We start from the raw sequence: 60,948 nt of genomic DNA on the forward strand, positions 1-60,948 counted from the left end.
AGCTGGACCCAGTGTGCAACAAAAGCTGGCCCAGTGTGCAACAAAAGCTGAACCCAGTGTGCAACAAAAGCTGGACCCAACGTGCAACAAAAGCTGAACCCAGTGTGCAACAAAAGCTGAACCCAGTGTGCAACAAAAGCTAAGCACAGAGTGCAAAAAAACCTGAACCCAGTGTGCAACATAAGCTGAACCCAGTGTGCAACAAAAGCTGAACCCAGTGTGCAACAAAAGCTGAACTCAGTGTGCAACAAAAGCTGAACCCAGTGTGCAACAAAAGCTGAATCCAGTGTGCAACAAAAGCTGGACCCAGTGTGCAACAAAAGCTGGACCCAGTGTGCAACAAAAGCTGGACCAATGTGTGCAGCAAAAGCTAAGCCCAGTGTGCAACAAAAGCTGAACACAGTGTGCAACAAAATCTGAACCCAGTGTGCAACAAAAGCTGGACCCAGTGTGCAACAAAAGCTGGACCCAGTGTGCAACAAAAGCTGGACCCAGTGTGCAACAAAAGCTGGCCCAGTGTGCAACAAAAGCTGAACCCAGTGTGCAACAAAAGCTGGACCCAGTGTGCAACAAAAGCTGGAACCAGTGTGCAACAAAAGCTGGCCCAGTGTGCAACAAAAGCTGGATCCAATGTGCAAAATTAGCTGAACGCAGTGTGCAACAAAAGCTGGACCCAGTGTGCAACAAAAGCTGAACCCAGTGTGCAACAAAAGCTGGACCCAGTGTGCAACAAAAGCTGAACCCAGTGTGCAACAAAAGCTGAACCCAGTGTGCAACAAAAGCTGGAGCAATTGTGCAGCAAAAGCTGAACCCAGTGTGCAACTAAAGCTGAACCCAGTGTGCAACAAAAGCTGAACCCAGTGTGGAACAAAAACTGAACCCAGTGTGCAACAAAAGCTGAACCCAGTGTGCAACAAAAGCTGAACCCAGTGTGCAACAAAAGCTGAACCCAGTGTGCAACAAAAGCTGAACTCAGTGTGCAACAAAAGCTGAACCCAGAGTGCAACAGAAGCTGAACTCAGTGTGCAACAAAAGCTGAACCCAGTGTGCAACAAAAGCTGAAACCAGTGTGCAACAAAAGCTGAACCCAGTGTGCAACAAAAGCTGGACCCAGTGCGCAACAAAAGTTGAACCCAGTGTGCAACAAAAGCTGGACCCAGTGTGCAACAAAAGCTGAAACCAGTGTGCAACAAAAGCTGAACCCAGTGTACAAAAAAAGCTGAACCCAGTGTGCAACAAAAGCTGGACCCAGTGTGCAACAAAAGCTGAACCCAGTGTGCAACAAAAGCTGAACCCAGTGTGCAACAAAAGCTAAGCCCAGTGTGCAAAGAAACCTGAACCCAGTGTGCAACATAAGCTGAACCCAGTGTGCAAAAAAAGCTGGACCCAGTGTGTAGCAAAAGCTGAACCCAGTGTGCAACAAACGCTGAAACAAGTGTGCAACAATAGCTGAGCCCAGTGTGCAACAAAAGCTGAACCCAGTGTGCAACAAAAGCTGAACCCAGTGTGCAACAATAGCTGAGCCCAGTGTGCAACAAAAGCTGAACCCAGTGTGCAACAAAAGCTAAGCCCAGTGTGCAACAAAAGCTGAATCCAGAGTGCAACAATAGCTGAACCCAGTGTGGAACAAAAGCTGAACCCAGTGTGCAACAAAAGCTGAACCCAGTGTGCAACAAAAGCTGAACCCAATGTGCAACAAAAGCTGGACCCAGTGTGCAACAAAAGCTGAACCGAGTGTGCAACAAAAGCTAAGCCCAGAGTGCAACAAAAGCTGAACCCAGTGTGCAACAAAAGCTAAGCCCAGTGTGCAACAAAAGCTGGACCCAGTGTGCAAAAAAGCTGAACCCAGTGTGCAACAAAAGCTGAACCCAGTGTGCAACAAAAGCTAAGCCCAGTGTGCAACAAAAGCTGAACCCAGTGTGCAACAAAAGCTAAGCCCAGTGTGCAGCAAAAGCTGTACTCAGTGTGCAACAATAGTTGAAACAAGTGTGCAATAATAGCTGAACCCAGTGTGCAACAAAAGCTGAACCCAGTGTGCAACAAAAGCTAATCCTACTGTGCAACAAAAGCTGAATCCAGTGTGCAACAAAAGCTGAACCCAGTGTGCAACAAAAGCTGAACCCAGTGTGCAACAAAAGCTAAGCCCAGTGTGCAACAAAAGCTGAACCAAGTGTGCAACAAAAGCTGAACCCAGTGTGCAACAATAGCTGAGCCCAGTGTGCAACAAAAGCTGAACCCAGTGTGCAACAAAAGCTAAGCCCAGTGTGCAACAAAAGCTGAATCCAGAGTGCAACAATAGCTGAACACAGTGTGGAACAAAAGCTGAACCCAGTGTGCAACAAAAGCTGAACCCAGTGTGCAACAAAAGCTGAACCCAGTGTGCAACAATAGCTGAACCCAATGTGCAACAAAAGCTGGACCCAGTGTGCAACAAAAGCTGAACCGAGTGTGAAACAAAAGCTAAGCCCAGAGTGCAACAAAAGCTGGACCCAATGTGCAACAAAAGCTGAACCCAGTGTGCAACAAAAGCTAAGCCCAGTGTGCAACAAAAGCTGGACCCAGTGTGCAACAAAAGCTGAACCCAGTGTGCAACAAAAGCTAAGCCCAGTGTGCAACAAAAGCCGGACCCAGTGTGCAACAAAAGCTGAACCCAGTGTGCAACAAAAGTTAAGCCCAGTGTGCAACGAAAGCTAAGCCCAGTGTGCAACAAAAGCTGGACCCAGTGTGCAACAAAAGCTGAACCCAGTGTGCAACAAAAGCTGAACCCAGTGTGCAACAAAAGCTAAGCCCAGTGTGCAACAAAAGCTAAGCCCAGTGTGCAGCACAAGCTGAACTCAGTGTGCAACAATAGTTGAACCAAGTGTGCAACAAAAGCTGAACCCAGTGTGCAATAATAGCTGAACCCAGTGTGCAACAAAAGCTGAAACCAGTGTGCAACAAAAGCTAAGCCTACTGTGCAACAAAAGCTGAATCCAGTGTGCAACAATAGCTGGACCCAGTGTGCAACAAAAGCTGAACCCAGTGTGCAACAAAAGCTAATCCTACTGTGCAACAAAAGCTGAATCTAGTGTGCAACAAAAGCTGAACCCAGTGTGCAACAAAAGCTGAACCCAGTGTGCAACAAAAGCTAAGCCCAGTGTGCAACAAAAGCTGAACCAAGTGTGCAACAAAAGCTGAACCCAGTGTGCAACAATAGCTGAGCCCAGTGTGCAACAAAAGCTGAACCCAGTGTGCAACAAAAGCTAAGCCCAGTGTGCAACAAAAGCTGAATCCAGAGTGCAACAATAGCTGAACACAGTGTGGAACAAAAGCTGAACCCAGTGTGCAACAAAAGCTGAACCCAGTGTGCAACAAAAGCTGAACCCAGTGTGCAACAATAGCTGAACCCAATGTGCAACAAAAGCTGGACACAGTGTGCAACAAAAGCTGAACCGAGTGTGAAACAAAAGCTAAGCCCAGAGTGCAACAAAAGCTGGACCCAATGTGCAACAAAAGCTGAACCCAGTGTGCAACAAAAGCTAAGCCCAGTGTGCAACAAAAGCTGGACCCAGTGTGCAACAAAAGCTGAACCCAGTGTGCAACAAAAGCTAAGCCCAGTGTGCAACAAAAGCTGGACCCAGTGTGCAACAAAAGCTGAACCCAGTGTGCAACAAAAGTTAAGCCCAGTGTGCAACGAAAGCTAAGCCCAGTGTGCAACAAAAGCTGGACCCAGTGTGCAACAAAAGCTGAACCCAGTGTGCAACAAAAGCTGAACCCAGTGTGCAACAAAAGCTAAGCCCAGTGTGCAACAAAAGCTGAACCCAGTGTGCAACAAAAGCTAAGCCCAGTGTGCAGCACAAGCTGAACTCAGTGTGCAACAATAGTTGAACCAAGTGTGCAACAAAAGCTGAACCCAGTGTGCAATAATAGCTGAACCCAGTGTGCAACAAAAGCTGAACCCAGTGTGCAACAAAAGCTAAGCCTACTGTGCAACAAAAGCTGAATCCAGTGTGCAACAATAGCTGGACCCAGTGTGCAACAAAAGCTGAACCCAGTGTGCAACAAAAGCTGAACCCAGTGAGCAACAACAGCTAAACCAATGTGTGCAACAATAGCTGAACCCAGTGTGCAACAAAAGCTGAACCCAGTGTGCAACAAAAGCTGAACCCAGTGTGCAACAAAAGCTGAACCCAGTGTGCAACAAAAGCTGGAGCAATTGTGCAACAAAAGCTGAACCCAGTGTGCAACAAAAGCTGAACCCATTGTGCAACAAAAGCTGGAGTAATTGTGCAACAAAAGCTGAACCCAGTGTGCAACAAAAGCTGAACCCAGTGTGCAACAAAAGCTGAACCCAGTGTGCAACAAAAGCTGAACCTAGTGTGCAACAAAAGCTGAACCCAGTGTGCAAAAAAACTGAACCCAGTGTGCAACAAATACTGAGCCCAGTGTGCAGCAAAAGCTGAACCCAGTGTGCAACAAAAGCTGAAACCAGTGTGCAACAAAAGCTGAACCCAGTGTGCAGCGAAAGCGAAGCCCAGTGTGCAACAAAAGCTGAACCCAGTGTGCAACAATAGCTGAACCCAGTGTGCAACAAAAGCTGAACCCAGTGTGCAACAAAATCTGAACACAGTGTGCAACAAAAGCTGAACCCCGTGTGCAAAAAAAGCTGAACCCAGTGTGCAACAAAAGCTAAGCCCAGTGTGCAACAAAAGCTGAACCAAGTGTGCAACAAAAGCTGAACCCAGTGTGCAACAATAGCTGAGCCCAGTGTGCAACAAAAGCTGAAACCAGTGTGCAACAAAAGCTAAGCCCAGTGTGCAACAAATGCTGAATCAGGTGTGCAACAATAGCTGAACCCTGTGTGCAACAAAAGCTGAACCCATTGTGCAACAAAAGCTGAACCCAGGGTGCAACAAAAGCTGGACCCAGTGTGCAACAAAAGCTGAACCCAGTGTGCAACAAAGCTGAACCCAGTGTGCAACAAAAGCTAAGCCCAGAGTGCAACAAAAGCTAAGCCCAGTGTGCAACAAAAGCTGGACCAGGTGTGCAACAAAAGCTGAACCCAGTGTGCAACAAAAGCTTAACCCAGTGTGCAACATAAGCTGAACCCAGTGTGCAACAAAAGCTGGACCCAGTGTGCAACAAAAGCTGAACCCAGTGTGCAACAAAAGCTGAACCCAGTGTGCAACGAAAGCTAAGCCCAGTGTGCAACAAAAGCTGGACACAGTGTGCAACAAAAGCTGAACCCAGTGTGCAACAATAGCTAAGCCCAGTGTGCAACAAAAGCTGGACCAAGTGTGCAACTAAAGCTGAACCCAGTGTGCAACAAAAGCTTAACCCAGTGTGCAACATAAGCTGAACCCAGTGTGCAACAAAAGCTGGACCCAGTGTGCAACAATAGCTGAACCCAGTGTGCAACAAAAGCTGAACCCAGTGTGCAACAAAAGATAAGCCCAGTGTGCAACAACAGCTGAACCGAGTGTGCAACAAAAGCTAAGCCCAGAGTGCAACAAAAGCTGGACCCAGTGTGCAACAAAAGCTGAACCCAGTGTGCAACAAAAGCTAACCCCAGTGTGCAACAAAAGCTGGACCCAGTGTGCAACAAAAGCTGAACCCAGTCTGCAACAAAAGCTAAGCCCAGTGTGCAAAAAAAGCTGGACCCAGTGTGCAACAAAAGCTGAACCCAGTGTGCAACAAAAGCTAAGCCCAGTGTGCAACAAAAGCTAAGCCCAGTGTGCAACAAAAGCTGAACCCAGTGTGCAACAAAAGCTAAGCCCAGTGTGCAACAAAAGCTGAACCCAGTGTGCAACAAAAGCTAAGCCCAGTGTACAACAAAAGCTGAACTCAGTGTGCAACAAAAGTTGAACCAAGTGTGCAACAAAAGCTGAACCCAGTGTGCAATAATAGCTGAACCTAGTGTGCAACAAAAGCTGAACCCAGTGTGCAACAAAAGCTGAATCCAGTGTGCAACAATAGCTGAACCCAGTGTGCAACAAAAGCTGAACCCAGTGTGCAATAAAAGCTGAACCCAGTGTGCAACAAAAGCTGAAATCAGTGTGCAACAAAAGCTGAACCCAGTGTGCAACAAAAGCTGAACCCAGTGTGCAACAACAGCTGAACCCAGTGTGCATCAATAGCTGGACCCAGTGTGCAACAAAAGCTGAACCCAGTGTGCAACAAAAGCTGAACCCAGTGAGCAACAACAGCTAAACCCAGTGTGCAACAATAGCTGAACCCAGTGTGCAACAAAAGCTGAACCCAGTGTGCAACAAAAGCTGAACTCACTGTGCAACAAAACCTGAACCCAGTGTGCAACAAAAGCTGAATCCAGTGTGCAACAAAAGCTGGACCCAGTGTGCAACAAAAGCTGGACCCAGTGTGCAACAAAAGCTGGACCCAGTGTGCAACAAAAGCTGGACCCAGTGTGCAACAAAAGCTGGCCCAGTGTGCAACAAAAGCTGAACCCAGTGTGCAACAAAAGCTGGACCCAGTGTGCAACAAAAGCTGGACCCAGTGTGCAACAAAAGCTGAAGCCAGTGTGCAACAAAAGCTGGACCCAATGTGCAACAATAGCTGAACGCAGTGTGCAACAAAAGCTGGACCCAGTGTGCAACAAAAGCTGAACCCAGTGTGCAACAAAAGCTGAATCCAGTGTGCAACAAAACTGGAGCAATTGTGCAACAAAAGCTGAACCCAGTGTGCAACAAAAGCTGAACCCAGTGTGCAACAAAAGCTGAACCCAGTGTGCAACAAAAGCTGAACACAGTGTGCAACAAAAGCTGAACCCAGTGTGCAACAAAAGCTGAACCCAGTGTGCAACAAAAGCTGAACCCAGTGTGCAACAAAAGCTGAACACAGTGTGCAACAAAAGCTGAACCCAGAGTGCAACAGAAGCTGAACTCAGTGTGCAACAAAAGCTGAACCCAGTGTGCAACAAAAGCTGAATCCAGTGTGCAACAAAAGCTGAACCCAGTGTGCAACAAAAGCTGGACCCAGTGCGCAACAAAAGTTGAACCCAGTATGCAACAAAAGCTGGACCCAGTGTGCAACAAAAGCTGAAACCAGTGTGCAACAAAAGCTTAACCGAGTGTACAAAAAAAGCTGAACCCAGTGTGCAACAAAAGCTGAACCCAGTGTGCAACAATAGCTGAACCCAGTGTGCAACAAAAGCTAAGCCCAGTGTGCAAAAAAACCTGAACCCAGTGTGCAACATAAGCTGAACCCAGTGTGCAACAAAAGCTGAACCCAGTGTGCAACAAAAGCTGAACTCAGTGTGCAACAAAAGCTGAACCCAGTGTGCAACAAAAGCTGAATCCAGTGTGCAACAAAAGCTGGACCCAGTGTGCAACAAAAGCTGGACCCAGTGTGCAACAAAAGCTGGACCAATGTGTGCAACAAAAGCTAAGCCCAGTGTGCAACAAAAGCTGAACACAGTGTGCAACAAAAGCTGAACCCAGTGTGCAACAAAAGCTGGACCCAGTGTGCAACAAAAGCTGGACCCAGTGTGCAACAAAAGCTGGACCCAGTGTGCAACAAAAGCTGGACCCAGTGTGCAACAAAAGCTGGCCCAGTGTGCAACAAAAGCTGAACCCAGTGTGCAACAAAAGCTGGACCCAGTGTGCAACAAAAGCTGAACCCAGTGTGCAACAAAAGCTGTACCCAGTGTGCAACAAAAGCTAAGCCCAGTGTGCAAAAAAACCTGAACCCAGTGTGCAACATAAGCTGAACCCAGTGTGCAACAAAAGCTGAACCCAGTGTGCAACAAAAGCTGAATACAGTGTGCAACAAAAGCTGAATCCAGTGTGCAACAAAAGCTGGACCCAGTGTGCAACAAAAGCTGGACCCAGTGTGCAACAAAAGCTGGACCAATGTGTGCAACAAAAGCTAAGCCCAGTGTGCAACAAAAGCTGAACCCAGTGTGCAACAAAAGCTGGACCCAGTGTGCAACAAAAGCTGGACCCAGTGTGCAACAAAAGCTGGACCCAGTGTGCAACAAAAGCTGGCCCAGTGTGCAACAAAAGCTGAACCCAGTTTGCAACAAAAGCTGGACCCAGTGTGCAACAAAAGCTGGACCCAGTGTGCAACAAAAGGTGGCCCAGTGTGCAACAAAAGCTGGACACAGTGTGCAACAAAAGCTGGACCCAATGTGCAAAATTAGCTGAACGCAGTGTGCAACAAAAGCTGGACCCAGTGTGCAACAAAAGCTGAACCCAGTGTGCAACAAAAGCTGGACCCAGTGTGCAACAAAAGCTGAACCCAGTGTGCAACAAAAGCTGAACCCAGTGTGCAACAAAAGCTGGAGCAATTGTGCAACAGAAGCTGAACCCAGTGTGCAACTAAAGCTGAACCCAGTGTGCAACAAAAGCTGAACCCAGTGTGGAACAAAAACTGAACCCAGTGTGCAACAAAAGCTGAACCCAGTGTGCAACAAAAGCTGAACCCAGTGTGCAACAAAAGCTGAACCCAGTGTGCAACAAAAGCTGAACTCAGTGTGCAACAAAAGCTGGACCCAGTGTGCAACAAAAGCTGGACCCAGTGTGCAACAAAAGCTGGACCCAGTGTGCAACAAAAGCTGGACCCAGTGTGCAACAAAAGCTGGACCCAGTGTGCAACAAAAGCTGGCCCAGTGTGCAACAAAAGCTGAACCCAGTGTGCAACAAAAGCTGGACCCAGTGTGCAACAAAAGCTGGACCCAGTGTGCAACAAAAGCTGAAGCCAGTGTGCAACAAAAGCTGGACCCAATGTGCAACAATAGCTGAACGCAGTGTGCAACAAAAGCTGGACCCAGTGTGCAACAAAAGCTGAACCCAGTGTGCAACAAAAGCTGAATCCAGTGTGCAACAAAAGCTGGAGCAATTGTGCAACAAAAGCTGAACCCAGTGTGCAACAAAAGCTGAACCCAGTGTGCAACAAAAGCTGAACCCAGTGTGCAACAAAAGCTGAACACAGTGTGCAACAAAAGCTGAACCCAGTGTGCAACAAAAGCTGAACCCAGTGTGCAACAAAAGCTGAACCCAGTGTGCAACAAAAGCTGAACACAGTGTGCAACAAAAGCTGAACCCAGAGTGCAACAGAAGCTGAACTCAGCGTGCAACAAAAGCTGAACCCAGTGTGCAACAAAAGCTGAATCCAGTGTGCAACAAAAGCTGAACCCAGTGTGCAACAAAAGCTGGACCCAGTGCGCAACAAAAGTTGAACCCAGTATGCAACAAAAGCTGGACCCAGTGTGCAACAAAAGCTGAAACCAGTGTGCAACAAAAGCTTAACCGAGTGTACAAAAAAAGCTGAACCCAGTGTGCAACAAAAGCTGAACCCAGTGTGCAACAAAAGCTGAACCCAGTGTGCAACAAAAGCTAAGCCCAGTGTGCAAAAAAACCTGAACCCAGTGTGCAACATAAGCTGAACCCAGTGTGCAACAAAAGCTGAACCCAATGTGCAACAAAAGCTGAACTCAGTGTGCAACAAAAGCTGAACCCAGTGTGCAACAAAAGCTGAATCCAGTGTGCAACAAAAGCTGGACCCAGTGTGCAACAAAAGCTGGACCCAGTGTGCAACAAAAGCTGGACCAATGTGTGCAACAAAAGCTAAGCCCAGTGTGCAACAAAAGCTGAACACAGTGTGCAACAAAAGCTGAACCCAGTGTGCAACAAAAGCTGGACCCAGTGTGCAACAAAAGCTGGACCCAGTGTGCAACAAAAGCTGGACCCAGTGTGCAACAAAAGCTGGACCCAGTGTGCAACAAAAGCTGGCCCAGTGTGCAACAAAAGCTGAACCCAGTGTGCAACAAAAGCTGGACCCAGTGTGCAACAAAAGCTGAACCCAGTGTGCAACAAAAGCTGTACCCAGTGTGCAACAAAAGCTAAGCCCAGTGTGCAAAAAAACCTGAACCCAGTGTGCAACATAAGCTGAACCCAGTGTGCAACAAAAGCTGAACCCAGTGTGCAACAAAAGCTGAATACAGTGTGCAACAAAAGCTGAATCCAGTGTGCAACAAAAGCTGGACCCAGTGTGCAACAAAAGCTGGACCCAGTGTGCAACAAAAGCTGGACCAATGTGTGCAACAAAACCTAAGCCCAGTGTGCAACAAAAGCTGAACCCAGTGTGCAACAAAAGCTGGACCCAGTGTGCAACAAAAGCTGGACCCAGTGTGCAACAAAAGCTGGACCCAGTGTGCAACAAAAGCTGGCCCAGTGTGCAACAAAAGCTGAACCCAGTTTGCAACAAAAGCTGGACCCAGTGTGCAACAAAAGCTGGACCCAGTGTGCAACAAAAGGTGGCCCAGTGTGCAACAAAAGCTGGACACAGTGTGCAACAAAAGCTGGACCCAATGTGCAAAATTAGCTGAACGCAGTGTGCAACAAAAGCTGGACCCAGTGTGCAACAAAAGCTGAACCCAGTGTGCAACAAAAGCTGGACCCAGTGTGCAACAAAAGCTGAACCCAGTGTGCAACAAAAGCTGAACCCAGTGTGCAACAAAAGCTGGAGCAATTGTGCAACAGAAGCTGAACCCAGTGTGCAACTAAAGCTGAACCCAGTGTGCAACAAAAGCTGAACCCAGTGTGGAACAAAAACTGAACCCAGTGTGCAACAAAAGCTGAACCCAGTGTGCAACAAAAGCTGAACCCAGTGTGCAACAAAAGCTGAACCCAGTGTGCAACAAAAGCTGAACTCAGTGTGCAACAAAAGCTGAACCCAGAGTGCAACAGAAGCTGAACTCAGTGTGCAACAAAAGCTGAACCCAGTGTGCAATAAAAGCTGAAACCAGTGTGCAACAAAAGCTGAACCCAGTGTGCAACAAAAGCTGGACCCAGTGCGCAACAAAAGTTGAAACCAGTGTGCAACAAAAGCTGGACCCAGTGTGCAACAAAAGCTGAAACCAGTGTGCAACAAAAGCTTAACCCAGTGTACAAAAAAAGCTGAACCCAGTGTGCAACAAAAGCTGAACCCAGTGTGCAACAAAAGCTGAACCCAGTGTGCAACAAAAGCTAAGCCCAGTGTTCAAAAAAACCTGAACCCAGTGTGCAACATAAGCTGAACCCAGTGTGCAAAAAAAGCTGGACCCAGTGTGTAGCAAAAGCTGAACCCAGTGTGCAACAAATGCTGAAACAAGTGTGCAGCGAATGCTAAACCCAGTATGCAACAAAAGCTGAACCCAGTGTGCAACAATAGCTGAACCCAGTGTGAAACAAAAGTTGAACCCAGTGTGCAACAAAAGCTGAACCCAGTGTTCAACAAAAGCTGAATCCCGTGTGCAACAAAAGCTGAACCCAGTGTGCAACAAAAGCTAAGCCCAGTGTGCAACAAAAGCTGAACCAAGTGTGCAACAAAAGCTGAACCCAGTGTGCAACAATAGCTGAGCCCAGTGTGCAACAAAAGCTGTACCCAGTGTGCAACAAAAGCTAAGCCCAGTGTGCAACAAAAGCTGAATCCAGAGTGCAACAATAGCTGAACCCAGTGTGGAACAAAAGCTGAACCCAGTGTGCAACAAAAGCTGAACCCAGTGTGCAACAATAGCTGAACCCAATGTGCAACAAAAGCTGGACCCAGTGTGCAACAAAAGCTGAACCGAGTGTGCAACAAAAGCTAAGCCCAGAGTGCAACAAAAGCTGGACCCAATGTGCAACAAAAGCTGAACCCAGTGTGCAACAAAAGCTAAGCCCAGTGTGCAACAAAAGCTGGACCCAGTGTGCAACAAAAGCTGAACCCAGTGTGCAACAAAAGCTGAACCCAGTGTGCAACAAAAGCTGAACCCAGTGTGCAACAAAAGCTAAGCCCAGTGTGCAACAAAAGCTGAACCCAATGTGCAACAAAAGCTAAGCCCAGTGTGCAGCAAAAGCTGAACCCAGTGTGCAACAAAAGCTAAGCCTACTGTGCAACAAAAGCTGAATCCAGTGTGCAACAAAAGCTGAAACCAGTGTGCAACAAAAGATGAACCCAGTGTGCAACAAAAGCTGAGCCCAGTGTGCAACAAAAGCTGAACCCAGTGTGCAACAAAAGCTAAGCCCAGTGTGCAACAAAAGCTGAATCCAGAGTGCAACAATAGCTGAACCCAGTGTGGAACAAAAGCTGAACCCAGTGTGCAACAAAAGCTGAACCCAGTGTGCAACAAAAGCTGAACCCAGTGTGCAACAATAGCTGAACCCAATGTGCAACAAAAGCTGGACCCAGTGTGCAACAAAAGCTGAACCGAGTGTGCAACAAAAGCTAAACCCAGAGTGCAACAAAAGCTGGACCCAATGTGCAACAAAAGCTGAACCCAGTGTGCAAAAAAAGCTAAGCCCAGTGTGCAACAAAAGCTGGACCCAGTGTGCAACAAAAGCTGAACCCAGTGTGCAACAAAAGCTAAGCCCAGTGTGCAACAATAGTTGAACCAAGTGTGCAACAAAAGCTGAACCCAGTGTGCAATAATAGCTGAACCCAGTGTGCAACAAAAGCTGAACCCAGTGTGCAACAAAAGCTAAGCCTACTGTGCAACAAAAGCTGAAACCAGTGTGCAACAATAGCTGAACACAGTGTGCAACAATAGCTGAACCCAGTGTGCAACAAAAGCTGGACCCAGTGTGCAACAAAAGCTGAACCCAGTGAGCAACGACAGCTAAACCAATGTGTGCAACAATAGCTGAACCCAGTGTGCAACAAAAGCTGAACCCAGTGTGCAACAAAAGCTGAACTCAGTGTGCAACAAAAGCTGAACCCAGTGTGCAACAAAAGCTGAACCCAGTGAGCAACAAAAGCTGGAGCAATTGTGCAACAAAAGCTGAACCCAGTGTGCAACAAAAGCTGGAGTAATTGTGCAACAAAAGCTGAACCAATGTGCAACAAAAGCTGAACCCAGTGTGCAACAAAAGCTGTACCTAGTGTGCAACAAAAGCTGAACCCAGTGTGCAACAAAAGCTGAACCCAGTGTGCAACAAATACTGAGCCCAGTGTGCAGCAAAAGCTGAACCCAGTGTGCAACAAAAGCTGGACCCAGTGTGCAACAAAAGCTGAAACCAGTGTGCAACAAAAGCTGAACCCAGTGTGCAGCGAAAGCGAAGCCCAGTGTGCAACAAAAGCTGAACCCAGTGTGCAACAATAGCTGAACCCAGTGTGCAACAAAAGCTGAACCCAGTGTGCAACAAAATCTGAACACAGTGTGCAACAAAATCTGAACCCCGTGTGCAAAAAAAGCTGAACCCAGTGTGCAACAAAAGCTGAGCCCAGTGTGCAACAAAAGCTGAACCAAGTGTGCAACAAAAGCTGAACCCAGTGTGCAACAATAGCTGAGCCCAGTGTGCAACAAAAGCTGAAACCAGTGTGCAACAAAAGCTAAGCCCAGTGTGCAACAAATGCTGAATCAGGTGTGCAACAATAGCTGAACCCTGTGTGCAACAAAAGCTGAACCCATTGTGCAAGAAAAGCTGAACCCAGGGTGCAACAAAAGCTGGACCCAGTGTGCAACAAAAGCTGAACCCAGTGTGCAAGAAAAGCTAAGCCCAGTGTGCAACAAAAGCTGAACCCAGTGTGCAACAAAAGCTGAACCCAGTGTGCAACGAAAGCTAAGCGCAGTGTGCAACAAAAGCTAAGCACAATGTGCAACAAAAGCTGAACCCAGTGTGCAACAAAAGCTGGACCCTGTGTGCCGCAAATGCTGGACCCAGTGTGCAACAAAAGCTGAACCCTGTGTGCAACAATAGCTGAACCCAGTGTGCAACAAAAGCTGAACCCAGTGTGCCACAAAAGCCGAACCCAGTGTGCAACAAAAGCTGAACCCAGTGTGCAACAAAAGCTGAACCCAGTGTGCAACAAAAGCTGGACCCAGTGTGCAACAAAAGCTGAACCCAGTGTGCAACAAATGCTTAACCCAGTGTGCAACAAAAGCTGAACCCAGTGTGCAACGAAAGCTAAGCCCAGTGTGCAACAAAAGCTGAATCCAGTGTGCAACAATAGCTGAACCCAGTGTGCAACAAAAGCTGAACCCAGTGTGCAACAAAAGCTGAACTCAGTGTGCAACAAAAACTGAACCCAGTGTGCAAGAAAAGCTGAACCCAGTGAGCAACAAAAGCTGAACCCAGTGTGCAACAATAGCTGAACCCAGTGTGCAACAAAAGCTGAACCCAGTGTGCAACAAAAGCTGAACTCAGTGTGCAACAAAAGCTGAACCCAGTGTGCAACAAAAGCTGAACTCAGTGTGCAACAATAGCTGAACCCAGTGTGCAACAAAAGCTGGACCCAGTGTGCAACAAAAGCTGAACCCAGTGTGCAACAAAAGCTGAACCCAGCGTGCAACAAAAGCTGAACCCAGTGTACTACAAAAGCTAAGCCCAGTGTGCAACAAAAGCTAAGCCCAGTGTGCAACAAAAGCTGGACCCAGTGTGCAACAAAAGCTGAACCCAGTGTGCAACAAAAGCTAAGCCCAGTGTGCAAAAAAAGCTGGACCTAGTGTGCAACAAAAGCTGGACCCAGTGTGCAACAAAAGCTGGACCCAGTGTGCAACAATAGCTGGACCCAGTGTGCAAAAAAAGCTCAACCCAGTGTGCAACAAAAGCTGTACCCAGCGTGCAACAAAAGTTGAACCCAGCGTGCAACGAAAGCTGAACCCAGTGTGCAACGCAAGCTGAACCCAGTGTGCAACAAAAGCTGAACCCAGTGTGCAACAAAAGCTAAGCCCAGTGTGCAACAAAAGCTAAGCCCAGTGTGCAACAAAAGCTGGACGCAGTGTGCAACAAAAGCTGAACCCAGTGTGCAACAAAAGCTGAACCCAGTGTGCAACAAAAGCTGGACCCAGTGTGCAACAAAAGCTGAACCTAGTGTGCAACAAAAGCTGAACCCAGTGCGCAACAAAAGCTGAACCCAGTGTGCAACAACAGCTGAACCCAGTGTGCAACAAAAGCTGAACCCAGTGTGCAGCAAAAGCTGAACTCAGTGTGCAACAAAAGCTGAACCCAGTGTGCAACAAAAGCTGAACCCAGTGTGCAACAATAGCTGAACCCAGTGTGCAACAAAAGCTGGAGCCAGTGTGCAACAAAAGCTGAACCCAGCGTGCAACAAAAGCTGAACCCAGTGTGCAACAAAAGCTGAACCCAGTGTGCAACAAAAGCTAAGCCCAGTGTGCAACAAAAGCTGGAGCCAGTGTGCAACAAAAGCTGAACCCAGTGTGCAACAAAAGCTAAGCCCAGTGTGCAACAAAAGCTAAGCCCAGTGTGCAACAAAAGCTGGACCCAGTGTGCAACAAAAGCTGGACCCAGCGTGCAACAAAAGCTGGACCCAGTGTGCAAAAAAAGCTGAACCCAGTGTGCAACAATAGCTGAACCCAGTGTGCAAGATAAGCTGGACCCAGTGTGCAACAAAAGCTGAACCAGTGTGCAACCAAAGCTGAACCCAGCGTGCAACAAAAGCTGAACCCAGTGTGCAACAAAAGCTAAGCCCAGTGTGCAACAAAAGCTGGACCCAGTGTGCAACAAAAGGTAAGTCCAGTGTGCAACAAAAGCTGGACCCAGTGTGCAACAAAAGCTGGACCCAGTGTGCAACAAAAGCTGAACCCAGTGTGCAACAAAAGCTGGACCCATTGTGCAACAAAAGCTGAACCCAGTGTGCAACAAAAGCTGAACCCAGTCTGCAACAAAAGCTGGAGCAATTGTGCAACAAAAGCTGAACCCAGTGTGCAACAAAAGCTGGAGCAATTGTGCAACAAAAGCTGAACCCAGTGTGCAACAAAAGCTGAACCCAGTGTGCAACAAAAGCTAAGCCCAGTGTGCAGCAAAAGCTGAACCCAGTGTGCAACAAAAGCTGGACCCAGTGTGCAACAAAAGCTGAAACCAGCGTGCAACAAAAGCTGAACCCAGTGTGCAACAAAAGCTGAACCCAGTGTGCAACAAAAGCTGGACCCAGTGTGCAACAAAAGCTGAACCCATTGTGCAACAAAAGCTGAACCCAGTGTGCAACAAAAGCTGAACCCAGTGTGCAGCAAAAGCTGGACCAAGTGTGCAACAAAAGCTGAACCCAGTGTGCAACAAAAGCTTAACCCAGTGTGCAACATAAGCTGAAACCAGTGTGCAACAAAAGCTGGACCCAGTGTGCAACAAAAGCTGAACCCAGTGTGCAACAAAAGCTGAACCCAGTGTGCCACGAAAGCTAAGCCCAGTGTGCAACAAAAGCTGAACCCAGTGTGCAACAAAAGCTGAACCCAATGTGCAACAAAAACTAAGCCCAGTGTGCAACAAAAGCTGAACCCAGTGTGCAACAAAAGCTGAACCCAGTGTGCAACAAAAGCTGAACCCAGTGTGCAACGAAAGCTAAGCGCAGTGTGCAACAAAAGCTAAGCCCAGTGTGCAACAAAAGCTGAACCCAGTGTGCAACAAAAGCTGGACCCTGTGTGCCGCAAATGCTGGACCCAGTGTGCAACAATAGCTGAACCCAGTGTGCAACAAAAGCTGAACCCAGTGTGCAACAAAAGCTGAACCCCGTGTGCAACAAAAGCTGAACCAGTGTGCAACAAAAGCTAAGCCCAGTGTGCAACAAAAGCTGAACCAGGTGTGCAACAAAAGCTGGACCCAGTGTGGAACAATAGCTGAGCCCAGTGTGCAACAAAAGCTGAACCCAGTGTGCAACAAAAGCTAAGCCCAGTGTGCAACAAAAGCTGAATCCAGCGTGCAACAAAAGCTGGACCCAGTGTGCAACAAAAGCTGAACCCAGTGTCCAACAAAAGCTGAACCCAGTGTGCAACCAAAGCTGAACCCAGTGTGCCACAAAAGCTGAACCCAGTGTGCAACAAAAGCTGAACCCAGTGTGCAACAAAAGCTGAACCCAGTGTGCAACAAAAGCTGAACCCAGTGTGCCACAAAAGCTGAACCCAGTGTGCAACAAAAGCTGAACCCAGTGTGCAACACAAGCTGAACCCAGTGTGCAACAAAAGCTGGACCCAATGTGCAACAAAAGCTGGACCCAGTGTGCAACACAAGCTGAACCCAGTGTGCAACAAAAGCTGGACCCAATGTGCAACAAAAGCTGAACCCAGTGTGCCACAAAAGCTGAACCCAGTGTGCAACAAAAGCTGAACCCAGTGTGCAACAAAAGCTGAACCCAGTGTGCAACAAAAGCTGAACCCAGTGTGCCACAAAAGCTGAACCCAGTGTGCAACAAAAGCTGAACCCAGTGTGCAACAAAAGCTGAACCCAGTGTGCAACAAAAGCTGGACCCAGTGTGCAACACAAGCTGAACCCAGTGTGCAACAAAAGCTGGACCCAATGTGCAACAAAAGCTGAACCCAGTGTGCAACAAAAGCAGGACCCAGTGTGCAACAAAAGCTTAACCCAGTGTGCAACAAAAGCTGAACCCAGTGTGCAACAAAAGCTTAACCCAGTGTGCAACAAAAGCTGAACCCAGTGTGCAACAACAGCTGAACCCAGTGTGCAACAAAAGCTGGACCCACTGTGCAGCAAAAGCTGAACCCAGTGTGCAACAAAAGCTGAACCCAGTGTGCAACAAAAGCTGAACCCAGTGTGCAACAAAAGCTGAACCCAGTGTGCAACAAAAGCTGGACCCAGTGTGCAACAAAAGCTGAACCCAGTGTGCAACAAAAGCTGGACCCAATGTGCAACAAAAGCTGAACCCAGTGTGCAACAAAAGCAGGACCCAGTGTGCAACAAACGCTTAACCCAGTGTGCAACAAAAGCTGAACCCAGTGTGCAACGAAAGCTAAGCCCAGTATGCAACAAAAGCTGAATCCAGTGTGCAACAATAGCTGAACCCAGTGTGCAACAAAAGCTGAACCCAGTGTGCAACAACAGCTGGACCCAGTGTGCAACAAAAGCTGAACCCAGTGTGCAACAAAAGCTGAACCCAGCGTGCAACAAAAGCTGAACCCAGTGTGCAACAAAAGCTAAGCCCAGTGTGCAACAAAAGCTAAGCCCAGTGTGCAACAAAAGCTGGACCCAGTTTGCAACAAAAGCTGAACCCAGTGTGCAAGAAAAGCTAAGCCCAGTGTGCAACAAAAGCTGGACCTAGTGTGCAACAAAAGCTGGACCCAGTGTGCAACAAAAGCTGGACCCAGTGTGCAACAATAGCTGGACCCAGTGTGCAAAAAAAGCTCAACCCAGTGTGCAACAAAAGCTGTACCCAGCGTGCAACAAAAGTTGAACCCAGCGTGCAACGAAAGCTGAACCCAGCGTGCAACGAAAGCTGAACCCAGTGTGCACCAAAAGCTGAACCCAGCGTGCACCGAAAGCTGCACCCAGTGTGCAACAAAAGCTAAGCCCAGTGTGCAACAAAAGCTAAGCCCAGTGTGCAACAAAAGCTGGACCCAGTGTGCAACAAAGCTGAACCCAGTGTGCAACAAAAGCTGAACCCAGTGTGCAACAAAAGCTGGACCCACTGTGCAACAAAAGCTAAGCCCAGTGCAACAAAAGCTGGACCCAGTGTGCAACAAAAGCTGGACCCACTGTGCAACAAAAGCTAAGCCCAGTGCAACAAAAGCTGGACCCAGTGTGCAACAAAAGCTGAACCCAGTGTGCAACAAAAGCTGAACCCAGTGTGCAACAAAAGCTAAGCCCAGTGTGCAACAAAAGCTGGACCCAGTGTGCAACAAAAGCTGAACCCAGTGTGCAACAAAAGCTGAACCCAGTGTGCAACAAAAGTTGAACCCAGTGTGTCCTCACCACTAGCAGCTGGGGACTTCTGCCAAAGTTGGGAGAGCTGTCCAACAGATTACTCAAGCGTAGTCATACTCTCAGAATCTTTTCTATCAGCCAACGTCCCAGACTCCTCCATCACATAAGAACATAAAAAAGAGCAGGAGTAGGCCATTTGGCCCATTGAGCCTGCGCCGCCATTCAATAAGATCATGGCTGATCTTCTACCTCAACTCCACTTTCCTGCACTATCCCCATATCACTTGATTCCCTTAATATCCAAAAATCTATCGATCTCTGTCTTGAATATACTCAACAACTGAGCCGCCACAGCCCTCTGGGGTAGAGAATTCCAAAGATTCACCAACCTCTGAGTGAAGCAATTTCTCCTCATCTCAGTCCTAAATGGCCGGCCCCTTATTCTGAGACTGTGACCTCTGGTTCTGGACTCCCCAGCCAGGGAAAAGACTCACTATCCCTGGGAATGACCTGTCACACCAGCTGGACAGACCCACCAGAGGTGGCGGCACAGTGGTATACAGTCGGGAGGATGTGGCCCTGGGAGTCCTCAACATTGACTCCGGACCCCATGAAGTCTTATGGCATCAGGTCGAAATAGAGAAGAAGTTTCCACTGTTGGGCAAGTCCAGAACTAAAGGCCACAAATATAAGATAGTCACTAATAAATCCAATAGAGAACGCAGGAGAAACTTCTTTACCCAGAGAGTGGTTAGAATGTGGAACCTGCTACCACAAGAAGTAGTTGCGGCGAATAGCATAGATGCATTTAAGGGGAAGCTAGATAAGCACTTGCGGGAGAAAGGGATAGAAGATACGTTGATGGGGTTAGATGAAGAAGGGTGGGAGGAGGCTCATGTGGAGCATAAACACCAGCATGAACCTGTTGGGCCAAACAGCCTGTTGCTGTGCGCTAAATACTTTGTAACTTCGTAATACTTTGTAATAGATAAAAAATGGGCAAGAAAACCTACTCCTCCATGTTGAACACCACTTGAAAGAAGCACTGAGGGTAGCAAGGGCACAGAGTGTACTCTGGGTGGGGGACTTCAATGTCCATCACCAAGAGTGGCTCGGTAGCACCACTACTGACCGAGCCCTGAAGGACATGGCTGCCAGACTGGGCTTGCGGTAGGTGGAGAGAACACCAACATGAGGGAAAAACCTAACTGATCTTGTCTTTGCCAATCTACCTGTAGCAGATGCATCTGTCCATGATAGTACTGGTAGGCATGACCACCCCACAGTCCTTGTGGAGACGAAGTCCCGTCTTCACACTGAGGACACCCTCCATCATGTGTGGCACTACCAGCATGCTAAATTGGATAGATTAAGAACAGATCTAGCAGCTCAAAATTGAGCTTCCATGAGGTGTTTTGGGCCCTACACAGCAGCAGAATTGTACTCCACCACAATCTGTAACCTCATGGCCCGCCATACCTCTCACTCCACCATTACCAGCAAGTAAGGCGACCAACCCCGGCTCAATGAGGAATGTAAAAGAGCATGCCAGGAGAAGCACCAACCGTACCTGAAAATGAGGTGCCAACTGGTGAAGCTACAACACAGGACTACATGCATGCGAAAAATCAGAAGAAGCATGCTATAAACAGAGCTAAGCTATCCCACAACCAACAGATCAAAGCTCTGCAGACTTGCCATATCCAGTCGTGAAAGGTGACGGATCAAAGGTCAGAAGTGGGGATGTTCACTAATAATTGCAGTGTTCAGTTCCATTCACAACTCCTCATATAATGAAGCAGTCCATGCTCGCATGCAGCAAGACCTGGACAACATCCATGCTTGGGCTGATAAGTGGCAAGTAACATTCGCACCACACAAGTGTCAGGCAATGTCCATCTCCAACAAGTGAGAGTCTAACCACCTCCCATTGACATTCAATGGCATTACCATCATTGAATCCCCCGCCATCAACATCCTGGGGGTTACCATTGACCAGAAATGTAACTGGACCAGCCACATAAATACTGTGGCTACAAGAGCAGGTCAGAGACTGGGTATTCTGCAGAGAGTGACTGACCTCCTAATTCCCCAAAGCCTTTCCACCACCTACAAGGCATAAGTCAGAAGTGTGATGGAATAATCTCCACTTGCCTGGATGAGTGCAGCTCCAACAACATTCAAGAAACTCAACACCATTTAGGACAAAGCAGTCCACTTGATCGGCATCCCATCCACCACCTTAAACATTCACCCCATCCACCACCTTAAATATTCACTCCCTCCACCAGCAGTGCACCGTGGTTGCAGTGTGTACCATCTACAAGATGCACTGCAGCTATGCAGCAAGCCTTCTTCGACAGCACCTTAAAAACCCATGACCTCTACTACCTAGAAGGACAAGGGCAACAGGCGCATGGGAACACCACCGCCTCCAAGTTCCCCTCCAGGTCACACACCATCCTGACTTGGAAATATATCGCCGATCCTTCATCGTCGCTGGGTCAAAATCCTGGAACTCCCTCCCTAACAGTACTGTGGGAGTACCGTAACCACACAGACTGCAGCAGTTCAAGAAGGCTGCTCACCACCACCTTCTCAAGAGTAACTAGGGATGGACAATAAATTCTGGCCTTGCCAATGACGCCCACATCCCATGAGTGAATAAATAAAATAAAAAACCTTGATGGCCTATTTCACTCCATGTTGTATTTCAAACCCCACATCTGGTTCCTCATTAAGATCACTTATTTTCACCGCTGTGATATCGCCTACCCTTCGCTCTGCCACACCACCACTGCCAATGAAACTAGGCTTTCTCCTCCAGGCTTGACTTTTCCAATTTTCTCCTTGCTGGCCTCCCCAGCTCCACCCATCTACATTCTCTTCCATACAATGTCCCACTCACTTTTCATCCCTGTCCCCACTAATCTTCACTGGCTCCCCCATCCCTCAACACACTGATTTCAAAGTCCTCATACTCATTACTGTTGTAATGTCCTGCATTGCAACAATGACTACACTTCAAAAAGTACTTAATTGGCTCTAAAGCGCTTTGGGATGTCCGGTGGTCATGAAAGGCACTATATAAATGCAAGTCTTTCTTTTTCATTCTTGTTGCTCTATGCCTTGCTTCTGTGCAACTTCCTTCAGCCCTAAATTCCAGTTTGCACTCCCCACTTCTCTGACTCATCTACTAAGCATCCCCCACTCTACTACTCTATTAATAGTGGCACAGCATTCTTTTGTAACACATCTGCATGCTAAAATTCTCATCCTAAACTCCTCCAGGTTGCTACATTTCTCTTCACCTTCAAAAGTCTCCTCAAAATTTACCTTTTCAACCACATATGGGAACATAGGAACAGTCGTGCATTCAGCCCCTCTAACCTGTTCCTCCATTCAATTAGATCATGGCTGATCTGTATCTTAACTCTATTTACCTGCCTTGGTTCCGTAAACTTGCCTAAAAAAAATCTAACAATCTCAGTTTTGAAAATTTCAATTGACCTAGCCTCAACAGCGTTCTGTCATCTCTCCCAACTCCTGCTCAACATCCAATCCTTCACTTAGCAACATAGGAACAGGAGGCCATTCAGCCCCTTGAGCCTTTATTCATCTTAAACATCACAATTAGATCACCCTTTAATCATCTGTACTCAAAGGAATACAAGCCTAGTCAATGCAACCTGTCCTAATATTTTAACCCTTTCAGTCTCGGTAGCACCACTACTGACCGAGCTGGACGAGTCCTGAAGGACATAGCTGCCAGACTGGGCCTGCGGCAGGTGGTGAGAGAACCAACACAAGGGGAGAAACCTAACTGACCTCGTCCTCACCAAACTACCTGTCGCAATGCATCTGTCCATGATAGTATTGGTAGGCATGACCACCGCATAGTCCCTGTGGAGAAAAAGTCCCGTCTTCACACGAAGGACACTCTCCATTTTATGTGATACTACCACCGTGTTAAATGGGTAGATTCAGAACAGATCTAGCAGCTCAAAACTGGGCATCCATGAGGCACTGTGGGCCATCAGCAGCAGCAGAATTGTATTCCACCGCAATCTGTAACCCCATGGCCCAGCATATCCCTCACTCTACCATTACCATCAAGCCAGGGGACCAACTCTGGCATATGGAAGGTGTGATGAAGAGCATGCCAGGAACAGCACCAAGCATACCTAAAAATGAAGTGCCAACCTGGTGAAGCTACAACACAGGATTACATGTATGCTAAACAGCGAAAACAGCATGCTATAAACAGAGCTAAGCGATCCCAGGACGAACAGATCAGATCAAAGCTCTGCAGTCCTGCCACATCCAGTCGTGAATGGTGGTGGACAATTAAACAACTAACGGGGAGGAGGCTCCATGAATCTCCCCATCCTCAATAATGGTGGAGCCCAGAACATGAGTGCAAAAGCCAATGCTGAAGCATTCGCAACCATCTTCAGCCAGAAGTGCCAAGTCGATGATCCATCTTGGCCTCCTCCCAAGGTCCCCACAATCACAGAAACCAATCTTTAGCCAATTCGATTCACTCCACGTGATAAGTGAAATGGATGAGTGCACTGGATACAGCAAAGGCTGTGGGCCCCGACAACATCCCGGCTGCCATGCTGAAGACTTGTGCTCCAGAACTAGCCGCCTCTCTAGCCAAGCTGTTCCAGTACAGCTACAACACTGGCATCTATCCGACAATCTGGAAAACTGCCCAGGTGTGTCCTGTCCACAAAAAGCAAGACAAATCCAATCTGGCCAATTACCGCCCCATCACACTACGCTCAATCATCAGCAAAGTGATGGAAGGTATCGTCGCCAGTGCTATCAAGTGGCACTTACTCACCAAAGCTCAGTTTAGGTTCCGCCTGGACCACTCGGCTCCAGGCCTCATTACAGCCTTGGTACAAACATGGACAAAAGAGCTGAATTCCAGAGGTGGGGTGAGAGTGACTGCCCTTGACATCAAGGCAGCATTTGACTGAGTGTGGCATCAAGGTGCCCTAGTAAAACTGAAGTCAATGGGAATCAGGGGGAAAACTCTCCACTGGATGGAGTCATACCTAACACATAGAAAGATGGTTGTGGTTGTTGGAGGCCAATCATCCTAGGACATCGCTGCAGGAGTTCCTCAGGGCAGTGTCCTAGGCCCAAACATCTTCAGCTGCTTCATCAATGATCTTCCATCATAAGGTCAGAAGTGAGGGTGTTCGCTGATGATTGCACAGTGTTCAGTTCCATTAGCAACTCCTCAAATAATGAAGCAGTCCGTGCCCGCATGCAGCAAGACCTGGACAACATTCAGGCTTGGGCTGATAAGCGGCAAGTAACATTCGCAACACACAAGTGCCAGGCAATGGCAATCTCCAACAAGAGAGAGCCTAACCACCACCCCTTGACATTCAACAGCATTACTATCACCAAATCCCCCACCATCAACATCCTAGGGGTCACCACTGACCAGAAACTTAACTGGACCAGCCACATAAATACTGTGCCTACAAGAGCAGGTCAGAGGCTGGGTATTCTGTGGCAAGTATCTCAGCTCCTGACTCCCCAAAGACTTTCCACCATCTACAAGGCACAAGTCAAAAGTGTGATGGAATACTCTCCACTTGCCTGGATGAGTGCAGCTCCAACAACACTCAAGAAGCTTGACACCATCCAGGACAAAGCAACTCCATCCAACATCCAACACCTTAAACATTCACTCCCTCCATCACTGATGTACCGTGGCTGCAGTGTGTACCATCTACAAGATGCACTGCAGCAACTCGCCAAGTCTTCTTCAGCAGCACCTCCCAAACCCACGACCTCTACCACCTAGAAGGACAAGGGCAGCAGGCGCATGGGAACATCAACACTTCCAAGTTCAGTTCCAAGTCACACACCATCTTGACTTGGAAATATATCACCATTGCTTCATCGTCGCTGGGTCAAAATCCTGGAACTCCCTTCCTAACAGCACTGTGGGAGTACCTTCACCACATGAACTGCAGTGGTTCAAGAAGGCAGCTCACTACCAACTTCTCAAGGGCAATTAAGGATGGCAATAAATGCTGGCCTTGCCAGTGACTGCCACATCCCATGAACGAATGAAAAAAACCACTGGTAAATCTGTGCTGCACCCCCTCAAAGGCCAATATATCCTTTCTGAGATGCGGTTCCCAGAACTGAACGCAGTACTCCCGATGCAGTCTAATCAGAGCTTTATACAACTGTAGCATAACTTCCACCCTTTGTATTCCAGCCCTCTTGAGATAATAGCTAACATTCCATTGGCCTTTTTAATTATTTTTGTAACTGTCCACTAGTTTTTAGTGATTTCTGCACTTCGACCCTTAAATCTCTTTGCTCTTCCACAGTTCCTAGCTTCTCACTATTTAGAAAATACTCTGATCTAACATTCTTAGGTCCAAAGTGGATGACCTCACACTTCCTCACATTGAACTCCATCTGCCAAACTTTTGCCCACTCACTTAATCTATCAATGTCCCTTTGCAACTTTCTGCTCCCATGTACACTGTGCCATCTAACGGTGTTGTCAGCAAAGGATATACGGCTCTCTATTCCTGCATCTAATTCATTGATAAATATAGTGAAAAGCTGAGGCCCCAGTATCCCACTGGGGGACACCACTAGTCACATCCTGCCAATTAGAGTACATACCCATTACCCCTACACTCTGTTCCCTAGCTCCTAATCAGTTCCCTATCCATGTCAATAGCTTGTCTCCAATTCCATGCGCATTCATTTCTGCTAACATTATCTTGTATGGAACCTTACTGACTGTCTTCTGGGAGTCCATATAAATAACATCCATCCCTTATCTACCATGTTATAAACCTCCTCAAAAAATTCAACTAGGTTAGTTAGACATGACTTACCCTTTACTAATCCATGCTGGCTCTCTCTAATCAGTTCATTTTGGTCAAAGTGCTCAGTCGCTCTATCCCTAATGACAGATTATAGTAACTTCTCCAGAACAGACTTTCGACTAATAGGTCTATAATTTCCTGGTGTCTCTCTCCCACCTTTCTTAAATAATGGAGTGACATTGCCAATTTTCCAATCTGAGGGGACAATTCCTTGAAGCATCTTGGGATATTTCACTACATTATCGGCACTATACAACTTGGTCAGCAGTAATTTCCAGAAACTGAACGCTGCATCATGGTCGGATGTATTGAGTGTGACAGCCTCAATGGTGCCTTTAACTTGTAAAGGCTCTAGATACTCATACCTTGGAGGAATTTCTCTCAAATTCTGAAGGCTGATTTTGAATGGCTACCTTACTGGACTGCTCAACACTAATATTTCTTAAATCATGAACAGTGGTGGCTTTTAACTGCTTGAAATCCAGGTGAATATCAGACATGCAAACTTCCTGAATACCTAAACCTCAGGAGAGGAAGGAAGTACTACTGAATACAGAATCACAGAAATTTCAGCATGGAAGGAGGCCATTTGGCTCACTATCTCTGCACTGGTGCTAGCTCCAAATTAGTGCTATATACCCAAACCCATTTCCCTGTTCTTTGTCCATACCTTTTAATATTTTTCAAGTGCTTATCTAATTTCCTCTTAAATACTGTGGTTGGCTTGGCTTTAATAGCCACTTGTATATTTAATAGCCAGTTTGAGTTGGATATCTGCATCTTAGGACCAGGAGAGGGGGCAAAGAGGACACCATTAGGTTTAAGCAGCTCCGGGGGCCCTGGACTTACCTAGAATTGGGGGTAGGAAGGGTCCAGAGTTTGGCAAAACAAAATAGGGCACAGAGGTTTAGCAGGACCATCATGAGGTTTCTGGGGTGTTCCAGATTTGGGGATAGTCCTAGCAGTACAGGGTCAGGGTTGGTGGGTTTGGTAGTGCTATGGAGGTGGTCCTGAAGCTTACCACTAGTGCATGAGTCCAGGAATTTGGTAGCACTGGCAGGGAGTTCTCAGGTTTAGCACTAGTGGGAGAGGGTTTGATAGCATTCAGAGGGGCTGAACCTGGGGTTTGGAATGATTTGCCTGGTGTCCTGGAATTTGGCAGCAATGTAGAGGGGTAATATGCTCTTCAGTGGAACTGGGGGTTGGAATATTATCTTTGGCTCGCTCAGGGCACTCCTGGGGTTTGACAACACTGCGTCTGGGCCACGGTCACAGATTTTGACAGCAGCTGGAAGGCGTGTCTGGGAGAACTGAGAGTGAGAGCACGAGGAAGGGGATCCCAGAGTTTGTCAATTGTTGAGTCTGTGTTTACAAGTGCAGTTATAATGAATAACAGGACACAGGCAACAGAAGTAAGTAAACAGGTCTTTAGTGATTGAGGGTCAAGGCGGGAACTGAGGTACACTTGCTCCGCAGGGTTTATATACCGGTGTGGTCACCACCGGTACTACAATGTACAGGAGCCATTAAAAAGTAGTCCATCACTTTAAGGTATCCTCTTACGGTAGTACAGGTTACATACACTACAATTCCTCCCCTTTTAGCTTAACAGTGGACACCCCAATTAATACACTACATGAATAATATACATATATACAATTTACACACAAGAACTGTTCAAAGATTCAGTCTCTGAGGAGGCCTCCTGATCCGGCCCGGATAACGCTTTTCAGGGATCTCTGGTTCCCGTTGCTGGGGTGACTCATCCAATTGATCTCCTATGGATTCAACATCATCCAATACGTTCGAGTCTGAGGTAGATGCTACAGGCTCAATAAGTTCTTCAACTGGTGTCTCTGCCGTAGACATGGGATCGACCCTTGTTCTCGATTCCACAAGTTGGTCAGCATGACGTCGTATTACGTTCTCTCCAACGTCTACCGTGTACATCAAAGGTACCTGTCGTGCACAAATTGTTCCAGGTTGCCATTTATCATCCCTATAGTCCCTGGCCATCACTGGTTGTCCTATTTCAAAACTACGAGTGGCCTTTTTATTTACATGCTGGAATTGCTTGTTTTCGACTTCCCGTCGCACATTGGGTTTTAACAAATCCAACCGGGACTGCAACCTTCTGTTATAGAACATTATGGCAGGGCTTTGATTTGTCACTGCATGCGTGGCGTTTCGATACACCATTAGGAAATTGTCCACCTTGTGTTGTAGTGGAATATGATCTTCACTCATGGCCTTTATCGCCTTTTTGAACATTTGTACAAATCTCTCGGCCAACCCATTTGTAGCCGGATGATATGAGGCAGATGTATAGTGTTTCACCCCATTCTTTTTCATGAATTTCTGGAATTCTTCTGACACGAACTGTGGTCCGTTGTCTGAACATATTTGCTCCGGCAATCCATTCCTTGCAAATATGGTTCTTAGAACTGCAATCGTCTTCTCAGAGGTAGTGGTCGACATCTTAATCACTTCTGGCCATTTAGAATGTGCGTCTACTGCTATCAAAAACATGGAATCCATGAATGGACCTGCAAAGTCGATATGCACACGTTGCCATGGGGCTGAAGGCCATTCCCACGGATGCAGCGGTGCAATTGGAGGTGCGTTCTGAACTTTTTGGCACCCTGAGCAGCTTTTAGTCAGATCCTCTATTTGTTTGTCGATACCTGGCCACCACACATAAGCCCTAGCAAGGCTTTTCATCTTGACTCCCCCCAGATGACCTTCGTGCAATTCTTTTAGAACTCTCTCCCTTAATTTAGGAGGAATAATCACCCTTGTTCCATACATCAATGTTCCTTGACATACGGACAGCTGTTCTCGTCTGGCTGAGAATGCTGGTAACAGTGGTTCGCCATGTGCTGGCCATCCCTTCACTGTCAAATCGTAGACCCGAGACAGTGTCGGGTCATTTCGGGTCTCTCTCTCAATACCCGCATTGGTGACTGGTAAGCATTCGATGATGGTCGAGTGAAATATCTCGACATGGTCAATTGCCGGTGCCTCTTCCGCTGTAGGTAGTGGCAGGCATGACAGCCCATCAGCATTACCATGCTGCTTTGTACCTTTGAACTCAATATCATACTGATGTGCCCCTAGGAAAAGGGACCATCTCTGAAGCCTCTGCGCCGTCATTACCGGAACACCCTTCTTAGGGTTAAAAATGGAAACCAACGGCTGGTGATCTGTCAGCAGCGTAAACTTTTGGCCGTGCAGGTAATGGTTACATTTCTTAACTCCCCACACGAGGCTGAGAGCCTCCCTATCTATCTGAGCATAATTGCGCTCAGCGGAGGTCAATGATCTGGATGCAAAAGCGACTGGCCTTTCCGAGCAATCTGGAAACTTATGTGAGAGCACTGCCCCGATACCATATGGAGATGCATCACAAGCTAAGCGAATAGGTAGCGTTGGGTTAAAGTGAGCCAACACTTCCTTAGAGGTGATCAATGCCTTGCTCTTTTGAAAAGCCCGCTTACAATCATCGCTCCACTTCCATGGTATTCCCATTTGCAAAAGAGTGTTTAGTGGGTGTAACACCGTGGATAAATTTGGAAGAAACTTGTGGTAATAGTTTACCAACCCGAGGAACGACCTCAACTGGGATACATTTTCTGGTGCTGGAGCCTTGACTACAGCTTCGATCTTGTCAGGGGACTTATGGAGCCCCTCCTGGTCAATGACGTGGCCACAGTACGAGATTCGCTTTTGAAAGAACTCGCATTTCTGGCGACTAGCTCTTAGCCCATATTCTTTCAATCTGATGAGCACCTGCTCCAAATTCGCGAGGTGATCATTATCGTTATCTCCTGTAATCAGGATGTCATCCAGGTAGCATTGTGTGCCTGGGATTCCCTGCAATACCTGCTCCATGGCCCTTTGCCAAATCGCTGGAGCCGATGCCACTCCAAAAACCAGCCTATTATACTGATATAAGCCCTTATGTGTGTTGATCGTGAGATACTGTCGTGACGCTTCATCAACTTCCATCTGTAGGTACGCCTGCGCCAGGTCTATCTTGGTGAAGTGCTTTCCGCCAGACAGCGAAGCGAAGATATCTTCGATCCGCGGAAGCGGATATTGCACCGTGTGAAGAACTGGATTAACAGTGATCTTGAAATCGCCACAGATGCGAACCTTCCCAGGTTCCCCAGGCTTTTTGCTCAATGAACGCTTCATGACAGGAACAATGGGTGTAGCCCATTCGCTCCAGTCCACCTTTGACGGTACCCCTGAACGCTCTAGCCCTTCCAGCTCTGCTTCCACAGCAGGTCGTATCGCACAGGGCAACGGTCTGGCTTTGAAAAATTTTGGGTTTGCTTGTTCTTCAACCTTGATGGTTGCAGTAATTCCTTTCAGTGTTCCCAGTCCCTGTTGGAACACCTCCCTAGCATCATCTAAGATTTTGGACAGTCGTTTAGGTTTGACATTGTCCTCCTTACAGGCATCCACAGTCAGTGCTTTTATGGAATGCCAGTCCAATTTTATTCGCCTGATCCATTCCCGTCCTAGTAGTGGCGGACCTCCCTCAGGTAACACGTACATCTTCGCACCCACCGAGTTTAATAGGGTTAGTGCTTTCTTATCACCTGGTACATCATTCGTACTACAGTAAACTTCGATGCGTTCCACATAAGTGGCCCAATCTTCCACATCGTTGTCGAAGGCAGTGATGTTACCCATTTTCGGCATCCTTGCTGAGTTTCTTCTTTCCCTTCGGATATTATTTAATATGATGACTTTGTTTTTTTATTAAAGATGGCGGCTTTTCCCGCGCTTGGCAGCTTTTCCCGCGCTTGTCTTCTTGCCCCGCCGACTCAAGATGGCGATTCCCGTGCTGTTGCTGTCCACGCCTCCCAGCTGTCCTTCCTGCCTTTCTTTTCCCGTGTATACGCTTCCTTGCGCTGCTGCTCTTGTTGCCCCACCGCTCCCGCGGTCCTTGAGGCAATAAAGCGCCTTTCTGGCTGCTGCGCGTCTCTGCCCCGATTGCAGTCTGGCCCCTGACACCGGCTGCGGTCGTGTCCTCTGCCCTTTCTCTTTGTTTTTCCTCCCCTTCTCCCTCTGACAACTCGGCCGACTTCCCCCCCATGCCGCTCGATCGGGCTTACCCGCCGCTGTCGAAGAAGGGATGATCACTGCCTGTTGCTGATGTTGGACTTCGTGGCCAGAAAACCAAACCGGGTTCTCGATGGCCTCCCGTGCGATGCAGTGCTCTGCAGGATGTTGAGGGCGGATGCCCTTTTTCGACTCCCGTTCTCTGAGGACGAAGCCTCCTTGGAATGGACCCCAGAATCAGTACTGGGGGAGGTGATGCAAAACTGCCGCTAGGTACGATCAGACTCGTCGCCACTGTTGAGTCTGTGTTTACAAGTGCAGTTATAATGAATAACAGGACACAGACAACAGAAGTAAGTAAACAGGTCTTTAGTGATTGAGGGTCAAGGCGGGAACTGAGGTACACTTGCTCCGCAGGGTTTATATACCGGTGTGGTCACCACCGGTACTACAATGTACAGGAGCCATTAAAAAGTAGTCCATCACTTTAAGGTATCCTCTTAAGGTAGTACAGGTTACATATACTACATCAATAAGAATGTATTAACAATGATTCTTTTATTTTAAGTTTTTCTAAAACAACGTTTCTTTTTAACTATTGATTGAAACAGCAGCAGAAGCATTTGCAGAAATAAGCTAGGCTGGAGGATGCAGCAAAAGCTGTTACAAAGATATCAGTCCCTAAAGTCAATAAGTTGAAGGGCTCTTAGATGAAACTGCTCCTAGCTATTAGATTATAAGAATCTGTAGGAAATACCAGTTTTATGGATCTTTTAAACTAATAAAACTGCTTCACTTTTGCTCAACATTAGAAAAGCCCTGAAATAGTTTTTTTTCCTCAATCATTCATTTTGAAGATGAAGATGCTCTGGGAGATTCCTGTTGCTATTTCTAGCAGCTAATCCCTGCCATCTCCATAAAGGATACTTTTCATCGGATGTAGTTGTCGATTTGCTGGGAAAAAGATGACACCGCCGCTTTCGATTTGCCACTGCTCATGCTCACCGCGGCATACTCTAATTAGAAATGTTGGAAAATAAGGAGTAAGTTCGCAACGGCAAGATCGATGTGGTAGACAACAAATTTAACAGTGTACATCGCCGATCTAACCATTGCAGGAATATCTGGGCCACTGCCTTGTGCTCTGATTAGAGAATTCACATTTACATGTTGTATACATACCATAGTACAGAAATACATATTTTACTCATCTGCCCAACTAGACATAACAAATGTGCAAAACTTGTCTTGTTCTCTACAATTACAATGATATTTGTACGTTTAAGCTGTGATTCTATTCATATACTAACCAAAATGTGAAGATTCAAATGTTTTCATAGCACAGCATAATATTTTCATCTATCAAATCAACTTAATGCAGAGTATGAATGCTTCAATCAGCATAAAGTCAAATAAACTTTAGAAATCAACAGCATTTCCCAGAAAACCTCCCGAGTCCCCACAACCCTAAAAAGAAATTTACTGAATTATTAAGCAGGGTAAATATAATCATTATCGAATAGCTTTGCAATAGCCCCCAATGCAAAATTTCAAAATTAACAAATGATGTAATTTCTAATACCATAAACATTATTCATGAAAATAGCTTTCAGATTCTTAAGTGCCAGAGGCAATAAATATTTGTGCATGTAGCACAGTATCATGTGCATCATATTAACAATAGTAACCATTATAATCATAAACTTTCAAATAGTTATTGAAAAAGAGGAAACTAATTTCAATTTAAAAGTACTGAAAGTCACTTTAGATAAGGAAGACCTTTAAATGGCATCATGCAGCCATTAGTTCTACACACTCATTTCCCTCATAAAACACCGTTTTTGTTTGTGAATTAATTATTGGCTGTTCATTTTACCTGGTGTAACAGTACAGCCTCTGTGCAAGGAGGAGGTGGTCTTGAGGCACCAAAAGACTTTAAAGGAGGATGATGTTCAAGTACAACACTGTGTTTATGTACTCCCAAAAGTGTATCAAAGCTCAGATCCACAGAAATAAAAGAAAAGCCAAACAAAACAAGCATTAGACTGCATAAAATAAAATACGGACAAGGCAAACAGGTGAGGCATTGTTTAGATGCCTAAGGTAGATCGATATCTATGCTTGCAAGCCAGGAATCCTGCCTACTTTCCCCTGGTGCTGCAAGGATCATCTTACGGACTGCAGACAGACTGTCGCCAATACCCAACTGACAGACAACCTATTCCACCTCTGCAAAAATCATACACATCTTCATTCTTTGTGGTTCACTAAGAAAGGTTGAAGAATCTGCACCTAAATTTCAGTGCTTTTGTGTCGTTCAAAATGTTTATTTGATAAACTGCTTACAGTTTGCTTTATAAGCTTTGTGCACTCAGTAACAGCGAAGCTGCACTTCAGCTATCTTCACTTGAATACCAGCTTTCATCTGTGGTGAGTTGTAATTCAGCTGAAATTTCTGTATAATAGCATAATGATTAATTTTGCAGCATTCGGTTGTGAATTGTTGATGCACTGAGAGAAAGTCCTTCTGAGTTCCTGTGGATTCATGTGACATGTAAAAATTTTCAGCAAATCATGTTGGCATTTAACAAATTACTTGGGGCCTGTGAACATGACTTGAATGTATTAACAAAAAAAACACTTTAGCTACTATGTTCTGATAGCCACCTGAGATTTTACAGGTCAGTGAGTGAGCAGAATTGTCTAAATAGGAAACTCTCAGTGCAGGAAAATAGATAGCCAACATTTCATCTCAACAGCATTTGTTTTGCTATTCTTAGAGATGGCATAGGGCTATGAGGAGTGCATAATTAATTATCTGTTAAATAGCATTAAGTGATTTACAAAAATAAAGACAAATATTGTATTTAAATGTATGATTATACTGAAATGTAATTTGTGTACAATGACACATCAATGGTGCTCAATATATAACAGACTACCTTATATAATTTTAGAACTTTGTGGAAAGATTACTGATTTCAGTACATTAGCAAGTTTATCAGTCATATTGATCACTTGCTGCTGTGCCTTCCAATTCCCCCACCCCTTCCCCCACTGCCATATGAGCAGGATATTTTCTGCTAGCTGCTAGGAATTATATGAAGTGTTCTAATTGTCAATCCTGAAGATTGATGCTGGTTGCATCCTCAGGCAGATGAACACAAGTGTGGCTTTTCTGCATTTGACAGACCATGTCAAACTCGGATTGTGACCAGGTTTTTCTGCTGATTACCCCTTTGTAATGGCGGAAGTGCAATTTTCCTGTCAGATGCAAATCTTTGACATAATTCCCCTTTAAAGAAAGCACCTCAGTGTAGAACACAAAAAATGCCTTCTATCACACTAATTTTTTTTTAACTTTCTAAGTGCAAAATTGCCTAATTATTTGAATCGACGATCAGTGAGTTATACTTCTATAGGTGAGAGGTGTATTTGGATTCAGTATGCCTCCTAGTTTACCCTTAATGACTTTCACAGAAAATTATAAATGTACAGTATTTTTATCTCTAATTAAGGGATAAATTAAAAACTTAAACTAATTCAATCTTTCAGTTTACAATAAATACGTAAAGCTGTTGTGAGAAACTGGCACAGTGTGTGGATTCAATTATTATTGTTTATTTGTTTAATTGCCTAAAAAATGGAGTTCTGAAAAAGGAATGATCCACATGCTGCAAATTTCAATGCTGTCAGTTTACCTTTGAAGGACTATGGGATTTTATACTGTATTTTTGTATTGTATTCCCCAGAGCTTCTTCATGTTTTCATTATGAAGCAGTAGTTGAGAAAACATGCCAGTAGGTAAGCTCAAAATCCTCCATAAAGCAGCAGGAATATTGTTAAACCATTTTCTTGTACCAGATACTTCAACAGACACCCCTCCCCCATTACCCTAGGCTGCATAAAACTGCTCAAGTTTTGTATCAAAAGCATCCTTTAAAAAATAGCAAGTCATATTATAGGCCTAACTTCATTATGTTAATATTGCGCCACAAAGAGACACCTTCTCTGCAGTTTGTAAAAGATTAAATCAAATCAAAATACACTATACAAGCAAAAGTTGGACATTTAAAAAAATTACCACATGTTTCAACATGCTATTTTTTTTGTTCTAGAGACATGTAAAAGGCAAGTTTGAGTAGAACTTACTTAGCACTTGTAGAATAACTGAACTAAATATCACTAATATTTAATTTACATTATTATGCTATTTTGTGCCTGTAGAGTACTGAAGTAGTCTTAGCAAGGCTGTAGGTTCTCAAGTTACTTTTAGTGTTAATGAGCTCTGGCAATGTGAAAAAAATGTAGGATTAGATATATAAAATCAGATATGATTAAAAGCTGCATCAGTTGGAGGGTGTTGGAAAGTGTCAGTTCACAGAAAACTAATTAGTGCCTGATAAAGTAAGCATCTACATTAGAAAGAAATCCTTGCAAAATGAGAATATTACTTTGAACGAATGAGCATATCATGAACAGGACAATTTCTCTGATCTAGCTATGTCATAATGACACATAGTTCACAACTTAAAAATCCAAAAGCCAAGTGGAATACAGTTACCAATTCTAAAACTATTCAAATTGTAGTTCAATGCTTTATACAATTTTCAGCAGTAATGGCAGCATCTGATGTGTGCAAATTGTTACCAAGTGATACTTTGTCGTTTCCATCTCACTGCATATATTTATTGCCTTATACACAAGCACTTGTACTTCTCAAAGTACTGTATATACTTGTGAATAAGGCAACCTATGTACAAGACAACCATTACCCAATATTCCACTCAAAAACATCTACAATTCATATACAAGATAACAATCAACAGGGGACTGGGACGATTGGGTAGCTCTACTAAAGAGCCGGTGCAGGCACGATGGGTCGAAAAGCCTCCTTCTGTGCTGTATCATTCTATGAATCTATGATTACAAAGCTTCTAGCCACCATAAAATCTCACCTTAATGTCAGCTGACATCTATATATATTTGATTTCAAATTTCAAAAAGTGCATTTGCTGTTGTTCAGCTACTCCAGCGCTGTGACATTGAAATGGCAACTCTCTCTCCTGATTGCAATCTAGCTCCCACTGCTGATTTTAAATCTCCTCTCCCTCTATCTATTCTGTGTCAGATTTTAAATTAGCAGTGGAAGCTTCAAGTTAGGATTTAGGACAGTTGCCATTTAAATTATAGAGCAGAAGAATACTAAACAACTAGTAGGTTTGCATTGGTATGATGCTGCGGCTTCTAGGTAAACTGCCTTTGAAAACCTGAGGAAGTATTTGACTCACATAAAAGACACGCCCCCCCTCAACTTTTAGCCCCAAAGAGGGACTTAAATTTCTAGTCTTATACACAAACATACACAGTATACATTACAATACAGAAATAGGAAAACATTCCATACAAATTGTCCTTTCTGCTCTGTCCTTATTCAGCATTGAAAAATGTGCAGGATAGACAAGATTATATGCGGGGAGAGTAGGGGTGGGGCATGCTCGTAGGGATTCTGGAAATGCACTGCTAATATCTCCAACAAATGACAGTCTCTCATGAACTATTAGGTTATTTTTGTGTTTTATAAAGATAAAGCACTCCATTGTGAATTTAGTTCAATCGACTGACATGGGAATAATTTTGTTGGCAATATTTTTTTTTAATCAGTTTTAAAAGTGTGTTAATACTTTGTATTATGTTGCATGACCTGCTCTCACTTCTCACCAGGTCAACATCTTGACTGCCAACTTGAAAACCCACTATAGGCAGATGTTCAAAGCCCCATTTCACAAGAATCATGGAGCAAGTAGGATGAGTATTTAGTTCATAATGACTAACAAGAAAAATTGTACATCTTATAATACTAATTTCTGTCTACAGTAGGAATAGAAATGTCACTTTTACTGGTTAATTCCATAACACAGTCCATGAGTGTGTTACAATGCCCATAGTTTCTGAATGTGAAACACTTAGCAGCATTAGTGAAAGAACGCCTGTTCTGATGATAAATGTAACTTATCACACTAGAATATAATTACTCACGTATGCCTTGTCATTATTCTCAGGTATCTATCTCCATATATTTGTTTTTAAATGTTTATGCCACACTTGTCTGCACACAATGCCCTATCTTAAGTGTCAAATATGGTATTGATCCCACACCAAGAAAAATAGCACTTAACATACAAACTCCTTATATTATATACACTCTGTATATATGCCAATAGATTGGGAATGTACAGAATCAGAAAAAGGATCATGATGCTCCTTCTGGCCTGCACAAAAGATTTTAAAAGAAATGCATACAAAACTCTGTCTCTTAGTAGGAATACAGGAATGTAAGAGAGATTGATTGATAAGAGTTCCTACATTACAATAATGACTACATTTCAAAAGTACTACATTGGCTATAAAGCACTTTGGAATGTCCTGAGGTTGTGATAGGCATTATATAAATGCAAGTCTTTATTTCCTTCTTTCATACACCTACATGTATTCATATTAGTATGTTTATACAAGGTATGATCAAAAATATATATTTTGTGGTATCTCAGTTCTGCTGTTATAGCATCAGTTGTGTTTTCCCTCACAATGATGTTGTATTTCAATTATGCTGTTTAATTTAAGTCTGAAATTTAAAAAGTGACCTTGAACCATAATCCAAGTATTGTGGACAATGCAATGTTCAGAATTTCAGCGGAATTCTTACAGAAAACAATAACTGCTGTATTCATCAGGGTCGATTTTAAACCTGCCCGTCCAGTGAGAACACACGGAAGAAGGGTTAAGAAGACGGGGGGTTCACGCTGCTTTCCCAAGGTGTTTCCACCCCCACCTTCTTAGCTTACCTCAGATCGGGCAAGGGAGGGCTGCCTGCTCCAGGCAGCTGGGGGCCCACTTTACATGGAAAAGTCACAGCCCGATTACATTATCGGCACCATGACCCCATTTTAAGGCGAAATCACGGGATGCCCACATGGAGCCAAACATACCAGCAAAACCTCGCATGAGGCAGCAGAGTGGCCAGAAGAGGCCACAGTAACTTTTATTTTTTTATCATTTTTGTGATTCCTAATGGGGCAGAAGGATCGGGAATGCTTCTCAGGGATTCGCAAGGAACCCTTGGGCCTCTCCAGCCCTGGCCTTCCCATTCCATCCCACCACCAGCAGCTCTTTGCAGACTTACCAGTCTCCCCTGCTCATCACTAACCTTATGCCAGGGACTGTTCCCTTGGGTCCCCAGTGTTGTCAGCCTCCCGTCTAATTTCCCGCTCCCGCCCAATTTCCCACTCCCACCCATTGGCACTAAAGTAATTTTTGCCTGCTTTGGGCAGGAAACGCTGCAGACTAATTTAAATGAGGCCAGTGAGTTAAATTGGACCAAGCTTCACACCGAGGAGTCCGGGAGGGTTACCCTTCCGCCCCATATCCTGCCAGCCTTGAATGCACCCAGAGTTAAAATCAGCTCTATATTAGTAAAATCTCATCCTATTAAAATATCCATAGACAATAAGAAAACTGATTAAAGGCAATTTATCAAAAATTAGAAATCTTGAGCAACAAACAATCCCACACACAGAGGCTAGTAATACACCACTTTTATTCAACAATGGGGAGAAGGAGCGAATGAGAGGGGAAATGTAATTAGATTATCTCTACATATTTAATAAGACAAGTACCTCATTCTTCCAAGTGTGGATCCTCTATGTCCATGTTGAGTATTTCCTAAAAGTCAAAGCTCTCATTGCATTTCTATTGGAACCTTTTTCTGTTCAGAAAAACAGTGTGTGACTTAGAATTACAAAGTATGTTACAACTCAACGTATTACAAGTTAGAGATCATGTGCCATCATAACGGAACCTGTTTCTCAATCAAATCTCAATCTTAAAATGTATGGCATTATTCTCAGTATTATAAAGTGAGGAAACATAAGAAATTGCTGCTTTTTCAGTTTATCATTTTGGATATTTTTAACATGGGAAGATGTTGTGGCAGACAGTGACTGAGAGCTCCCATGTGAATACCACATGAATTTGCCATAACTGTTACAGTATTGGGATTTATGTTACTGAAGCATAAAATACCATAGCGTCTATATAATACCACTTGATTATTGACTGAGATGCAGTATTTGGACAGAGGCAGATCATGAAAGGAGACTGCTATACTTGTGCTCCAATATTACTCTCAGTACTGGTTTTATAATATGTGCAATGCATTTGCATTGGTAAGAAATGTTTTGCTTTATTCATGTTTGAGGCACAGACCCATGTGTTACATTACTAGGTCCTATAAGCAGATTTACATTAGCACTTCCTCTTCCCAGTGAAAACAGCTGAAGCCCATGTCCATGTGTTAATGTCAACTTACCATAGATGAGATGCATTTTTCTACACTTTTGTCTGATTTGTCTGAAGTAATTTTATCTGGTTTGTCATGATGAGCACAAAGCACCAAGGAATTCTGCAAAATAAAAAAGTAATTTTACTGGGGTAAGCACCTATTTAAAAATATCAGTAATTTATCAGCCTGTTAAAATAATTGCTACATGAATGTTTATTAAATTGCACATTGATACAATGGAGTGGTAAAGTTATTGAACTTGAATTTCCTCCATATTTGCATCCAGAAACACTCATAACCGGGGCGCAAATCAATTATGAGGCCTAAAAGATCGTGGAATTTTGGGTTACCCCTGTAAGTACAATACGCCCAAATCTCCTCAATCTTTTACGGCTGTCTATCGAACCCTCCGCCCATAAAACTGCCCCCCCTCCCACCAAAGTTACAGAGCTTTATATACCAGTTTCCTGCAATTACACTTGCTCACAGTTTCTATTCAAATTACTACCAGATTGTCAGGTGTTTTATGGTAATTTTTTTGAGTATTTTTAAAAATGTATCCTCTCTGAGACCTGCACTGCAATTTTTGTTTCTTTGAATACATTTTTATGGTGTAAGTCGCATTAATTGAAAAGCTTCCTTGATTGCTGTGCCTGATGGGTATGATGATGGTTGAATAAGGTGAAAGTTGAAACTTTAATTTTCATTCTTAAAGCAGGGAAATATATGGTGCAAATTCAACGCTTTCCTTGGGCTCCAATTATTTATGCTGATTTATGCCAATTTATGCCCATTTTACATCTGGGTGTATTCTAATGAAATTCGCAGGAAATTGAAACGTCAGCAGAATGGGCGCATTTTCAGGTCTAACTCTCGGGTTGCACCCACAGAGAAAATTTCCGGACCTTGCTGGAATTTAGAACTCTACATTATGAAATATACATGGAATATATGCCTTCAGGAGCTAGGGCCAAATTCGATCTTGAAATTTACAGTCACACTAATTTTGCCTGGCAACAAAATGCACTGGCGCAAAGCCCAGTTTTACAAAGGTGTAAGGCCACCAAGCTGATGTTGCATCAACCTTTACCAAGTGAGAAAGAGGTTGTCTCTCATTGCTGCAGCTTCCCACCAGATACAGTATAATTATAATTGTTGCATAAGGGAACTTGTATATCAAAAAAAAATCATAACTTTTTTAAGACCACTTATCTTCTATTCTCGTTCCTTCATTATAAGCTGCAGTTACCCATGAGGGGATTAATTCAGATAAAATTACTGACTGGATAAAGCAGGTCATACAAAGTGCACTATTGTTAATTGTTTTAAAAATACATGCTCACAGTTAAATTAAATTTTTGGTCAGCATGATTTATATTTATCAATTATGATGCCTAATAAGTTTCTAAACAGTTTTTTTTTCCTCAGGGAAAGGAAGGAGCAGCAGTAACCAAGTGTAAATCAAAGGGAACTATGCTGGAATATGGAACAGTTCAGACCTTGCCCTTATAATCTGTTCCAGTACAAATTCCAGTCACAGTTTATGATATTAAAATATTCACCAGGCTGTGTTATTCCACTGGCTTTAACCTGCTGGCCCACCCACCTTCCACGCCCATCGTTTGCGTAAGAATAGGTTTTTCAAATATTACCAGTTTTTTTTTCTCTTCCAGGACGGGGCTACTGTTTCAATGATTTCAGAATCGTTTAACCTATTTTTAAGGGTCACGGTTTCAGTTCCGGTTCTGTCCTTTTATTAACCCATTGGTTCCCGCTCTCGAGCGGACTGCCCAGGCTGCGCTCTCGGTTATGGAACAGCCGCCTACAGTCGTGCCTGCTCACTTGCTATATCCCGCTCTTTCCAATTACCCAGCCCAACTCTCTGCCTGGTGTGAGGCTACCAGTTGCAGTCCAATAGACCTAGTGATATGGCAGATTTAGCATTCATGAACATGGACTTCAGAACCGTGGTATCCCAGAGCGGGAAGGCGCTCCAGCTGAATTCTAAACCCTGTGAGACCACCTAGTGTAAAGCATTTTATTTTAAATTGCCTGACATTTGTTTAGACTAACCAAACTGTGGTGCTGAACCTGTAATGTAAGTTCATGCTGTCAGCTCACTGCTTTGAATCAAGTACGAGGCTGACAGTTAAACGCAATACTGAGGGAGTGCTGCATTGTTGGAGGTGCTGCAGTCCTTCAGATGAGATGTTAAACCGAGGCCCCTGCTGCCTGTTCCCCTGTCTCAACACATCACTACTCCTCTAAATCTACACTCCTGCTTTAGTCCCAGGATTGAACTCCTCCTTGGATAAGCCCATGGCTACCCTCTATGCCTCTCTTCTACAAAGGGCTGCCTCCTTATGAGCAGCAACCCCAACTGCCCCATCCTTTCTCACCAACCTTCCAGCCCAGCACACCTGCCGGTTGCTAATCTTGCCAACCTCTTTCCCATCCCGCTCACCCCACCCACAACTGTCCCAGGGATTCTGTCACTGCCCCTCTCTGCAGTTCCCTCCAAAATGTCTTCTCACTCACAAACAAAGCCCTTGCCATACATAATCTTATTCTGGATGAGTGCATTGACATCTTGGCTTTGACAGAAACTTGGTTCATGGGTGGCAACACTTTGCCCTTTACTGAAGCCTCCCTGCCTGGATAAACTTTCCACCACCTGCCCTGCCCAAACTGCCTCTGTGAAGCACCTAATGACATGTTCTATAAATGCAAGCTGTTGTTGTTCCACTGGTTCAAGTGGATGTTAAAAATTCCATGGTGCTATTGGAAGAAGAGTTTTTCCAATGTCTTGCTCAACATTCATCACTCAACCAATTCTGCCAAAAACAGATGGATTGATCATTTATTTCATTGCTGTTTGTGGGAACTTGCTGTTGTGTACCAGTTGTGTTTGCCTACATAACAACAATGAAATTCATTTAATGCACACTGGAATGTTCTGACAGATGTGATAAACTGCTATATAAATGCAAGTTTTCTTTTACTGCTGTCAAACTAGTACCTGCAGTTAGAACCAATTTAAACCAAATTTGAAACTTCAAATGTTAATATTAAAAGCAGTTTGCTGGATTATTTGAATCCTTTTTAAAGTTAGAAAAGAGCTGACTGGATAGTTGATTACTTTCTGTCATTAGAAGCTTAAACATTTCATCATCAGTCTGAGAACAGTGAGTAGAGCTCTGTACATACATTTAAGTATAACTGCTCAGAGCTCTGCTTTACCTGACTAGGTAACAGTGCAAGTGTGTATGTAACTTTACCATCACCACTTCAAAACTGATACTTGTATTGGCAATGTAATTGTGTCAAAAAAAGAGTTCCAAACAATATGCACTTTTCTCTTGAGGCCATTGCTCTGCACAGAGTAAGAATGCAATGGCTGAACTAATTCTAAATCATGCATCTGCAAAGAAATGCTGTCAAACATGACAGCAGTGTAAAGGATTTTCACACTTTGCATCTTTCTATTCTTTCTGGTTCAATTGAATAACAAAACTATTTGGTATTGCCTCTTGAATAAAAAATGAGTTGGCAGGACTACTAGTTAATTGGGATAAAGTTCCAAAAATGAAATAAGATCAGTCATCTGTCACCTGCCACCACCCCCCATCAGCTGATTACTTTTCTTTGATGCTTCATGCAGCCAAATAGCCTGCTGAAACTCACTATGAAGACTCACAGATGAATAAAGACCACTTGGGGGATAGTACCAAAGGGTGATGATATTCCAACAAGGCATGTGTGCAATCAAGCGAGGAGTGGTAGAGGAGAAAAATTGGCAAGAAAAAAATGAAAATAAAGTGACACTAGTTTCCTCACAAGATTGTGAGAGTCCTTTGAGTTTGGCAGGTATCATGGTCAACATTAGGGATTTTTTAGGGGTAACATTTATGATCAGCAAGACTAAACACAAATTGCAAACCTAATTGCTCATTTGGAACTCCATTTATTTATTTTTAATTAGTAATTGTTGCTCTTAAATGAATGACATATGCCAGTTCTGAAGAAATGTGTGAAACTTGACATTACCAAATTTAGAACAAACTAGATGGGGATGAGGTGTTTGCCAGGATGGGAGAAGAATTAGATAAGGGAGGCAATGCAATCAACTGTAAGTCCAATGACAATAGTTTCAACCTTGTAAAAACAGGTCTGTTACAAAATACTCCAGAAATTCATGTTGCAGCAGGCCGTGAAATAATTGGCACAAAGCTGGTATTGAATAGACATGATACTTTTCTAATTCTTAATTAGCAAATATAATTTGTGCTACTCCATGGAAACATGGGATCAGCTTCCACCATGAACTCTGTTCCATCGCCACTGATTCTAACTTGCTCCCCAGCCATTGTTTTAGGCTGAACCAGACTGTTCGCAACCTCAGTGTCCTGTTCAACCCTGTGTTGAGCTTCTTAGCCCATATCCTCTCCATTACATATCCTCTCCACCTCCGTAACATCACCTGCCTCTGCCTCTACCTCTACCTCAACCCATCTACTGCTGAAACACTCATCCGTGCATTTGTCACCTCCAGACTCAACTATTCCAATGGTCACCTGGCCAGCCTCCTGTCCTATAACCTCTGTTAACTTTAGTTCATCCAAAACTCTGCTGCCCACATCCTATCCCTCATCAAGTCCCTCAACAGCTCAAGTTTAAAATTCCCAACCTTGTTTTTAAATCCTTTCATGGCCTTGCCTCTCTCTATTTCTGTAGCCTCCTCCAGTTCCTTGCCCCCAAACTCCATTCCTCTGACTCTGGTCCCTTGTGCATCCAGTCTCCCTTAAGTGTACCAATGGTGGCTGTGCCTTCAGTCACCTAGGTTCCATACTCTAGAATTGCCTCCCTAAACCTCTCTGCATTTCCATCTTCATATCCTCCTTTTAAGACTCTTAAAACCCACCTCTTGGACCAAGCTTTTGGTCACCCCTTCTTATATCTCCTTCTTTGGCTCAGCATCAATTGTTTTGATAAGCCTCTGTGAAGCGGCTCAGAACATTTTTCTACATTAAAGGCACTATCTAAATGCATGTTGTTGTAAATTTAAAATATACTTGGGCTTATGTATGGTTCTAAATAAGCATATATTCTTAATTAATCAGCTTTAAATTATGTTTATTAATAGTAAGATGACAATTATGATTGCAGTTGTGAGTAAGCAAGCTTCTCAATTGACCTACAGAAACAGCATTTTTTTTTTTGTTTCTCAATGTTGATTCAAAACTGTCAATCATATCCTAACTCAATTTTAGGTGGACACATAGAGGATAATGAAGAAGGGTTATATGATATATTTTTATCCCATGAGTGAGCTAACCTGATAACTCAAATAACAAAGTCACCTGTAAGTTATGGTGAGTGTTACAGTGTTATAATCTCACAGATCTTCATTATATATTTAGTTAATATCACCCTTTAGATAGGTTAAATGATAAGATTTAGATTTCAATATTAATTTTAAATATGAAATATGTTGACGTGTGGATTACAGACTAGCTTTGGTGGTATTACTGTATACTTTTTTCCTCAAGGTGCCTTATATTCTCAGTAAAGATGTGATTTCCATTAAATTTGGAATCATGAAGGTGGCATCAATGTGTGTAGTACAAACAGCTTCCCTTAGTTCCTGATCTGAAATGTCAGGGCTCAACAGCAGCTGGGGTAGCAATTTAAACAAAAAATTAACGGGTAGGAGATGTTTTAAAAGCTTCTCATGGGGAATCTAAAGGAAAAAGTAATTTACACTGAAAATATTGTGCTCTTCTACAGAATCACACAATCAACAGAAACTGCTGTTTTCCCACCATGCAAGTCATCAGGTGCTGCCAAGTGTCATTAAAGTTTTGACTTCCACAACACTATCTCTAAACTGGGGAACAAGCTAGTGGGGGTATCAACAGACATCCTCATCAACCATTGCATAGTCACCTTTCTCCTGAACCCTATCTCATGTAATGGTTAGAAATCCCAATGTGCTCTCTGCTGCAAACTTAATTCTCTTCACCATGGTAACAGCATTAATCATCTCATCCCCAGTTTTTTTAAGAATCACCTCATCCATGTTTCCATGAATCCCTGTCATCCCACTTCCACCTCATCCATCTCACAGTTCCACCCTGTGTCTTTGGACTCAGCCACCTATTTTGCATATTTCAGCAGTTTTTTTCTTTTATGTTTTTCCTCTAACTTAATATCTGTTTCAGTTGTGTCAGTCATGGTTCAGTGTAGCACTATTACCTCTGAGTCAGAAGGTTGAGGGTGCAAGTCTCACTCCAGAGACTTGAGCATAAAATCTAGGCTGACACACCAGTGCAGTACTGTTAGAGATGCCAGCTTTCGGATAAGACATTATACTGAGGCCAGTCTGCCCCCTCAAAAGGTCCCATGGCATTATTTCAAAGAAGAGCAGGGGAGTTTTCCCTGATGTCCTGGCCAATATTTATCCCTCAACCAACATCACGAAAGAAAGATTATCTGGTCATTATCACATTGCTGTTTGAGGGACATTGCTGTGCACAAATTGGCTGCCATGTTTCCTAAATTACAACAGTGACCACATTTCAAAAGTACTTTATTGGCTGCAAAGAGCTTTGGAAATTCCTGAGGTTGTGAAAGGCGCTATATAAATGCATGTCTTTCTTTCAGTATTTTCAGTGCACTGGTTAACAGCATTATTTTAGTGCTAAACAACTACATTAAACAGAGGAAATTGGTTGCCAAAATTAGAGAAAGCTCAGGAAAGATTTTTTTTTTAAATAGTGCACAGAGGAAATTAAACAACAATCCTTATTTTCCACAGAACTGTTACATTCAACATGCCTATGATTTTTATCATCTTTGACCATTACAGCAGGTTGCTGCTAATATTTGCACTGGCAGAGATTGATTCCCCAAGGTCCGCTGTTATTTTCCAATATTTTAGCCAACTGATGATGACTTTCCCTTCCTTTCTTTCTACCACGCTTCATCAGCTGCTCCTCCTTGATAAACTGTCCTTTCTAAGTACTACAATTACCTGCTCCACCTCCTGCTGCATCACCTCATATATAGTGTGTACCCATCTCCAATGAAGCACTGACAGTCAACAGGATGTTCTACAAGTTGGTCAACCCTTGCATGCATACCACACACCTTGAGGACCCCAATTTGCTAGATTCACCCTATTTGGCAACACATCATGCAAACTCCTCAACAAAAGCCTAAGCGAATTCTAGCCCGTTGACTTTGTGATGTACTTTACTTCTCCACACTGTTTCACCCAATCCACATGCTTTGTGTCTGTTGTGCAGCTACTGTCACCCAATGCCATTTTCATCAGCTCTCACTTCCTATATTACTAGTTTTCTCCTATGTCTTACTTTCTGGTTGCATTACCATCCTGTTAGTCTGTAATCAATGCTCTCTCTTCCCATCACAGTTGCTTCCAATATCTCCCTGAATTTTACTTTCTCAATCACTAAGGCCACGATTTTGCCGGCACTCAGAGGGCGGGTTTGGAGGCGGGTCAGAGGTTAAATTCGTTTTGATTGATGGTGGGTTCTGAACCCACCATCAACTCGCCTCCATGCAATTTTGCCAAGTGTCGGGTCTGGGAGTCCCACTCAGACCCGCCACCAAATGGCGGGAAAGGCACTTAAGGCAGTTAACAGCTTGTCAACTACCTACATAATCCGATTTTAGCAGGCGCTTCCCATTTTAGGATATTTTCAGCGTGTTCCACACTGTTCGCAAAACATGCCAGCTGATTGTGCCGGGTTCAGCAACTACCTGAATTCTTGACAGATGGACCTGCAACATAAAAGTGAACCTGTAACATGGCTGACTTTCAGATGACAGAACTTTGTTTTTTGAGGTGATGGAACACTTTATGCAGGTCTATTGAGCTTGTAAGTGGTTAAGCTGAGATCCATATGCATTGTGACCTCCTTGGAAAACCCTCCCCCCACATTGACTGAGCACTTATAACATCTATTCCTCAACTGACATATATACCAGCGGAATGGGAACCATTTATACCCTCTCAGCCTGGTCCTCAGAATCGGAGGAAGAGCAGCCGTGGCAGCAGCAGAATGAGGCACAACAGCAGCAGCAACAACAGGAGTGCCAAACTCCTCCTCACCCACCTGATGCTGCACAGAGCAGAGGGCATCAGCGCAGGGCTGCACCTCACCGCAGGAGATACCCCCAACACAGGGTTTACAGGCAGAGGATGAGCTTCCTCAACATGACTGAGCAGCAGTGCCAGAGGAGGCTGAGACTTTCGCGAGAGGTAGTCGCTGACATCTGCGCAATGCTGCACCAGCACCTGGAGCCCAGAGGAGCGGGTGGACACTCCTTACTAGTGGCTGTCAAAGTCACCACCGCCCTCAATTTTTTTGCTTCAGGGTCCTTCCAGGGACCATCAGCAGCCATCAGCAGCATCTCCCAGTCAGCTGCACACAGTGGCATCACGCAGGTTACCAATGCCCTCTTTGCAAAAGCGCACAATTACATCCACTTCTCCATGGATGAAGCAAGTGTAACCACACGTGCGGTTGGCTTTGCAAATATGGCAGGCTTGCCAAGGGTGCAGGGCATCGTAGACTGCACATGTGGCCATTAGGGCACCCCATCACAACCCAGCTGTATTTGTGAACCGCAGGGGCTTCCACTCTCTTAACATCCAGCTGCTGTGTAACCACAAGAAGAACATTATGCATGTTTGCGCCAAGTTCCCTGGCAGTTGCCATGACTTGTTCATCTTGCGGCAGTCTACTGTGCCTCAGCTCTTCAATCCGCCAACCCAACTTTCCGGATGGCTACTTGGAGACAAGGGCTAACCCCTGAAGACATGGCTAATGACACCATTGAGGAGGCCATCAAACGAAGCAGAGGAGTGCTACAATGCGAACCACTTTTCCACCAGAGCCATCATCAGCTTGCTCAAAATGCGGTTCAGATGCCTCAACAGATCAGGTGGAGCCCTACAGTACTCACCAGCCAAGGTCTCCATAATCATCGTGGTCTGCCGTGCCCTGCAGAACATCGCACAGCAGTGTGGCTTACCGCTGCCTGAGGAACAAGTGGCTCAGTGCACAGCCTCCTCCTCCTCCTCCTCCTCCTCAGAGGAGGAGGTGGATGTGCCAGATCCACCAGCACGCGAGCACATTGCTGGCCGTGATGCAAGGGATGCACTAATCCATGCCAGATTCACTTAAGTTTACGAAGCTAACACTGTGGCTGCCACCTTCTTAACACACCACTCACAATCTGTACAATAAACTGTGGGTTCCTATCACTCTCACCACCATCATTACAGATGAAAGGCACCCTGACACCTCACTGTGACACTTCCATTTCTGGGTACACATAGGCCAATTCTTTGAATGTTTGCCATTGCATTTCTTTATTACAATTGGAATGTCGATCATAATCTTATATATGTATTACATCAAAACACCCAAATGACTACCCTTGTGACTATTTGTGTGTTAACTTTCTATTACGCGTGCTTCTACATGGTGCTTCCCCTGTGGCTTCAGCAGATGTGGAGGCACCTTGCTTACTTTCATGCTGCTCCTGCTTCGACACCTTTGGCAGGTGTCCTCTGGGATTGGGAGCCTGGGAGGGCTTGGCAACAGTCTGCTCCTCCTGTGGCTGTGCAGGGGCTGAGACGGCCATCTCAGTTGGGTGAGGAATCTGGGGCTCTGACCGAGGGCTCCACAGTGGCATGGGAGTGTGAGTGCTTGGAGAGGAGCCCACACTTCCTTGTTGTCGACCACCAACATCCCTCTCATGGGTCGCCCGCACTTCACTGCTAGCAAGTGGCTGGAGAGTAACCTGCTGCACCTTAGTGGAGCCATGAGGACCTGTCTCTGTACTGACAGTCCTCATAACGGGGACAGCCATGTGTCTCTGCTCAATAGCTGCCCATCTATCCTCCATAGCAGGCCATCTATTTAGAAGAGTCACCATGCTCTGTTGAGTGTGGCGACTTATGTCGTCCAAGGAGGTTGCCACTCTCTCCATGGTGGCACGTTCATGTGCCATTGCCTCCACAAAGGCAGTGCTCATGTTTGAGATGGACTCCTCCATTCTCTCCACACTCACAGTTACGGTGGATGCAAACCCTGTCAGAGAGTCCTGCACTTGTTGCTAAAGTTCCAGCACTGCTCTCTTTCTGGATGGTCCCAGAGGCACAGGTTCCACATGCAGTTGAGCAGAGCTCGGAGCGTTCAGCACTCTCTGACAAGGACTCTCCACTGCTGTCCCTGTCTCCACCATCTGCTGATGCTCACTTGTGAGCTGTGATACACCAGGTGACAATACTAATCTATCTCGCGAATGACCCACCAAGGTGCATGTCTCTGCGCTGGTGCTGGGTGCGTTCAATTCTGCTGACACTACGCCTTCAGAGATTGCAGCTTCCTCTGAGGAGTCTTCCGGCTCTTCCTGCTGGACAGTGAGGAGGGGGGCTCTCGATGGTCCTGTGGGGGAGTAAAGGCATGAGTTAGACATGTGATATTAACGTAGCAGGTACATCGAATTTTGCAGATGATCATAAGTCAATCTGTATGAACATCAGATGCCATATCAGTCACTCATGCAATGTAAATAAGAGGGCTGCAAATCTATTCTGTCACCAGCTTGCTCTACTGCACCCGTCTGACCGTCGCCCACTTCCAGATCCTCAGCACCTCCGACGATGTCGAGAGCAGCCTCCTCAGCGGTGGTCAAGTGGGCAATCAAAGGTGGCCCTCCTCCTGTCCTCCCCCTCTCCCTCTTATTATGGGCTCTCTTTTCCTGCAATGGGGGACACAAGTGGCGTTTGAGTGAGAATGTTGGAGTGAGTGTAGAGAATCCATAGCATAGATGCTTAGAGGGAGACAAAATGGAGTGAGGTGCCAATACCAAGGGCCCTCCCTGTGCATTTTTAGTTGTTGTCATTGCATAACAGTGATAGTGAGTGTGAGGGGTGCATAGTAGAATAGTGAAGTGATTCTGTACATAGAGAAAGAGGGATGGTTAAGGGTGCAAGGGATGTAAGGGTAAAGTGGGATGTGCAGGAGTAGTTTGACAATGCAGAGTGCTGGTGGTGAGAGGAGATGGGGAGCAGATTGAAGGTAAGAGTGATGTTATATTCACTTTTGCTGAGCATAGCAGATCATTGAACCTTTTCCTGCACTGAACCCAGGTGCGACCACACAAAGACCTGGCGCTCACCTCCTCAGCAATCTGCAGCCAGGCTGCCTTGGTTTGATGAGGAGGCTTGCTCCGTCCGTTTGAGGGGAACAGTACCTCTTGGCACCCTTTCACTTCCTTCACAAGAGTATGGAGGGAGTCATCATCGAATCTGGGAGATGCCTTGGGTCTTGCAGCAGTCATTTTCAGATGGACCACACTGAGAAGCAGCAGGAAAGGATGGATTAAAAACAAGGCTGCATGGGCCCCTTAAATACAGCTAGCTGAGAGATGTCAACAGAGGTGAGCAGCAGACCCGAACCCACTGATTGGGCCGGGTAGCACGCATGACGGGCTTATTCAGCCCACTTAAGCAAAAATCGTAATTCCAGGGCAGCTGAAACCGGCAGTAGGACCGGAACCTGCCAAACATCAAAGCCGCCTCCAACCCGCCTCCACTCGGAAAATTGCGGCCAGCTGTCTCCTCCTTAGGATCCCACTTTTGACAGATGCCCATACTTGATTGTAGGTGTGCTACGACAGGTTCTGGTGACTCTCTCATCAGCATTGCAAGTCCCACCTTAAACTCCTCAACCAATGATGTGATGGGCAGCTGCAGAACTCGGCGTGTCCCACATAATGCACAGGCACTTAGCATTCTAGATATTCCCAGCAATAACATTTAACATACATTCACCGTTTGCTCCATCTTTTCACCCTCTGAGAATCCCACTTCATTTATGATTAATGATATTCTTATCCTTGTCATATTATTAAAGAATATTACATACCAGCAATTCTTCCTCACAAAAAGCAATTGAAAGTGTACTAGACTGTGCCACTTTTTTTTTACAGGAGGACACCATAAGTACATTTTTGATGGAAAGGGTCATACTGGAGAGCATGAACCTAATTTTACTGTTTCTGAATAACAGTATCTAAATCTGGTTTTCCAAGGCTGGTGAATGCATATGCTTTGGATTTTAATACTTTTTACTCTCTCTTCCTAATGTATTTTCCATAATTTTCTCTTCCACACCCCAGAGATTTAGACTCTCCCAAAAATACTGTGACTAATTCTGAAAGTTTTGCAAATTGGAGAGAAACTGAAATTACTGTGAGCTAAGGAAAATGTATTGGGAAGTAATGTTTTGCAGATTGTCCATATAATTAAAAACCTTGCATACTGTGCATCACACATTAACTCTGTAAGGTGGCACGTTAAATCTGTAACAGAAAAAAAATTAGTGTGACACTTTTCTCATTAGCTCAAATAAGCAACTGAAGGATACTGATATTTATTGAAATATAGATCAGCAAAGATCCCACCAAAGTGCAACTACAGTACTTGAAAGGCTGCAATTTCAACCAATTACTTCATTGCATTTTTTTAAATGGTTCTACCCGCCACTTTTATTTCTGACCTAGCTCAAAATATAACTGTATAAATAACATTTAAGATAACAAATTCATAAAAAGTTTATAATTCTCCTTAAAACATGACTGTTACTCATATATCTGTCCCTTTGGTATTCTTTTCCTACACTATTGTTTCATTCCAGATGCTTACTTGTATATTGGATGCCTTACACTCATTTGTTCTGCTTTGCTGCAGTTCAATTTTGCCTCTTAACCATTTTACCCCATTTCTTTACCTCACAGTTGGGCCTAATTGTGCATGTGCAGTCACAGCCAACCTTAGGCAACTTCCACATATGCGTGCTTCAGATAGGTTAAAATATTTACCTTCTTATTTCTTTCCTTGCTTCTTTGTTCTTTTCTGATGTTCTCATATAAATTCCCCGTGTTTTTGCCCTACCATTGAAATTCATCTCATTCACAGTCTTTGCCACGTTCCATAATTGCACACTTGCCAACTCTCATTCTCTGAAGTGATGAACAATGCCTGGGAGATGAAGTAGTATACTCTATGTTCATCATTATTACAACAATTCATCAAATCACATATCTCTAATTTTCATAAGGCTAACAATTTGTTTATACCTTACAATGCTAAAGGGGTTGTTATCATACACTGTATCATAATAAGCAGGAAGAGTAACTGCAGAAAATAAATGTCTCTATCTCTAATAGCTGTAACTTTTGTTACAAATCAAAAGTACACCTAACAGTTTACAAGCTACTATAGTATCGTAATAGTGTCACTGCACCATCCTCCCAACCAGCTTAAAAGAAATCAAGCATTCAAATAGAGGCATATTGTACATCAAGTGTCAACCATAAACATTTATTTTCATAATAGAAAAAGTTAACATTGTTGGCAAAAACAAATATGGACTCATTCACTGTTGCTTTGCAGAGATGAGGTGCTTAAAGAGAAGTTTTAATTGATTTAGTTTTTCACATCAAATAATAATCGCAGGATAATAAGCAATTAATAAAGATTTGCCAAAAATGTAGACATTCCAAGTACTGTTGCTCATTTGAATTCTCCACACATTTTCCTCTTACAAATTTAATTTAAATAAAGATTAATTTCTGTCACATTAAAAGACCTCAGATCGTCAATTTCAGTGCTATGTTGGCCATCAGAATAAGTGCAATTTAGTTATTCAAACAACTACATATAAACTAAACTCAGTTGCCACTGGACACTTAGTATAAATCAAGTACAATGTTTTAAACTTGCAGTACAAACTTTCAGAAATGGCATAATGGATCAAAGCAGCAAAGTATTATGCCATGGCCGTATTGGAACCCAAGGTTCAATTCCACCTGCTAGTGAATTCCAATCTCAACTGAATTGTTCTAGAGGAGCATAATGTTCTTAAAAGGGCATTTTGCTCTGAAGACCCAACTAAATGGCTCTCCAGAAAGAGTGAGGAAAATCATAGAGCGCATTACCTCTGGATTGTTCTCATGCAACTCTTCCTGGTTGGTTCAGAACAGAATTGGTGAAAGCTTAGGAACATCTGCCTTTCCTCTCTGCTAGATTGATAAAGCACCTTCAGCCATTTTATTATGTTATAAAGGAACTATATAAACATAAGTTGTTGTTAACATGTGGTGTGCAGAAACAACGGACAAATGCGCAGGAAAATGCATCCCTTCTCCCCCCAAAAAACTGATCTTGGTGAACACTTTCTGTACTGCTCTGTGCCAGTATAGCCGCAATCTAAACTGACAAGGAGGACAGTACTGTAAACTTACTCATAAAAAAGCACAAATCACCATTGCCTGATTATTTTTAATGCATGCATATCAATATTATTGGATTTAATTTACTAATATCACGCTCATGATGGCAATGAAAATGGTGTGTTTGCATTTACTCAACAGTATCTGAAGCAATCTACAATAGAACTGACACAGGGACAAATGGGCATGAAGGTAGTCAAATCAGATATAATATTATAATGTCTGAATGGGCAAATTTAATTTGTTTGTGTTGTAAATGCCATTTTTGTGCATATGCATAGGCTTGAATGTGCACGTGTTCTTAATTAATCACACTCTAAATAAATGTTAATAAATCACATTAAAAGCTTAGATTGTGTGATTTCACACTTTATTCACAAATCAGGGAGAATGTGAATATGCAATTTTTTTTTAGTAAATACAGGTCCAGGGTATTGTTTTATTGTATGAATGCAAAGGCATAGTGCTAGAAAAAGAAACAAATTGTTAATTAAAGCATGAGGTAATTGTTGGTTTTACCCAACTCAATGTCCTCTATTCTTCAATGATGCCTGCACATTCTTGCATAAGTAATTAGTAGACACTACAGTGTACAGTCCCTGAATTAGCACATGTAGTGTTGCTTTTGAAACTGATATTAGCTTATTATAATATGGAATTCTATTGAGGAATTGGTGGTCACTTGGTGGCCAAGCAATCAAGTATTTTAGTAAAATAACCAAACCTTTGACTTGATCAAAATAAAACTAACTATAAGAAAGGCTAAATGGGTCAGCTGATCTTTTCCTGTCCTTCATTTTCACATGTTTATACGTACACCTAACAGCAACTTAGTATGCATACCATGTCTTCAGCAGATACTTCAATCATTTCTGAAAGAGCATTGTTTGTCCTTCTTGTAAGTAGTTATAAGTACAGGTGTGAATGTATAATATTTCACAATGCACTAAACATTGTGTGGTTTTGCAATATGCCTTATTCTATTGCATCAAGGAAGACCATTTTGATAATTATATTTTAACATATTTTTAACATTTTTACAATAATGTAAAATTATTTTATTGCTCTCAAATATCAAAATATAAACCTTGAACTAGTGTATATGAAAAGAAAATATATGCCCCCAATTATTTTATCATGAAATGCATTGGAAAGCACAGATGCATTACTGAAGTTAGCAGTAGCTTCTTTCTAATGTAAAGAAAATATGAAAAACAAGTTTATAAAATTGAGTATATCATCCTATTTAAAACAGCTATGTATTATCATCTAAATATGAACAATTCTAATTATTTTTATTATTTCAGTTTTGGTATTACACAGGGTGTCCTGTATTCTGGAGCATATAAATGCATTTAAAATTAAACAAGAAAATGTCAGTTTATCTGGTAACTACCTTACATTTGTATCACTAGATTCTTATCAATTTTTCTTTAAGCTATTAATTTTAAAACTGCTGAACCTTTATATTGAGAAGCATGACAAGGATATTGTGGATATCTTACATTTGATGGAGGAACAGGAATTGTTGTGTGTTCTGTGTGTTGCTCCAAGTATTTCTTGCCCCAGCCGAAAGATCATTGAGTATTACACTGACCTGACATTTCCATTTACCACACATCAAGCCATCCCTGTGGCCTTTCTGAGTGAGACTGCCCAATCAGCTGCAATTGGTGCCAAATTACAGACATGTTTTGTGCTCTAGACTCATAAAACTGGGTTAATACAGCACAAAGTTGTTTCAGTTACAGCCCTTAAGAAGCATCAAATTGTGGGGATGAATCATCCCATCTGTCTAGCCTATATTAGACCCCAGAATAGAGCGGTAAAAGAGCACTACTCTAACTCATCCCAACACTCAGTGCCCAGAATAAGAGGTTTTAAATTATATCAAATTCAAGTGTTACTTAATTTTATCAAGGAAACTTTTTAAAGAGCCACCATAAGATTAGCTTATTTTTCCTATTCTGTCTAGATGTTGTATTTGAATCAAGCTTTCATACATTTTGTTAAACCATTTCCAAACAGTAAAGTTCATATTATGTTGGTCAGATTTAATTTTGTTAGCTCAAAGTGACTAAGAAAATAAAAGACAAATAGATTCTACTTCTACAATAAACATACATCAAATACTGTCATATATTTTCCATACAAAACGACCCTTCATTTCTCCAGCTACTTATGAGCAACGGCTAATGGTGAGACATCTAAGAAGTTAGTTATTGTTTTATCTACTTAACTGTGTTAACACCAACGCCTGATAGTAAAGCTACCTAATGTTCTATATATTCCTGAAGAGAACGTCTTACAACCAGAAATTATTTTATATTTCGATATTCAAGAAGCAGTGAAGATTGAGTCCATTAATATTTACATAAAGTAAAATCTGTATACGCTGTGCAAAAGATTGGATTTAAGTTTATTTAAATTAGAACATTAATGATGTTCAGATCTTGCCACTCTTGTTCAAACGTGCACAGATGTAGTAATTTCTTGTTTTGTTCTTAAAGCTGAATATGCAATGTTCACAAACACGCACACATATAACAATGTATGCGTATATATGGTTTTGACGTTTATATTTGGATCTTCAGATTTAAAATATCCCTGAAAGCATTGCTTACTGATCACGTGTGGTTAATGAAAATGTTTTCAACCAAAGTGACATATTTGATAATGTTATTGGATGTTTTGTATGAATGCCAAAGTCAATGGTTAGAGTTCTGGAACGCTTCGCTCATACCAATTCGGAAGCCGGGTGAAAGACCCTTACTTTATACTTCTCAATTAAGTGCGGGCTATTATTTGCAAGTTCATTTCAAAGCAAACGTCTAAAAACTGTGTTTTATTCAGTAAAATTATAAATCTAAAAGGTGCTCAATGAAATGTGCTCAAACATTAGTATGCTGATGTTTCTGTATGGAAAGATTGAGCTGATTGCTAAGTTTATTTGTGTTAACTGAGATATACCAAAAATGGTAACGATCTCATTTTAGCTTCAACCCAATCTTTGTTTCGTTTTAATAACAAAGTGGAAATGATAAGAAACGACGATCTCGCAAGCGTGACATGAACTGAAAAATTATACCGCCAAAGAGCATATTGTGACACACTTTAGACCAAAAAGTTTCATTGTATCTGTAAAATTGTGTTTTTAAGTATCGGAGAAAAGTGTGAGTGATCCACATCAAGTTACAGAAATCAAAATAATGCGAATAGTAACGACATTACCTCCGTGAAATGTACTCCAAAAAAAACTTTACAACATTGTTTTTCATTAAAACGTGTTTGAGGAAATCACCAACAAAAAGTGACTGTGCTGGTAGTGATTATGTTAAATTGAACAAGAGCCGTGGTATCTCGGAAAATAATTAAATAATTTACACTGTTACAAGGCAAAATATTTTAGATGGCAACTTCTACTCCTGCAACTCAATTACAGTTTATCGATAATAAATGTAATATTCGTAACATTATCACTTTATTTCCTCTTTATACAATATTCAGTGACTTATCAGTTGCATTGATTTATATTGCTACATTTCACTTGTTTTAAATGAAGCAACAGAAACAATCTGTATATACTGATGGGACGTCTAAACAATGCAAGATTAATTTCAGCGAATTTAAATGGTGATGCAATGCATATTTTATCAAGAAATTTGTTGTTTTATTAAATCCTAAGTAAAATACAGTTAATACAAAATGTGTTAGTTCAACTGTTACACAAAACTGTAACCAGACTTCGAAGATCACTAGATTACGGTTACAGGGTTGGAAACAGGCTGTCATAAAAGATTTGAAATAGATAATAATTAAAAATGAAAAATAAAATAAATGTATATAACCTCCATAGACATATACATGTGTAAAATAGACATTGATCTATGTATTTATTTGTATGAACGTGCATAATTAGAAGGTTTCAAATAGAAGAATATTAAGACAAGTTGGGAGTTTTTGATCATGTGACTACATTTAATCATATATTCTACTAAGGATAATGCTTGATATTCTGCAATGAGTTCCAAGATATGAAGGCACCAAAACATCTATCTATAGCAAAGTCTTGATAAAATGAGAAGTTCTCAATGTCTATGGTGAAACAATACATGCTGCGGCCAAAGAGGCAGCAAACTCTCAGCTACTGCTCTTGTGAATTTTAGACTGAATGTTTCCTTTTAATACAGTACTTTTCGAAAACTAGTGAACTGTTTCAAGAGGGAATACTTAAAGAAATTCAATCTCAAGAATGCCTCTGCCCTTTCCCCTTTATTTTACACACAATGGCTTTAGCGTGTTTAACAATAGCAATTCCTACTCCGGCAGAGACGTGCTATTTACCGTCCACAACCTGTAACGGCGCCGAACTATGCTTTTATTGTACAAAAGAGCACTTTATGCTATGGATGTCACATTGTCTCCGTGCACTGTGACCAGCATTTCATTCATCACATTCACCTTTTCTTTGGACAATATTTCTTGCTGTCTAAAGTTGGTTTCTATGACACCTGGTCGGACAGTGAGTTCCATCGTGGAGTAACTCTTCAAGCCAGAGCAATGCACCTTATCGTCTCAGCGCCTGTGTGAGTATAAGGACAGCTTTATTTATGTTGGGGGCGCTGAAGAATTCAGTATCATCCCGGGTAGGGACAATGACTTTAGGAAGATGTAATCTTAAACCCAGAATCACAGGTTCGTTTACTGCGACTACCGTAGAAAGCAAAAGAGTGGAATCTTCCAACCCAGCTACGGAGCTTGGCTGCCGCCTGACGTCTTCAGTGTGTCTGGCTACAGACTCGAGGCGTAGCCATCGGACACAAGGGAAGTCAACCTTCGTTTCTTTGTATTTGTTATTTCCTACAGTCTGACGTGTGATTAAATATTTGTTTTTTTTTTACTAATCCGTGTACAATATGTGAAAGCATTACAGTTTGCACGAAAAAAGGCGGTATTTGCAAATTGTTCGAATTTGAATAATGGCTTCATTTTATAGTAAAAAGGGGCTTGATGGTAACATGAGACGTGTATTTGTACGGCAATCAGTTGTCTAAACACTTGAATGCCCTAATGCTGCAAACAGGCGTGGGACCAACTTCTAAAGTTTATATTTGATATAGACTTTTCAATTACATAACATTTGGACAAATAGATATCTGATAGGAACACTGCCATGTTCCCTTTGCCTCTGAAACTCGCGGGTTACTGTTGACGTGTTAAGAATTGTCACCGCCTGCTTCTGACGTTGTGAATGTTTTTGTTTCTGTAACCTGTTTTCACTCCAGCAAGACAAACGTTTCTTAAAGCACAGCTGTATTGACGTAAACATATGTTAGTGCATTTTACTTACACAGCAAAGCAGAGAAAACAAACAGCCAGAATAAAAAAGCAATTTGGGGGGTTATTTTAGAGATTATTAGGGTTATTTTGGCTCCTGCAGGTATATAACATTTCCCTGTAATGTTGAAATGTGAACTGAAACAATTCCTGAATATCAGCACTTGTAATTATATTAGTTTACTTAGATCTTTCTTTTGGAAACCTGGGAACAAACCAATTGCATAACACTTATTGTCGACACCGCGTAAATCTTCCATTTTCTTGGACTGATTTTTTTGCCACTGTATAATTACTGTAACTCTGTCTGAACTGTTTACTAGGCGATATTATATTTGTATTATTTTTGAATTATGTATGTCAAAATAAATATAATTAATAGCAATTAAGTGAGCATACAAGAATATCAACGCATGCAGAAAGCTTTAGGAAGAATATTGTTACGAAGTTCGAAAAACAATAAAAAATAATAATAATCAATAGTGTCGATATTTTAATATTGTGGTCGAAAACCAGATTTTCTGCAAACTTAGGTTTTACTTCGTTAAACTGTAATGTTAACTGTCATAAGTATTCGTATAACAACAATCTATTTTAACACTATGTTGCCAGCCGATTGTAAAATTCTTCAGAAATGCTACCCTTTTCTCCACATAGAACGCAGTTTTCTAATAGTTACACGGCGTTCGAACAAATGTAGGCAATCTCCAAACGGGCGCCGTGTATCTCTGCAATTAAAAGTTTAAAATTAACCAACAGGTCACAAAGCAGTTTACAATAAACACATGCCGAAAAGGACTGTTTAAAGGCATTTGTTTCCGTGTCAGTCGGTTTCTTATCTTTGGGAAATACATCGTCGTAAAAGTATTTATTTCGATCCTATTGCCTCAAAATTACAATCGACTATTTGACGGTGCACATTTGGGATGTACATGGGAACAAAATCTTCCGAATTTTGTGAAAGTTTCACACGTGACCAACATTTTGGAAACACGTGATTATGTGGACCTTAAGCACTTTTTAACATATTTGTGTGTCCGTGTCTATCCATCCGCCTCAAAAGCAAGGCTTTTATAGTTTAAATACGTATGAAAACCACTCACTATGTTCCTCGTCTGAGTATAAAATATCAAACATTCCAATCAAAGCACTTCACCAGTGCTGGAGGATCGACATTGTATCGCCCTCTTAACTGCTTTGATAAAGCAAATACAATATACAGACGCATTCTTTTGAATAAAACAATATCAATTTCTTGCCGTCTATGAATTGCAAATATATTGTGTTAATTTGGACTTTGATTAAAGACCGTAGTGCGATCGCAAATCACCTTTTTGTCTGACTTGATGCTTGGCTAAACCACAGACTAACATTAAACAAGATCACACTCAAGTTAAGAAAATATTGTTATTTTTCTTTAATTGGGACAATTGGACTCCCGCGTGTTGGAGCTGTGGTTTTAACCAACGGAACGGAAAACTGGAATGACACCACTTTGCACTTTAACAATCGGATTACATCAGGGTACAAGTTGTTTGTTTAACCCGACAGCTCTCTGCACCCCGTCGCATGCTTTACACACTCATTAAAACGATTATTCACGACCTGTCGAGTGTTTTCTAGTTCATTCACACGACGCCCTCAGCATTAGCTCAACCTATTGGGCCGGCGAGTCAGAAGAAAGAAAAGATCCGCACTTTCAAACAGCGGTGCCCAAACCGAGCTCGGACTCTACAGGTTGTAGTGGCTCACAGGAGACCAACACACACACACACACATAATGCCCACCTTCCTTATTATTGCAGAAAATCGGGTTGTGTGCAGAAATAATATTTCGAATAATGTACTATGAAATATACAGTTACCACAAAAACTGCAATACACTGCAACAGGTTATCAATCAAATATTCTCAATAATACTTTCTGTTTATGATTTATTCAATGTTTATGCTAATTGCTAAATAGATTAATAAATAAAAGGCAGTCTGCGTTCAACATTTTAGTTCAATGTACTACATCAGAGTGATTTAAAAATGTTTATGAGGAGTAAAATATACTAAGATTGACAATTTATAAATCCATCAAATCTAGCTAATGAATCGATTAATACTTGTCATTTAAAACAAACAATAAGATAATTGAAAATATTTAAAGTGACGGAACCGAAATAAAATGAAGCAGGTATCCGATTGTTGATTAAACAGCAAATACAACACAGCAAACGGGCACTGTTTGTTAATACCAACTTTATTATCACCCCGCACAATAACAAGTAACACTGTTTTCAAGTGGAAATAATCTTTATTACTTGCTACGGCTATGCGAAGAGGTGGCACATATATTTTAAAGCGACATTTCTAATCATTATTCAATAGTAAAGGGTTCAAATAAAGTGCTTTAGATTTTAACTTTC

General features: G+C 43.3%; 1 long non-coding RNA gene across 1 annotated transcript; it reads right to left on the minus strand.

Moving 5' to 3' along the window:
- Nucleotides 1-38,201: 38,201 nt before the first annotated feature.
- LOC147109463 (uncharacterized) lies at nt 38,202-51,956 on the minus strand. The gene is made up of 5 exons (XR_015080430.1): nt 51,786-51,956; nt 50,157-50,259; nt 49,212-49,345; nt 38,889-38,981; nt 38,202-38,285 (listed from the first exon to the last, which is right to left on the minus strand). It is a non-coding gene; the product is annotated as an uncharacterized LOC147109463 (long non-coding RNA).
- Nucleotides 51,957-60,948: the final 8,992 nt, after the last annotated feature.

This window comes from Somniosus microcephalus, chromosome 12, assembly GCF_052327205.1.
Source record: "Somniosus microcephalus isolate GS21.2 chromosome 12, FLI_Smic_1.0, whole genome shotgun sequence".
In the NCBI taxonomy this organism is placed as follows: Eukaryota; Metazoa; Chordata; class Chondrichthyes; order Squaliformes; family Somniosidae; genus Somniosus; species Somniosus microcephalus.